We start from the raw sequence: 70748 nt of genomic DNA on the forward strand, positions 1-70748 counted from the left end.
ACTCTCCTTCTGAAGCCCTGGGAACCCGGAGGCAGCGACTGGAGGAGTGACTCTGGGCAGAGGAGCTGGAGGGGGAGCCTCTGCCTCGCATCGCCCTTAGCGTGGGCAATAACTGGGCTCTGACAGCATCTCTGATCACACCTAACCCATGGCTGAGCTGTGCACAAGGCTGGGCCCACACTGTCCTGCCACCCTTGGCATTTGGGGTTGGTTTCTGTTTGTTTCATGCCAACGGGGTGCCTCCATTAAATACAGTTAAGTTCGAGCCAAGGACTTCCCCTGCACAGGTGGGATTTTCTGGCTTCATGCAATGCCATTGCAAAAAGTGCTGCTGTTGTGGATGTAAAATTAATTAATAAATGGCTCCAGTCCGCTCACCATGCCCGGCTGAGGACCAGGAGGGGTGCCGGGATTCTGGGAAGGTGCAGGGCTGTGCTGGGGCTGTGGGTGTATTCCCTGGGTCTGTGGGCAGCAAAGGTGAATTAAGCAAGGGGCCAAGGAGTCGTCTGCTTTGCAAGGAAGCTCTGCTCCCTTTCCCCCAGTCCTGGGCTCGTGCACTGGGAGTCGTGCTCACACATCATAAATTGAATCTGCTGCTGCACTGACAGGCTTCCCTGGGACATGGGCCTATTTATTTTATATGCCGAGAAACATAAATGTTTGTGCTAAGCAGCAGACATGATGGGAGCAGATGCAGGTATTTCACCTTTGAATCCTGGCCCTGCAGCTTGCTAGGAGTTGAGCAGGAGGCTGATGAATTGCAAACATGCTAAGACCCCAACTTGCTGGCAGACCTCTTTCCTGCCTCTCTCAGCTGGTTAGCCGATGAGTTGTTTAAGTGGTCTTTTTATTGTGCTTCCTTTCCAACTGTTCAGATATGCTGGTGGTAGGAGGCTCTGCTGAGCTCTGGGAAGACCTCTCCAGCCAGTCCTTCACATCAGTGGTTTTGGGGCTGGTGGAAAAGGGGCTTGGGGGTCACCCACCTATGGACTGATCCTGCTGGGTCCACGGGTTTTATAATGTGGACCACCTATTGTGATTTGACTTGGGTTTGTTTTTATTAGAGTCATGTGAACACGTTTGTGAGTGTCCTGAACTGCTGCCCACAACCTGAACAACCGTTCTTCCCCCTCTGAAAGTTTTTACTGAGATGCCAAAGCATTTAACCAAAATTGATGTTATTTCCTGGCCTGACATTGCTTCTCCGCTTCTTCTGAGCTCTGTCCAAAAACTGAAAAGCTCCCATGAGAGCATGTTTGCCCAGAGCAGGGAGCTGATGTCTGAGCTCCCGAGATCTCTCCAGCCTGCTTTTGCAGATGCAATGTGTTCGATGTTGGACCTGCTCCCCCGTGGCCCTACCAAGCTCCCCCCAAGCCCACTGCCCCATGGCCACATCCCCCCCAAAGTGGATGAGACGGGTGCTCCCTCTGAACCCAAATCTCTTTGACTTCATGGGAAAGCCACATGGAAAGGCGAGGGCAGCGCCCTCGGCACTCTGCAGGCCTGTTTTTTCCAGGCTGGGGGCACAGGGCTGTCCCCAGGCCCCTGGGTGCTGCCCCCGGGGAGGTGAGCAGAGGTGGAGCTGAGCCCTCCTGGAGGCAGCGGGGCCGGGGCTGCGGTGGCCAGGAGAGGGGGAGCAGCAGGATGGCGAGACACAGGCACCTGGAAGGAATTAACGCTTACCCTCGGCCACGGCTTGTGAGGAGAAAGAACAAAGCAGGCGAGGAAAAAACAGAGCAACAAAATGGTGCTAGTGGGAAAAGGCATTCCTGCTCCCCTGCGAGGGGAAGGAGAGGCTTGCGCTGCACTGCACGGCCCTGGGAGCAAAGCTGCGCCCTGCACGAGGCTCAGCCCTTCCCATGTTTTCTTTCCTATTCACTTCTGCCTCCATTTTTTTTTTCTGCTTTTTGTCTTTCCCTCTTTCCGACTTTATCCCAGCTCTCTTTCCTTCTCCGGTCCCTCTGCATTCTTTCATGCATCCTTCTCCCACTCTCCTCCCTTTTCTCTGTACCACTCCAGTTGGGAAGATAGCATTTATTTCTGTGCCCAGCGACCATTCCCCTTTCTCAGCAGCCTGGAGATTGCACACCCCTGGCTGTCCTCTCTTCGGGATGGAGCCTGAGTGACAATCCTCACCCCCAAATCTTCCCCTGGAATATTTGCAGAGGTGGGATAGGCAGAGTCTGAGCATTGCTGCATTTAGGCAATTTAACACATTCTGCAAATTTTCACTAACGTGAAACGGCCCACTTCTGTAAGGGATACTCTGCATCTGGTCCTCCACTGGGCTGAGAGGTCCTGTCCCCTCTAGGTTTTGCTTCCCAAAGACCTTTGATTAAAATAATTGTTACTATTAGCCTCCTGACTGACTTCTGCTTGCAGCCTACACAGCCTCATCACAGCAATTGTTCCAATAAAAGACAAAAAGTTGCATTTCACCAAGGATTTTTCTTCCTTCATGTCTTCGTGGTGCATTTGGTCCAAGGTGGAGCCATTCGTTACCCCACCAAGGTCTTCACGCTGGGAGCAGGACCGCAGCCAGTCTACTCCATCTGACAGCCCTGAATGTACTCATCAGAGGAATTTGTTCCTAAGCCCAGTGTGTGCAGCATTAATAACATTTGCAACCCTCCTTGCTCTTCAGTTGTGCCAGAGGTTTGGCTGAGTGAAACTCTGGCTCGGTTATTGTGCAGCATTCCTGGAGCAGAGGAGCGGAGCAGAGGTTGTAAAGCAGAGCCCTTGGACCTGGGAGCTGCCGGACACTGCTCGGCAGCAGACAAAGCACACTGCCTTCCGAGGCTCTGGAGATGCTCATCTGCAAAGCACAGCCAGGACAAGCCTCTGGGAAGCTGAGAAAAGTCTAACTTTTCTGTCCTCTTCTCACCACTGGCCAGACTGGCTTGTCTGTTGGTATTTCTGGCCCGGCCATGAGCAGAAGTTACGCGCGCTCTGCAGTGAGCTCCTGTGGCCAGGAGAGCCCTAGCCAGTTTTGTTGGCTTGGGGAACTGGACGAGTTTGGGGACGTACTCAAACATCTGAGTGCTTTACCCAAACCTGAGCTCCTGCAGAGCTAGTGACAGAAAGGACCCACATAACTCGCCCAGTCCCTCTCCCTCCCATTTCCAACTTCCTGAGTTTCTCCCACCACCATCTTCTGTCCCTATAGGGCCTGATGTAATAGGGCAGCAGTAAAAAGTTACTAGGTATAAATGAACTGATGGGGATTAAAGAACCAGCACATGCCTCCTGGAAGGCTTTAAAAGCATCCTGTTTAGAAACAGCTCTGTTTCTGCATCCCACATTCTTTGTAATTTTCTTTCTCCTGTTTTTTCATTCATACGGAGGAGTTGCAGATGGAGCAGGCTCACCAGGTCCCGCTGCATGCGTTCTCCCGGGGCAGGAGGAGCACTGTCCCACACAGGGCCTTCCCCAGGCTTTTCCTTTCCCCAAAGGTCTTCTCAGCTTTGTGAAACTCATCTAGCTGCAGATTCTCATGGCTTTGCCCCAGAGACTCGGAGGTGCTGGTTACAGTGCAGCATGCAGAGGCGGTGTGCGGGCTCCCCAGAGATGTTCACAGCGCCCGTCTGCCGCTCCGTGCAGCCAGGGTGCATTCAAGGACAGGCCAAGCTCATCCATGCAGGGCAAACAGCTCCTGCCCAGGGCTCCAGTGATACCCAGAGGGTCGAGTTCCCTCTGTACCCAGCCTTTCAGGAGGAAAATTCAAATCATCCCCAGTTTGGGACATGGAGAGCTAAACTGTTATGTTTAAGATTTTTGATTGCTTTAAGGAACATTTCTGTTCACCTTCCAGTGGCAGGGTCTGTGGTGTGCTGTTCGTAGCCAGGTGTATATATAGCAGTAGAGCATCCCTGGCAGAGGTGGGAGACCGGTGCTCCCTGCACAGGCAAGGAGTTTATGGGAGGAGGCCAGAGACGGGCACGAGTGGTAGCAGCAGGCAAGACAACGCTTGTGCTAGCCTCCAAGCAGGGGGCTGAGCTTCCAGCAGCCTTGTGAGGCTGGGTTCGGCTGCTTGGCTCATGTGGGATGGTCTGCTTGGTGTGGGGTAGGCATCACTTGGGAGGTGAGGTGCGAGGGGGTGGAACCAGGACATACTGGGGCATTTGGGATCATTTCCAGCCGTCTCATCTGGGCCTCATGGTTCTGCACAGAGCAGTTCCTCGGAGAGCCACACCGCTGCTGGCCTTCGTTAGAGCCATGTGCCAGTGCTGGCCTGTTCGGGAAGGAAATGACCGGAGCTGTGTGTGGCTCATTTAATGTATTCCTGGGGAATTTTGGTCTTGCCCCCCTGCTGTGTCAATGTGTTCAGCCCGATGGATAAATACCACATGTGCTCTGTGGCAAGCTGTGCAGTTAGGGTATTTTTTTTTTAATCCTTGTTTGTCTGTTGGATAGAGGCAAGGGTCCCTGGCATTTCTGGCTTTGGTAGCTGTGGCCAGCAGCCTTGCAGCCTCTCTAAAATGGGTTTCAGTCGGCCCTTGAAAGCACGAAGCTGGTGTAACTTCTGTACATGAGCAGCACACACACAAGGCTGGACGGGGCTTGGCCAGTGCAGATTAATTTGTGGCAGTTGGATGCATGTTCTGGCATTTCTGTGGTATTTAGAAAGTCTTAACGACCACAGAGAGCAGCCTGGCGTGGCTTGCATGGAGCCGTGGAGCCGTGCCCTCTTCCTGGGCCGGGAGCTGCCCTCGGTGGCACTGCTCGCAGCTCGCAGGTGAGGCTCTGGAAGGGCTGCAGAGGAGTCCCACGAGGTCTGCAAGTTCGGAGCCGCTCAGACAGCTCATCTGGACGCGCTGCAAAGATCTTTGGTTTGAGGATTAAGTTGGAAAACTTTGAAAGATCTCTGCTCCCCTGGGATTTTGTGTGCTTCCTGGCTCCGCTTGAACCAGAACCGCAGCGCCAGAACAAAGGGTTTTCTCATCGCACCTTGCTATTTGAGCTGAAAACAAAGCTGCAGTGGGAGAGAGGCTGCTGGATGTGTCCTCCCAAATGAGAGCAAACCAAACATTTTCAGACTGTATCAGCTGAGGTTTGATTGGAGTTGCAGAGCGAGGGCCTGGACCAGATCATGTTTTTTCCCAAGCAGCTCAGAAAAAACAGAAACCTGGTTCATACCCACCTTCAGAAAGTCTTCCAGCTCGGATGAGATCCCTCTAGCTGCCCTTGCGTGCTTCATTTGCATCCTGGGTGGCCTGAAGCTTTTTCCCATGGTCACCAAGAGAAACCAGAAATGGGATGGGCAGAAAACCAGTGGCAGCGGAATATTATTTAGGTATATTGCCGTGCGTTCACACGCCCACTTGCAACTGAGCGCAGCACCCGCCTCTCCCTGGCTGAGCTCAGTGCCATATCTGCACGCTGGCATCTCCCTCCAGTGCCTAATGCATGTGCAGATCCTGCTCTGAAACCAAGTGTGGGAAGGTGGTTTGTTCTCTCCCCTACAACCTGCAGATGATGAGGTGTATGTGCTTCTGCAGCAACAGCAGTGATATGGGAGTGTTGCTATCACCATGAATCCCTCATTTGGAGAAAAATTTGGCTTTCTATTCTAGACATTTAAGTCATTTTGCAGAGCTCTCCACCAGTGGAACCCAGGAGCAATGCCTGTGTCCAGCTGCTTTACGCAAACCTCGCTGAACAAACCCGCTGTCAAAACCTGGTGCCTGCCTGAAACCACGAGCTGTGAGACGGGAATATTCTGTATTAAAGCAGACATTGATCCAATCTGAGGTGTCTCTTCTGCTACAGCTAGTCTCAGTCTTAATTTCTCCCTGTCATGCCTCCTGCATCTGCCTGCGTGCTTCCCTCTGCGTGTGCGTTTTAAGCACCAGCAGAGTTGCCCAGTTGGAGGACCACGAGCATGGGGTTTGCATTGCACTGCAATGCCTTTTGTAGATGAGGTGCCTAAACAAGACATTTTTCTGGGCTTTTAGGATACTGTGCATCTTTTCTCCCTCTTTTCATGCGAGTGTGGGGCTGTGGCTCAGAGGCTGCTCTGGCCGGCGTGAGGGGGCTCAGCCACCACCACTGCTGGGGCAGGGATCAGTGTCCGTGAGGTCGGGGAACCCAAAGCTGCTCGTGCAGAAGGATGGCACCGGGACAGATGGATGAGGCTGTGATGAAACTGGAGGGTGCTGAAGACCGTCTTCTGCCTCACTGATGGTGTTACCTGGGGGCACCTTTAGGCAGAGCCCTGCTCCAGCCAGCACTCCCTCCCAGGACACAAGCTGCTGCAGAAGCAGGATTTGTTCCAGCCATGACACAGCTTTGGTTCCCTGCAGTTTGTGGCTTGCATCAGCCGTAGGCCACCGGTCTCTCAGCTAGCCGTTCCTCTGCTGCCATTTCTCTGCCCACACTTGCTGCTAGCAGAGCAGGACCCTCCCAGCTCTCCGCTCCCCTCGCTTTGCCCAGCCCCGTCAGAGCCTTCACACGAGGCACGGCGTGGATTTTGTAAGGCTCAGCTTGCTCATGGGTACATCCAGGGAGTGCTCCCATCCATCTGCTTAACTCTTTGGGAAAAAAAATAAAGAAGCCAAACAATGACTGAGTACAAAAGCATATGTGAAGAATTGGCAAGGAGCATTCCCTGACTCACAGCATCCATGCTTCTGCATGTCTGCTCTGCGCACAGATCACTGCCTCTCCTTACCCTTGCTTTAATTAGTAAGGGCTGAGCATACTCTGGGAACATGCTGGAAGAGGCGTGATGAACAAAACAGCAGCTCCAGATGAATGAAAGAATCTGAGGAGTTTAAGATGGAAAAAGGGGTTGGTCTGCGCTCTCCGGTCGTGCGTGCGCTATGGCTGGACGATGGCAGCGGGAGGGGGCAGGCAGATTCCCACCCGCTGGTAAATGCACGCGCCGTGGGAAATAATGCCCAGCCGTGGTGCTGTGTAGCTGGGGTCTGCCTGCACGGTGCTGGTGAACACTCCAGCTAGCCAGCATCATGGATTCCGGGAGCAGGCAGAGGCACAGTCAGGCAGAGAACCTGCCCGCACCAATTACCTGTGCGAGGGCACATTCCTGAAAGCGTCATTTCTCCGAGTGGTATTTAGCTCAGGCTCTTCTGATGCTGGATTAGGAGTCTGGAAAGTCTCTCTCCTTGGGCCTTGGCCAAAGCTGTTCTCAAATACCTCCATCGGCACGCTGCTGCTCCATCCTGAAGGAGCTGGAGAGGTGCCCCAGCCCTCCTGCTAGCTTTCCTTTGTGCTCTCATCCAGGTGCCCGTGGCCAGACCACTGCATTCCCTGTGTGGTGCTGGAGACCCACAGCTCTTCTCCTCTGTCCCACCACAAGCCCACAGAGACCATCCGTCTGCTGTTCCTCTAGTCTCAGGTAGGACTTTGCTACACTAGGTTAATTCTCTTCCTTGCAACCTTCCCAAAGAAGTCTTGGACTTTCTCAGCAGTGCTCCAAGCATGCAGCCTAGTGGCCTCGCCGCTGCGTGCCCTGGCGTGCGCCTGGCTGTCACCAGCTCCCAGGTGACAAATGTGGGGGCCGAGCATGCCGGGAAGGGGAAGGCTTCCACGGGCAGCTCAGCTCCCTCCCTGCAGGAGTAAGATGAGGGCAGTGATAACGGCTTTGTTTAAAAGGAAGAAGAGGAAGGAAAATGGAAGTGATGTCTGAAACAACAGGAGTTGCCTCACCCAAGTATCCCAAGGACCTTGGCTGCCAAAACTGCATGGAAATAAACGGCGCAAACAATGCGCGGCCCTATCTGGGGGCTGCAGGAACCTGGCCAGCCTCCTCTTCCCTCGCAGGATCTGATACGGCTGCTCGCTGGCACGGGACGGGCGCTCCGGCCATTGTTCCCGCGCCTGCCGGCCGCGCAGGCACCCACGCCGGTGCACCCGGGCAGCAGAATCACAGGAAATCGGGACGGATCATATCCCACATCTAACTGCATCATGCCTCAGGATGCTATTTTTTCCCCACTGTCATTGTTGGCTCTTTTTGGACACAAGGAGTGGTGCGATGCGCAGACGGTTGGTCTCCCAAAATAATTCCACGTGCAGCCACTGCCGGACTGATTCATGGGCTACCTGCAGCCGTATCCTGCCTCTGCCCTAGGCGGCCTCCTCTGCCCTGCAGCAAGCAGAGCAGGGGAAAAACCCTGCCTTTCCTCCTTGCAAGTGTGCCTGAGCTATTAAGATAAAGCTGCCAGACCCTGCGGGCACTGCCCCCCGCCTCGTGGAGCCATTACCCTGCCCATCTCCCAGCTGACAGCGTGACCCAACAGCTTCCTGTCTTTAAAATATTACCCCTAATTAATTTGTCTGTACCGATGCTCCTGCTAATACTATTATTTGTAATACCTCAGAGCATCCCTGGGGAAGGGCACAAGTCTTAATTAACATCTGTAAAGCTGCCTGAGCATGATGCTGGAAAATGTGAGACAGGGAAGGTTACTGTCATACCAAGATGGTTTTAAGTTCTTTTTTTTTTTTTTTTTTTTCCCTTTTTTTACAGACCCCCTTTTTTCCAGGCAGACACACAGAACTCTATCTACTGCTTCTTTTCCCAACATTACCTGTGTTAGTGAAGAGCCCAGCGCCCCTGATTTCCCCACCAGAGGCACAGCCCGCCTGCCTCGCAGGGATGAGGAGCGCTCACCAGTTTCCTCAGCACCTGCCTGCACAGGTTTCACCCCTGTCTGCCTGCACACACACATGTGCACACCCACTTACTGGATATACGAGCATTTTCCCGCAACAGTTTGCAGTCCCCAGTGATTTGCAGAACTTCACAAAGTGCCCTCCGCCTTCCCTGTAAAGAAGTTTAAACTTGCTTTTGCGCAGGGTGTGCGCAGACAGTTGCAGTGGAAGCACTCATCTTGTGCCCACGTCAGTAGCAGCTCAGGAGCTCTTGCTGCTGTCCACCTGCTAACTGAGAAATGGGGCACAAATCAAATATAAATCCCCCCATTTCCAGGCACCAGCGATGCTGGTCGGTGGCTGCTGCCCTCATGCAGCACCAGGCGGGGCCGGAGCGGTGCCGCAGGAGCAGCTGGCGAGCCCTGCAGCAGGCTGAGGCCCCCGGTGCTGCTGCTGTCGAGTCTCCTCAGCCAAATCTCCAACGTCTTGGCTGAGCTGAGCTCCGAAGCCAGCCAGATTTCTGATGCTTAGCAAAAATATTCATTAACGACTTAATCTGCACACACACAGGGGAAGCTTTTAGTGTATTTGTTCTAGGTCTGTGAAACAGTGATCTGGCCACTGCTTAAAACTCTGCCTTGATCTGTGATCTCAGAGATGAAGAATTCAGCAAAGCGCCGTTGGGGGAGATGGTCCAAAGTATCCCCTGTGCTCACACCACAGCACAGCCGCCGACACGCACCGCCCGGCCAAAAGAGCACATGTTGCAAACGCGCCTTGTGTCACACAGCTCACGGCAGGCGCTCTCCTGAAAGCTGCTGCACAATCTCAATCCAGGCAGCGCAGTTCGGTGATGGTGGGAGGCAGGTGGCAGGTCCTGCCTGCCTGCTGTGAGCCCCCCAGCTCACCGGGGGGTGCCGAACCGGCAGGATCTGAGCCCCAAGGTGTCCCTCGGAAGGGGAGCGCAGCATGCCGGAGCTGCGAGCCAAGGCGGGCAGCCTGGCCATGGGACCAGATGTGTTTCCTGAGGGCTTGTCCGCCAGCTCCATGTGATTTGGGTCACAAGCTCCATGTCATTATCAAAAGCTCCCTCGCCAGGGTCCCATACTGAGCTTCAAACCATAAAACTGGGATAGACCCAGACAGATCTGTGATGGTCCTTCTGAACACAAGGCCAAGGGGAAAGGTGGCTTCCCAGATCAAAACCGAGGTGACGGGATAAACTCCCTCTTGTCCTGGGCTCCTGGAGCCAGCAAGCTCCCCAGGGGCTGCCCTGCTTTGCTCAGCATGCTGAAGCACTGGGGCAAACACAGGGCTGGAGTGCTGCAGAGGGGCATCCCCGAGCTGGCTGAGCCCACACGTGGATGTCTGTGCTGGAAAACCCGGGAACTGGCTGTAACATTTTGTAGGCGGCAGGTAGCGCGGGGCTTTCCCCAAACGCCCCCCCTTAGCTCTTCCTCTGATGGCTTTGGGTACGATGGGCTCTGGGGTTAGCAGCTCTTGCAAATGCCACCTCTGCGGAGAGTCCTGCAGCAGGGAAGGAGCTGGCGGGGGGGGGGGGATGAGTCTCGGTTGTGCTCGTGGCTCGCACAGGGAAGGAGAGTGGGATGGGAGCGTGGGGAGGCAGGGAAGGCTTGGGGGAGGCGCTGGTGGGCACGGAGTGGTGCGAGGGCTGGCTGCAGAGGTGTGATCTTGCACCGCAGCCAGCAGGAGACACCGAGCACGTGGAACTGGCCCAGCTGTCCTCCGCAGCCCCATCCCTCGTCCTCCGCAGCACCATCGCTCGTCCTCCGCAGCCCCGCCACAGCCACCGATGGGCGTTTCTGGCTGACGTGAGCCTGTGCTGGCACTCAGGCTCTGGGAACTGGTCCAAATGGGCTGCGTTCCTCAGTGGGAAAATACTCCAGAGCCGCTGGACTTTCTGGGTGACCTCCCACCTCTGAGCCTTGTGTAAAGGGGGACATGTGTCTATGCCATCTCTGCTGGCCAGAGGCCCAAGGTGAGGAATGTGCCAGCCTTTGCCTTTCTCATCTTCTCCACGCCAGGTCACGCTGCTTCGCGAGAGGCTGCAGTCCCCATGCCAACATCCGTCTCACACGGCTGGGGGTGCCCAGGCAGCTCCTCAGCCACTGCCACCACAGGCAGGCACCGCGAGGCTGGGAGCAGCCAGCTCTGGTCCCCAGCACTGCCCAGCCTTGCAGGTGCTTTGGGGACAGGCAAGAGGTCAGGGACATCCCTCTGTTTCCTTGGGGGACGCTGGGGGAGCAGAGATGCTCCCACAGGACAGAGCAGTCCCCATGGACCGAAACAAGGCAGTGACAAATGACATGTGCTGGTTGCCTCCCCGCTCCCCCCGCAGGCTCTGTTATGTCTGAGCTAACCTGTTACAGCTGATAACAGCCACAGCCACTGCTGCTGCTGCTTTCACAAGAAGTCATGGGATGCCAGATTATTTCCATGCACAACAGGAGCCCTGAGGCTGCGTCTGCACAAGCTTCTTCCCAAACATCTCCCAGGGTCCTGCACACCCAGGGTCTGGGGGCTGCCCCAAACACCAACAGCTGGCTGAGGCTGCACAGTGAGAGCTGGGCGACAGACGGACAGACACACAGCTCCTACAGGAGTTTCTAAGCAAACGGGGGACTCAATGCATGCATCCTTTTGGAAGCTAAGTTCCTAAATCCCACGGGAGCATCCAAACCTGTCCGGGGAAGGTCAGAGCGTGTCCCAGCTGAAAACCCCCGTGCTGTGCCCGTATCCCAGGCAGGAGGTGCTCTGGCAGCACAGCGCAGGGCGCGGAGCGAGCAGTTGGCAGGAGCACAGCTGCGGCTTGGTGTGTGTTTCTGGGGAGATTTTTATGGAGGGAAGGCTGATGAGTAATAAACAAGGTGCTGCCTGATCCTTGTTCAGAGGGAAGAGGGGAGGGAGTGAGGGGCTGAGGGAAAGAGAGAGGAAGAAGAGAAGGAGAAAGAAATGACCTTGGTGAGCTTTGCTGGCTGCTCTCCAGGTTGCAGGCTGATGCCAGAAAAATCTCCAAGTCCCTTTTGGCTGGAAGTCCGCTCCCCGTGTTAGGTGAATCACACACACATTTCTGGAACATTACATGTTCACAGTTGCAAAGCTCACAGTAATTAGAAAAACTACAAGACCAAGGCAGGGGAAAAAAAAAAAATGAGTCACACATGGAAGCGGTGTTATTGTGCTGCAGGAGGAGCAGCTTTGCACATTTCCAAACGTACGCATGCCCCAGCTGCCCCGGCTGCCAGGAGGCTCCACCACTGTCCCCTGTCCTGCCCGGCATCACAGGGTGAGCGGGGCCCTGGAAGAGGCCAGGACACACCGGGACGTGTCTGCACAGGGAAGCTGAACCGTGCTTAGGTGGGGTGTGAGATTCATGGGGAACGGCTCCGGACCACGAATCGCTGCTGCGCGGTTAACTCTCCGTGGGATGTTCTCACACGCAGCGGGCATGCTGCCCACGGTGAGCATCACCCACTCCCACCCACAAATTTCGCCGTTTCAAAATAAGCTGTTCTTATTCCAGAGAGAGAGCTGTCCTGGCAGCAGCTTATCACAAAGCGTTATTTCAGCACGGGATCCTGCACCGGCAGGTCCTCAGCTGCCGCCACCAGGCGATGTGTGGTCGGGAGCCTTCTCCCACCCTCCTGCACACGCCAGCAGCTAATGGCAACCTCTTCCCACTCCCTTCAGCTCCGCTTCGAGATGATGCTCGTTTCCGAGGAGGAGAAAGAGCCCCACACCAACCGCCTATGTTCAGGGCAGTTTCATAAATCATGCAGACAGTCTTGTTTCAAACGAACTGATAGATGGAGCTTTCATCCCTTTCTTTGCATGACCCTTCTGCTGCTATTCATTAACAGCACAAAGGGTGCTTTAACCTGGGAGCAACGGGCTCTCGTCTGTTTAGTTAACTCTCTTCCTGAGTCCTCCCATTTGGCACAGGCAGAACCACGCAGGAGCTGCTCTCAGGGCTGGCTCCTGAGCACCCAGCAGGACACATGGGCGTGCTGCACCGTGTCGCACTGGGTCGCTCTGTGCCGCGCCACATCGCATCACGTTGTACCGCATCGCATCATGACGTGGCGCCTTCGGGTGAGAGCAGGGCACGGTGTCACCACCTGTGAGCAGCGTGAGCTCATGCCAGAGAGGGACAGAGCTCTGTGTTTAATGGCAGCAGGGACTGCCAGCAGCCAGCGGACACTCCATTCAGAGAAGGCCAAAGCGTGGATTACGCACCAGACGCCGGAGCGATGCTCTGGACAAACCTCACCGAACACAAAATCTTCCTGCAATACTCCAAGACAGATTGCTAAATATCTCTGCCAAGAAATCAAACATTCCTGCTAGAGTCAGGGCTTTCACAGAAGCCCCCTCCGGGACATCAAGTGAGGCTAAGACAACAGTCCAGAGCTTTGCTAGCAAATCATGAGTCCCAAGTGTCTCTCCAGCTGGCAGGACCATCATTGACCTGAATGGCCTTGTCCTCCCTGAAGCAGCTCTGTCAATTTGGCCACAATCCACTTAATAATGTAGCTAGAGTATAAAGATGTATCCAGGCCCAACCACAAAACAGCTGGAGACTGTAGGGTTGACTTAATCCTGGTAGAATAAAACAGGGAAACTAGTGGGAGTCAGCTAGGATGCTGCTGGCTGGGTTTTGAGCAGTGCAGAGTAATAAAAGGGATCAAATGTGTTAGGCACAAGCTGTCTGGAGCCACAGTTGTTGTTGTTGTTTTAACTAATTGAATTTTAGTGCTGGTGAAAGGTACCAGATTGACAGCTCTGGGGAATGGTGTCTGCTGCTCAGACCAGGTACAGCACAGGCGGTGAATCCCCTCCTAATCCCCAGCCTCATCCAGACATCGTGCTTTCCTCTCACGGGGAGAAAGGCGCTTGGCCCTTGACACATCCAGCTCTGCAGCTGGGATCTGAGCTGAGAGCTCTGTGCCTGTCCCTGTGAGCCTGCCTGACGCCGTGGAGATGCTCTAAGGGGACAACTGCTGTGTGTCCGGGGGGAAGGGATCAGCGGTGGTCACAGGGACCGTGCTCATGGCTGGGAGGGCTGGGCAGCTGCAGGGGCTGCCTCAGGGCCGAGCAGCGTGGAGGGGAGTTGCTGCTTGGGGTGAGAAATACGCTTTGGCCGGCTCCCAGGAAAGCCTTTGGAGAGGAGAGCAACCAGGGCTGCGACTGCGCGGGACGGCTGGGGCTGGGGGTGATGGGTGCGGGCAGGAGCACAGGGGAACGGAGCAGCATCCCCAGGAGGGGCAGCTGCGGTGTGCAAGCCTCTGCCACAAGTGCTGGAGTGGGTCTGGGCCTGGGGAGTGCACCGTGGGATGGGGCAGCAGCACCCGGACAGCCCCCCCGCTTCGGTGAGCACGCTCGGGGCAGCTGCTTCCCAGGGGAAGGCCGTTCACAGGGGCACCTTGTCAGCCCCGCTCTATAAATAGCTGGGAAAAGGCCGGCAGGAAGCAGCAGATTTTCGGAAGGGCGAAGGGAAGGGCTGGGCGTCAGCCGTGCCAGGTCTCGGTCAGGCCGTGAGGGGCCGGGCGAGGCAGGGCTGTGCTCCTGCTCGGCACTTCGCTCCCTTTGAGCTCCTCTCGCCCTGCCCCTCCCCACCTGGCACGCTTCACGGGCAGCAGGGGCAGCTCTGCCCTGGTTTTCATGGGAGTGCCGCACTGCTTGCGCAGGTCGAGGCTTTGGAAGTTGCTTGGCAGATGTTGGGAGGGATAAAAGCACGCAGGTCTGCTCATTTCCAGGCAGGCTGAGAATGGGGACATCCAGGTGCAGAATGTGGGGGGATTGTGCCAGTGATACAGGGCACAGAAAATAAAGTCTTCACCGTGCAGGTCCCCTTGTGGCTGGCTTGACCTCTTAGGTGAATTCATCCCTATTTATTGGACTGAATGGAGGCTGCTTTGCTTTGCTGAGTCAGTTCCTATATTTTGACACACATCTTGCAGGCATCTACTGGGGCCTGACTTTGGTGTGAGACTTGCAGGATATCAGATATCAGCTGCATGGGAGCAGTGGCCCTGCTAATAACACCGTGCCCCATCCCTGCCCATCCCAGGACAAGGGAAACAAAACCAAGGAGAGATTTTAAAAAGACAATGCTTTTCCCTGTCTTGCCTTAGATTGCCTCGGGTGCTGCCCGCACCAGGCGTGCACGCACAGAGCAGGGGAAAGTCACCACCAGCTCTTTGAGAGCAGCCGCGTCGGGGACAAGTACCCAGCTCCCATGTACATTTTTTGTAATAAAAAGATAAATGCAGCCTTTCATATCTGAGTTCTTCCTTTGGGAGGGATGTCTGGGCTGGAGGACATGGGGATCTGCTGTCTTTCAATGTCACTTCGGTAATCAAAGTCCTGCAGACGAAGCTCTCGCCTCAGATGCTGAGGGCTCCGGCTGGTGACAACGCTCAGTATCATCGCTCCACTTGTGGCCAGCCGGTTCTGCTAATTACTGAGCCACTGTTCTCGGCAAACCGTGCATGCGTCAGAAGCCCGGCATCAAGGGGAGCCAGCGTGAGTCAGACTTGAAAGCCTTGAAAAACACCGTGTGGCTCGGGCTGGCTCCAGCCACGGCAGTCCCTGTGTGCTTCCGAAGCGGAGCAAATCTGTCCTGTGCCCTCCTGCCGGCCCCGTCTGTTGCACGTTGGGGCACAAGGTCCTGCCTGGTCCCAAACTGATGCTGCAGCCCAGTTGGTGATGCTACCCCTGCCCGTCTCGTGGGTCTGGGTGTGCCACTTGGGTACTTCTCAATGCCCTGCGAACTCCTCTGCCTGTACCCATGCCGGCAGAGGTGGAGAGCAGAGCTGCTGGTGCAGGATCAGGCCCCTGCCTCTACCTGCTCCGCCGTTCCCACCTCTGCTTTGCAGAGGGGCAGCAGGACATGGAGAGATGCAAAACACAGCACGACCCCTCCCCAGGGGGAAGGGAAGGGCTGAGGCAGTCCCTCTCCCCCACCCTAACCCAGCACCTTCAGCCGGGTCCTGAAAAGGGTGCCTGCAGCCCGGGGACCCCTCCTGGGCTGTCCCCAGGGCGGCAGCAGGAGCGGTGACAGCGCTCTGCCGGCACCGGGCACTGCCGCTGCTCAGAGCCCAGGCGTAATTGAAATGCAGACAGCACGGGCGCCACGACAAAGCGGGTGGCGAGAGCGTCCCTGTAAACTGGCCTTGCATGCCACCTACGGTTCCTTCGTGGAGGTGATGCGCGCTCTTTGTTTGACGGAGGAGCGGTTTATTTGCAGTCAGGCTGAGGCATCGGTGGCAGACAGTGATTCCCCAGTGGTTCTCTCTTTATCTGGAGTAAAACTCCAATATAAAACCCATAATAGGTAGCGCTGGCGCCTGGCCACAGCTCAGCTGTGCTGGAGAGCAGCACGTTCTGCCACCCTCATGGTGGCATGGAGCTGATGCTCATCTGGCAGAAAGCTGCTGTAAATAAGTAATGTTTAAGAAATGAGCCACATGCTATTAAGATGCACCGTGGGAAGCGAGAGGGGTATTGTATCGCAGCACAGGCTGAGGAGACTGTGCGTAACGGGTGGAGAACCCCTGCTCTGAACGCTGGCATCGTGTGGGCTGCTGCAGGTGGGGCACCTGAATTCAGAGACGCCCAGAGCCAGGAGGCAGCCGGCCCCGGGGGGGTGTCCCCACCCACACCCATCAGCAGCTTCTCGGGGCCCCCAGCCCCTCCTGAAGAGCACCTTCTCTGCCCCGGCACTGAGATGTCTCTCCTCCTCCTCCCGGAGCTCCCAGAGATGAGCCTGAGCCTCAGATCCCAATGCTCAAATCTCAGCCTTAAATTTCAAACAGCCTCGTGTTTTCGGTGTCCAGATTTGAGTTGGTGGTTCTCCTTGAGAGGAAGAGAAGCAGCACCTGGAAGTTTAAATCCAGGCCCCTGCTGCCCTCCTGTTGAGTCGGTGAGACCTGCCTGCTGCGTGGTGCCCTGAGGAACAGGGAGCTCGGCACGGGTCCTGCTGCGTCCCCCTGCTGGGGCTGTTAGCGGATGCCCTGCAGAACAGCGGTGAGATCCTGCTCTGGGCAATATGGAGCCGATGGAGCTGAGCTGATGGAGCTGAGCCCCGGTCACACCCAGGGGAGCCAGCTGGGTTCATCTGATGGTGGCTCACCTGTGATGCTCTGTGCTAAGACGCAGTGACTTGGAAATGTGGATCATGGAGCCTGGGCTTCATCAAGCAGACTGTTTCTGCCTCATTGCATTTAAAGCTGACGGCAACCCGATGTCAGAGGGGGAGCAGTGCTGGTCCCCAGCTGGGGCTGGTGCAGCCTGATATGAGTGCTGGGCCACCTGAGGAGTTCTTCCCATAAGTGTGCTTCCAAGCAGCCTCCCTTTCCTGGGGACAGGGCACAGGATGGACGCTGCGGGAGGCACCGTGGTTGATGTTTATCAGAACCCCATCGCGACGTACCCAGAGACGCTGCTGAAGAGCAGCCAACCCAGCAGTGACCACAGCCACCAGCCCCCTCCAAAAGGCTGATCTGGCAGGAGGGGCTGAGCAGGGGCAGGGGCTGGCCCCGTCACCGCAGGCAGAACCGCACCACGCCACGGCCCGGGGTGACACCCTTGCGGTGCCCCGGCTCCTGCCTCTCTAATCCGAATGTCAGGTTGCCTTGGAGACAGTGGGACACGATCCGTCCCCGTGGCTCTGATGGCTCGGAGACGCAAGCTCTTGCCTCCCAGGGTGTTATTCCTGGCACAACGGTACCATGCGCTGCCCTGTCGCTGCCGCGCTGCGTGCCGCTCACCCCTGGGTGGGCGCTCACCAGGGTGTGGGCACCCTGCTCTGTGCCATCTCCCAGCAAGGGGCACAATCCTGCTTCTCTGGGCACGTGTGGGTGAATTCACCTGCCCCAGGAGGTGGATACCCTCTGTGTCCGGCTGCCTGCAGGCGAGCAAGGGTCCCAAGGGTCCCTGGGCAGGGGGGGGCGGTCACAGGGCGCAGCTGGCCATGGGGAGTGCCACCGCCTGCCGCCGAGCCCCCGGAGCCTGCGCTGTCCTGCGCTGGAGATCTAAGCTCAAACAATAAGGGTAATGGACAGGAAATTAGAGATAAGTAGGTGGTTTGACAGGATTAGGGATAAGCAAAAGAAACATAATTATGTGATAGCCGCTATCGGACAAGGGCTCCTACGAAAGGGAATGTAAATGACCTAAAAAAAGCACTACACCAGATCAAACAGCCACACTTTGCAGATAACAGCCCAAAAACACGGGGTATAAATATTTATCACAAATGAATTCACCAAACACTCCCTGCTCACAATCACATTAACAATAGATGGGACTGGGGATAATAAAGGCTTTCCACAATCCTTTTTTTTTTTTTTTTCCACGGAGCTTTCCTGCCCGTACAGCTGTGCGGGTGGATGGGAGACAGGGTGCCCATCAGTGCATGCTGGGCACATGTGTGTCCAGGAAAGGAGCTGAAGGGGGGACGACAGGATCCTCGGCCCCTCGAGGTCGTTGCCAATGCCCATGACCACTCTGCTGCCACTCCCAGGGCTCGGAGCAGGGCAGGGAGAAGGAGCAGGGCAGGGAGAAGGAGCCACCAGCCCCCAGGGAGCTGCCCCCAGCAGCCGCCCTGCTCTTCCTGGCGAGTTATTTCGGTTGTTGTTATTTATTTGACAAGAAGCAACACAAAGCCTCCATAACCTGGGCTTGCAAATTACCGAAGCCCAGGAAATGAAAACTCCACGGCAGCATTAATTGGAGGGCTTTTTAATTAAAATCAGCTTGTTTCCCGATCAAAGATTAAAGGAAGGAAGAAAGCTGAAAAAGAAATAATAAAAAACCAATTCCCTCTCTGCCCCTCTCTGGCATTCATGAGGTGTGGGCTGAGCACCCTGCGTCATCCCCACTGCTTTGCTCCGATACCTTTGGATTCGTTTCCCCCACAAACGTCTTTTTTGTCTCCTCTTTCCACCTGACTTCATCCTCGGCTGCTTTCCCCCTGTCTGTCTGCTCACCAGGCCCTGCCTGTGCAGCCCCCCTGGCACCGACCTCGGCATCGCTGGGGCACCGTGGGGCCGGGCAGGGGGTGCTCGGAGAGGGCAGCAGTGCTGCTCCCAGACCCGTCCCTGTCCCTTTGTGCGCTCCTGCTGCAGCCCGGCACAGTGAGCAGAAGGTCCCTTGCCCAGGGAAGTCATTCTCGCCTGGACTTCTTGATGAGAGAGTTAAATTCTGGTGGGGAAGCTGGTGTTGCCAAGATTTAGCTGCTGTGACTAAACGGCATTCAATGAGGCTAAACAAAGTGTAGAGCTAATGAAGCTGTGGATTTGTTGCTTCTGAAAGACTGATGTCCCCTAGGCTGCCGAGGAAGAAAAATCAGGCCCCCAAATCAGAGGGAAATAAGGAAATTCTTTAATGAAAATTCATTGGACAAATAGCAGCTGTATTTTAAGTCAAAAATTGTGCTTAAATGTCCATCTCTTATTTTAATGAAGGTCTTAGTGAGCACAAAAAGCTAGGAACAGGAAACATCCATCAGGAAAGAGGGGGAAGTGATAGTAAGGGAGATAGATGGAGATTTGAAGTTTCGAAAACAGTCAAGGGGAGGTAAAGGCATGGAGGAGAACCCGGCAGCTGGCTGGGCTGGGTGCAGAGGAGCAGATAAGGCCGGCAGCAGCCTCTGAGGATGCCGCATGCCCCGTAACACACGTCTGGGAGGGTTTGGAGCTGGGACCAGGGATCGCGGTCCTCGGCCGGCGCTGCCTTGTCTGCCCGCAGAGAGAGCAAAAGGGGCAACCAGGCCTCGGCAGCAGAGGGGAAAAAATGATAAGGAATTTAATAGAGGAGGAATTAGTGTCAGTCAGCACAGCTTTATGGAAATAGATCTTGCCAAACAAACCTGATTTTGCTCTGTAATGAGATTGGGCTTGCTGTGGCAGAGGCAGCGGGGCGGCTGCAGCGCAGGGGCTCCCGGCTGGTCCTGCCCAGCCCAGCGGGGCAGCACACACCCCAAGGTGGAGAACGGCAGCTCCAGGGGGCTCACGGGGTCAGGAGGGGGGCCCCAAGGAGGCTGAGGCTCCAGGGATGCGGGGGGTGACAGGGACACGGCCACTGGGGTGTGGTGGCTGTGTGAGCCCCATCCTGCCCACCGCCTCCAGCTCTGCTGCTGGCACGTTGAAAAACCACTGAAAAATGGAAAGCATCCAGAAAAGAGCCACAGAAATGGCTGACAAAAATGCCTTTGTTGTGCAAGTACACATTAGTGCATAAGCGTGGGTTTAGGGAGAGTGGAGAGGATACTAACAGTCTTTTTTTTTCAGAGAAGGAAGGTGTAAGGGAAGTGCTGAGCAGAGGCTGAATCTGGACAAGGTCACACCGAGAATAACTGAGAAGGACGTTCCCTTCCGGACGGGGAAGGTGGCCCACTCGCCATCCCTTGGGGTTTCCTTCTCAGCTCCACGTGTCTTTGCAGCGGAGATGATTTCCCCAGTCACTGCCCAGCTGCACAGAGCAAAGGGGAGAGGCTTGAAGGCAGGGGCAGGGGCAGGAACATCCCCGGCATCATGGGACAGGGAGGTGGTGGTATCCTCCAGCCAGGCTGTCCTAAGGCCTCTACGTCTCTCAGACCTAAAAATTAAAGACGTGTGGGGTCCAGTGAATACTGAATCCCAGGGGTTTCATCAAGCAATCCCATCAAGCAGCCCAGATCTTTCCCCTGGAGGACACTGGACGTGGCCCTAGGTCTCCACGAGGACCCCGGACCCGCCGCCCACCCCAGGCCTGGCCATCCTGGCCCCTCAGCCTGCTGCTGCCGTCCCGGTGTTACGAGCGCGGGGAGGAGGGGAGCAGGGCTTTCTTATTAACTTCTGGGAACTGGAGCTCTTCTCCACGTCAAGGATATTATTTATGTGCATGAGACGCAGGCTGATTATGAGAAACATATTGATTGAGGTTTCGCAGCTACTGAACACAGTAGATATGTATCAGTTACACCACAGCCCAAACCTGTATCAATGTGTTTCTAATAATCAGCTGGCATCTCATTAACATAAATAACTGTCTTCTCCCATTTGGGAGAGTGGCTCCGTGGCTTGCTAACTGCGCATTACCCAAATGCCAATTGCTTATTAGAACAATCTTTCCGCAGGTCTAACTCCCAGGGAATGGCGGTGTAATAAGACATCACTTGTTACATAGTTGTTAGACCTTGGTAAATATGTTTCTAATCAGCAATTAGTACTTAATTAACGTGCTGAAAATATCATTTTCAATCTAAATGAAGCTTTTACGGGAAATCTGGAGAGAGAGGTGGGAAGATGCGAGCGAGTGAAGCTTGGGCGATGAGCTGCGATCAAAAGGACAGGTTTGAAAGGAGTCCTCGCCCTGTGCGCAGAGCGAATTGTCAATCTCGTGTCAATGCAGCTCTGGGGAAGTGGTGCTGGCTGGGAATCACTCACAGCAGTGGCAGGGTGAGGCTGGGTGCACAGCCCGGTGCTGCAGGGCTGGGGCAGGCGGCTGGGCTCAGCCTGGGTGGTGCCTCCCGGGGCCACCCCATCCTGCCCGCGCCCCTGGGTGCTCCGCTGGGCCCCGAGGTGCAACTGGGTGTCAGCCACACGAGCTTGGGGCGGTGGATTCAGAAGCTCCTCCAATGCTCCATGTTAAAATAGAACTCTGATCTGTTTCCATTTTCCTCCAAAGGAAGTTTTTGCACCCTGCCTCCATCCCTGCCTTCCCTCCATCAACATGCTCTTTTCAGGCTTCACTCCCCATTTTCCTTGCTGCAGTAAATCCTCCTTTGCTCTCCCTTCCCTCTTTCCCTAATGACAGACGTGGCCAAAACGGGCTGGGACGAGGATGGGGGCTGTGTGCCACTGAGCGGGGTGGGGTTGGGTACCTGTGGTGGGGGGACAGGGACAGAGCTGCTGTCCCCACGGTGCTACGGTGCTGTGCTGCACAGGACCGCCGTGGCCCAGGCCGTGGTGCCCGCAGGCTCTCAGAGCATCGCTGGCACGCACGCAGGTGTAGGGATTCAGGGCTTTAATCTCCAGCGCAGTATGTTTGTCCTTTCATTTCTCAAGTGGTTCAGAGGGAATCCGGGCTCAGCGGCAGGATCGTTAATGCACAGCAAACAATGGGCTCTTTAGGTCTTTTCCAGCTAATCACCATTGATCCGGGCTGACCTTTCTGTCCCTCCCCTAATCCCCAAATCTGGATTCTGCTTTGCATTAAGCCACCTCAAAGGAAAGGTATCAGAGGACATAAACCCTCGCTGCTGCAAGAGCAGGGCTGCTGGTCGCGCCGTGCAGCATGGCACGGGCTTACCCATCACACACCCTCTTCCCAAAAAGCCCCCCTCACCCCCCTGCTTTGGGGCAAATAGGGATCCTCCTGCCCTTGCACTGAGCTGCTCAACCAGACAGGAGCCCGGCTCAATGGGGGGAAGGATGGGGAGCTGTAGGATGCCCGTGCCAATTGGCAGCAGATGGGCCCCAGGTTTGTGTGGGTGCAGAAGCCGAGATGGGGCTGGCAGCAATGTTGGTGCCCCACATCTGGTGGGACGAGCTGGGCTCTGCTCAGCCTCCAGACCCCTTCCTAAATCCCCCGGCAGGAGCCATGCCCCCACCTCCTGGGGTGTCTGCCCAGGCAAGGATGCGCCAAGCCCCCGGTGCTGGTGCTGCCGGTCCCCCCTCCCTGCAGAGGCGGCAGGTAAAGCTGGAGGAGCTTCTGGGTCAGAGTGTGGTAGACTCAGCCTGACAGCTTTTTCTTCCCCAAACCCAGATTTGCTAAAAAATACAGCTGTGATGTGAAATAAAGCCATTTGTGAGTGTGAGTTAAATTCCAGTAGTTCTGACCCTGTTGGAAGTGACAGAAACGTTCAAATAACCAAAATGTTTTGAAATGCAATACTGCAAGGTTGTTTTTGTTTGTTTTTTTTTGGTTGTTTCCCTATGGTAAATCACTGGTTTTATTTCAAATAAATGGCCCCGATTTTAAAGAGGAAAAATAGTAAGGTAATCTGAGCAGTAAGCAAAATCTGATGTCATGTACAAACACGACAGAGGGGTGTATGTGTGCCTGTGTGTGTGTGGGTGGAGGTTTCATTTTCCTGGGATAAATATGTGCAAGAAATGCAGAGGTCAGCTGCCTGGGCCTGGGCTGGCCACACCTGGGACCTGCCCAGGAGCACGGCCCCGGGGAGGGGATGCCTTTGTCTAGAGATGCAAAGTACGGCAGCAACCTGGGCAGGACTTATTCTCGTTAAGGTCCCAGAGATGCTCAGGGCAGGCTGTGCTCCTCGCCACCCAGGCATCATGCAGTCCTTGTCAGTACCATGCAGAGCCAGTACAAGCTGGGCTGCTCCTCCTGCCTGCCCAGTTTATAACACAGGCTTGGAGCACCTCCATCCATCCATCCATCCATCCATCCACCCATCCACCCACCCTTCCACCCACCCACCCATCCATCCATCCATCCATCCATCCATCCATCCATCCATCCATCCATTCTTCCCTCCCTCCCTCTGCCACACCTCCTCTGCAAAGCTTCAGTGCCCACCTGGAGGTACAACCCAGTGTTTCCAATGTAGACCTGATGAGGAGGTGACATAATGTTCTTAATTAATTGACCTAATTAAATTCCCAGCTGGTGGGAAGCTGGATTTCACAGCAGCTGGACTATCTGCAAGGGAGGCAATAAAAGCTTCAGTAGCCATGAGGGCTATAAAGGGAGCAGCACAGAGTTTGGGCAGTCAAGCAGTGCATGGGGATGTGCTGGCACCAGGGGAATGGAGATGGCTTTGGCTGTGGTCCCCCTGGTCTGGGTGCAGGGTGCCTCCTGCCATTGCCATCCTCCCCACTGCCACCTCCCCAGGGGGTTTTGTTCCCGTGGCTGGGCACAAGGTGACAGCAGTCATCACCCGAAGTGACGCCAGCCTTTACTGTGACAGCTTTGGCTCCTGCTCGCCCAGGCTGGCACGGGGTCCGTGCTGGGTGGCTCTGTGCAGGCACCCATCTGCCCCTCACCTCTGCCCAGCACCCGCCTGTTCCGCCCCGCGCCAGCACCCACAGCCCATATGCAGGGCCCTGGCTGAGGAGAAGGCTTTTTTGGGTTGTACGCACATATTTTTTTTATTGCTTTTTCTTTTCCAACATGCTCCCCACATGGTTTTCCCCCTTTTCCAGCCCTGAAATGGTGACGGCAATCTGTTTCCCTGCTGCTGCGCAGCCCTTGTCAGTGGGTGATGCTGAAATGAGTGAGTGGTGCTGCGGGATGTGCCAGCGCGCGGCTGGCTGCGGCTGCCTTCCCGAGCGGGGGACAGCTGCTCCCTCCCACAATGGCTTTTCTTTCTCTCTTTTAAAGCCGGTCCTTGACGGACTCATCCCTCGTTTTTGCTGCTTCCCAAGCACTCCTGGAAGGCAGGAGTGCTCGGCTTGGGTGCTGCTTTGGGATCGGGAGTGCAGCTGACCCACGTGTGCGTGCGGCACCCAAAGCTTGCCCGGTGCAGCCCTGCTGGCTCCAGTTACGATGGTCTTCCCCGAGCCATGCCCGTGCTAAAGCCTGCTCTCTGCTTTTCTCAGCCCCAGCTGGGTTTCTTGAAGCCCACCCAGGTGGGGAGATCGCGGGGGGACGCAGGCTGGGCAGCGGGGCCGTGCTGCGGGATGGGGGCTGAGGTTTCCTGCTGTCGGGGTTGTGGGCACAACCACCCACGGCCTGCCATGCCACAGTGCCAGCTGCGCCCCTTAAGGTAGAATAAATAGCATAAGAATAAGAAATTTAATAAAATAAGTCAAATGGCTCCTTTCAAGCCAAAGCGCAGTGGGTGTGACCTAGCCATTGACATACAATCCATGATAAATAAACAGCAATTACTCAAACATCATAAAAACAGACTGTAAAAGCTATATAAAACTCTGGAGAAGTAGCTATAAAGCTGTGTGTGAAGGAGAGATGAGCGTGGATGTCCTGGGAACCACGGCCATGACCACACGAGCCAGGATCTGGGGTGGGAAAGCAGCCGCTGTGTCTGATGGCAGATGAATTGGGCTGTCCCGTGTCCTCCTGGGCACTGGTACCACTGGAAGCACAGGAGCAACAAACCAGCCACTGGCAGGTCTCTAGAGGGAGGTCCAAACCCTGGGAAGATGGGTGTCCACCTCTAGTACCACCACCAGTGCTCCCCACCCGTGTCTCAGCATCCTGAGCCTCCTCCTTCCCCGTGACAAACCTCTGTGCCACTCATGAGGCCCTCTTTTTGTAGTTGTACAGCTGAGGTTTACGTTAGAAGTAAATAAATAAATAGGCAGACATGGTCAAGTCAGGAGGGACAGTCTGCTGTGCATCAGTCTGGAGCTTTCTGCCAGCAGAATTAACTGGAGTGGGATTTTATCGGACTTTAATAACTGGCAAGAGCTGCCTGGAGTGTCCTCTGAGAAAGGCTTTTGTGACACCAGCTGGAGAATAAAAATCAGAGGTAGAGGTGTCCTCCCCTTTACAAACCTGTCCTCGTGGGCCTTGATCCCGTCCCCTTCAGTGGGAAGGCAGACACCTCCCCTGCCCCACTGCCCTCCCATCCCCATCCCCATCCCTACTGGGGCTCCAGCCACGTGTGCTCAGTGCTGGTCAGCAGCCACCAAACTGGGCTGTCCTGAGCTCTCCCCTGGTCTGACAAAGCTGTCGGTGATTCCGATGCCAGGGTTTCTCTGCTTTTTTCCTTTTTCTGGTGATCCACTCTGCTGTAGGAAACTTGGTGTGACCGGAGGTGTGGGACGGATGCTGAGCTCCCACGCCATGGTTTAATCTGCTCCCAGCGTGCTGACGGCGCTGCCCCAGGGACAGCAGCGGGGCAGCAGCAAGGCTGTGACACCAGGTCCTCGCTGAACACCCGCTGATAATGCGGGAAGCACAGGCACAGCGTGGCTCAGGCCATCCCTCCACCCAACGCCGTGCCCCCTCCGGCAGCAGCCAGCAACATTTCCAACATCAGAAACTGGGTGTTTCTCCCAGGTGCAGCCTTCCAGCTCCTGGCAGCCACCGCATCCAGAGGTTTTGTCTGGACTGTAGTTTGTGAGCCCTTCACACACCTCTGTCCCTCTGCTGTGGCCGCCCCGGCAGTGGCTTTGTCCCCGCAGCATCCCGTGGCAATGTGCCCCGCCGCACAGCTGGGCTCCGTGCGATAGGAGGCTTCCTTGGATTAGTTTAAAATCTGCTGCTGGGTAACTTTATTGGATGTCCTGGGGGCTTTGTGTCCTGAGAAAAATGTGAATAATCTTTTCTTGTTCGCCTCATCTCAATTGTCCATGATTTTATTGAACTCTGGCATATTTCCTCCTCTCTTTCCTCTGCCGGCATGTTGTTCCTCCTGGAATAAGCCGCTCTGTTCTCCCGGTCATTCTTCTCCCCTTTCATTACTTCCAGCATTTTTACAAGCCTTCTTCTCAAATCCCTGGCACTTGAGAGTCTTCCACCCCCTCACCTGGGCTCCTGCTGTCCCCTCGTGCCTGGGGCTGGACTTCCCCTCTAATTCTCGTCCAAAGCCAGAGGCCGCCCACTTTCCCGTCGGGGACCTTGCTGCCTTCCTCTGTTTCCTGCTGGTTCCAGTCTGGAAGTTCCCCTACTGATACCGGTAAATTGTTTTGTACTCTACAGGTGACAGAAAGTCTGTGAGACGAGGAAACTGTAGAAGAAAAAATGGTTATACAATTTTTTCCAGTGTCAGTGATAGTAAATGTGACGGGAACAAACTGCTCTCACAGCACAGGGCCGGGCACACACCCTGCCTGAGGGTGTCTGTCTGTCCCTCTGGGACGCCGTGCCGTGGTGTGACAGCCGACAGCCTGGGGACATCCTGGGGACAGATCTCTGCGTGATGCATCACCCAGGACAGTGACACAAGTGGCCAGTTCAGCACCCATCCCCAGGGCCCCATCTGGTTTCCCTTTGGTGTGGGTGTTTGTAGGGTCTGGTACCCAGGGATGAACCTCGCCGAGCCAAGAGCAGGGAAGCAGCAATGATTACACGGGGCCAGCAAAGAGCAGAATGCCAGCACCACTCTGCACCCCAGGAAAAGGGGAATGGGGACAAAAAGAGAGGAGCAGAAAAAAGGAGAAAACCAGAATTTATTGCACCATCCCATGGCCTGACTGTAAGCGCTCGCATGGGCAGCCCCAGAACTGAGCCTCCTAGGCTCCAAAAGCCAAAAACAAAGGGTGGGAGGAAGAGGAACTTGTGTCTCGATAAACACGAGGTTGAAAAGGTGAGAGGTCGAGGGATTTGGGCTCCAAGAACTTTCTCAAACCATAAATTTTCAACAGCAGCACTGAAGCCAGGAAACCTGAACCAGCCTTCGGAGATATATTATCCCAGGAGCAGACAGGGTCAGTTCTCAGCCTCCTCCCCGATTCCCACCTTGCCATCGTTGCAGCCAGTCTGCATCCGCATGGGCTTAGGCGTGTGCCCATGCCAGGGGGCTTGGGGTGTGCCTCGGCTGAGCCACCCAGCATCAGGGGCAGAGGGATGCCCTTCTAAAAGTCCAGGATGGCCTCTGCCTCCTGGAGCCATTTGAAGTGGGACGTGCTGTCAGTGGTGAGGTGAGGAGGCGGCCCTGCAGCAGCAGCAGAGCTGCTGGAGCACGGCAATAGCAAGGTGATGGCTGTCCCCAGCTCTGTGTCCTCCCCGCTGCGGCCAGACACAGCCCTTCCGCAAATCCTTGCTGGGCTCGCTGTAAGGGGGCAGGCAGCGAGCTCCATCCCCACGTGCTGCAGCAAACTATTGAACCAGTTACCAGGAACAACTCGCACCAGCACAGCTGTGGGACCGTCCGCTCCCTCCGGCTGGGGCATGCTCCCCAAGCCAGGCATGTGGATATGGGCTGGGCTGGGAAAATCTCCGTTTGGCTCCTTAATTGCACTGTGCGCTAAGCCTCTCCTGGCTGCTTTGCTCAGACGGGGCTGGCGCTGTGCCCCAGGACCTCTCTGCGGCCGGGTGCTGCCGGCTCCTCCAGCCGGCTGTGCAGGAGGGGCTGGGGCTGCAGGGAGTGGTGTGAGAGCGCCGGCAGCGGGGGTGCTCATGGCCAGGAGCAGCACTTTGGGGAGCAGAGGTCTCCTTTCCCCCCGGGAGCTCGGGCTCCTGGAGGGGAGTGCTGTCCAGCAGCGATGGACCTGGGAACTGGCAGCATTGGGTTTGTCACCAGTTTTCTGTCTCTCTCGGTGACCTGGGAGGGAAACTGGGTCATCCATCAGCTGCCTTCACCAGAGATCCTGAACAGTGCTGTGCAGCTCAGCCCCATGCTATTTGCAGCCCAATGCTGTTTGCGTTGGTTAAACACTGAGCAGAGCAGGGTGAAAACCCCACAGCAAAAATCCCCCTTGTGTTTCCTGCAGTTTCTTTCCCCGTGCCTTGTGTCCTTTTTGCATTTGCTTTCTGTGGCTCCCAGACAGCACGCTCTGGCAGGAACGCGTACGGAAACAGCTCATTTAAAATGTAATCTGGCCCAAGAACTAGTTATTGAAATTATTTGATGAATAATTTAGGATAACAATTAAAGTCAAGAAAACCATAAATAGCTCATGAGCAATTCATGAACCGGAAGAGAGGCTAAAGTTTGTCTGATAAGCGATTTGCCACCCATTAGTCACCCGGCCCTGCGCTGGGTGAGCCGGGAGGAGGCAGGGCTGCGGCGGCACTCGCACGGCTCTCCGCGCCCCTTGGTGCGGGGCTGTCCTGATCAGAGGACCTGGAGGGGCAGGAGCAGAGGGCTGGCAATGCAGAGGACCTCCACAAAGAGGGAGAGCTGCCGAGCTCACTGGGAAATGCAGCTTTGGCTGCCCTGAAGCTATCTGCGGGCTTGCTAAATACAGCTTCAGTCTGGCGGAGTGGCTGCAGGGGCACCTTGGTGGCACGGCTCGCAGTAAAAGCACCCAGCCCCACACTGAAGGATCCTTTTTGAGTCCTTCCATCAAAGTACATGGCCAGGCTCAGTTCCCCAGAGCTGTGTCCAGGAGGCAGCACTGCTGCTGTGGCGTGTGGCTGTGTTTGCTCCCTATAGGGAGCCCCGAGCAGGGCGCAGCGCTCCAGCAGGGTGGCTTTGGGGCAGCCCTGCTGCAAAGGGCCACCAGCTCTGTCCCCAGCGGTGGTGTTCAGCCCCACGCCATCCTCTGTGCTGCCTGCAAGCCCTCCAGCAGGGCGCTCCCAGCCTCGCCTGCTCTGCCACTGTCCCCCCTGGGTGCCCGGACAGCAAACGCAGCAACAACAATAACAAAATTAGTTTTTTTCTGAGCTGAAATGAACTGTTTCCTGGCTGCTGAAATGACCCATTCTCCCTCTTCCTCCCCCCAAAAAATCCATGTTCTTTTCAGATCAAACAAAATGCTTTGCTCAAAATGAAACAAAATGTTTCAATTCCCATTTGGGTCATTTTTAGCAAGAGAAACATAGGATGAGTGAGCTAGCGATGTGATTGAAAGGCCTGATGTTCACACACTGTGCTTTTTCCAGGGAGTTTGAGACTCCATTCCTGTTGATTCTCCCCTTCCTGGGCATCCCAGCACCAGGAGGTGCAGGCAGGGGTGAGGTTGGCCCCAGCCCACCCCATGAAAACCTCCCATTGAAGCAGCAAAGCAAAAGTCTTCCCATCAAAATTCCCACCTAGAGCAGCATTTTAGCTTCTGCTAGTGGGAATGGGATGGGAGGTGCTGGAGGACATTCTCTGGGATTCCTACTTTTCCCCAGGCTGCTCACAAGCGCCTGGCAGATCCCGCCTGGTGCACAGAGGAGCATTTCCCCGGGTGGGTTTTGGGGTGTGGATCAGAGGGGAGCACGCAGGGGTGAGGTTAGGGGGATGTCTGTGTCGGGATGCTCGTGCCACCCGCGGGCAGAAGGCTCCCGGCCAGCACAGGCTGGGACGAGGCCCCCAGAGCCATGGCTCAGCCACGGCAGGTCTGCTGCAGGACGCCTCCCTCGGGGGAGTGCTGCTCTTAAACCCCCAATAAGCAGAATATGTCTCCAAGCTAAAGACCGGGGCCTGCACCAACAAATCTCTGCCAGATGTCTTCGTCCCAATTAAGGCGGAAGAAGAGGGAGAGAAAAGGCAATTAATTAGCTGGGAACGGAGGAGGTGCAGCAGTGAGGGAGCGTTACCTCATCCTCGGGTGCGGGGGCTCCAGCCCCCTCCTCCCCCCTTAGCTCTGCCTGTCCCCAGGGCCCCGCGCCCCCCGTCCCACGGACGGGACCTGTCACAGCAGATGGAGGCAGAGCCCCCGTGCCTCAGTTTCCCCAGCTGTAAACTGCAGGCGATAACAGACCGACACTTGGATGACGCAGTCAGCAGAGTTAACATTTGGCAGAGAGCACGCTGCCTGAAAGAGAAATGCTTTCTGGGAATAAGCTGATAGCTGACGTTTTAGCAGAAACTTTTCAGAGCTATTAGGAGCGGAAACAGAAGATGCCTTTTCAGCTTTCTGGACTTTCCCTGCTAGTGCTATGTCCCACGTCCCTTCCACAGTGAAGAACAGAAACCTTTGAGGAGCATTTTATTCTATGGGCTTTTTTTTTTTTTTTTTGTCCTGATGTGGGACTTGAAAACAAAACAAAACACAACAATGTGAAATGTCAGAATTTCCCAGAGGGGAGGAACTCTGCTTCTGGACCAGCTTCCCTCGCGGTGCTCAGACAGCGGCTGAGAGCTTTACATGCAGCAGCGGTGCTGAGCCCAGGGAAGAGGTAGATGGCCACCTTGGCACTTCCCCTGGAAGAGGACAGAGCGTTTTCCTCGGGTCATTTCCCGGCTCTCAGCACTGCGTATTGCACTGCTGAGAAATTTTAGAATTCAGAAGGCGACAGCCAAGAGCAACAGCCCCGAGCTCTGCCGTTTGCACAGGCGTTTCCCTCCAGCACGCCAACAGGCAGCACCCAGGCTGTGGCACTGCAAGGGGAAGGAGATGGGGCTGGGGAGGCTGGGGGGCAGCTCTGCTCCTCCATCACCCCCAGCCCCTCCTGGCCTGGCGGGGCTGCGGGGGCATCGCCCAGCCCGGGCCCAGCCACCTGCTCTGAGACAGGCACGGGGGGGGCAGCCGGCAGCCGGCACATGCACAGGCATTTCCAGGGTGAGGGTTTATGCAGATTTATGTTAAAATATTCCTGCGTCTTCACTCCACATTTATTTTTATTGATTTGCAAATGCAAACCTTTGTTCTGTGTGCAGTCCGTACGCCTGACAGTTTGTCAGTAACTTCAGAGTGAACATTTTAATATCTTTTCTCTTTTCCCCCACTCCCCACCCTTCCCCCAGGCAGCTCAAACTGGCACTGGAGGAAATGAGACAGTCCCCAACCTGTCCCCTGCATCCCTGTCCCCTGCATCCTGACCGTCGTCTCCTGAGGGACGCTGCGCTGCCTCCTGTTTTAAAGTTCTTCCCGGGGTGATGGGTTGGTTCCAGCAGGAGGCCGAGGGCAGAAGGAAAGGGGAGAGTGTAAAATTTTGACCCCCCCTTTTCCTTGCTGTCTCCCTGATGTCAGCTCAGCCAGCTTTCCGCCTGTCACTTTAAATGGATGTATTTAAAGCAAATGCAGAAATTGCTATTCAGAGCAAGGCTTGTAATAACGACGACGTCTCCGTTTCCAATATATATTTATATGTACTTTGGGTTTTGTCTGGGGGGGATGTGGGGAAAATCACAAGAAATGCCAAGCGTCGATGTGCGGGGTAGGAAACAGCTCGGTGACGTGGTGACATTTACCTGGAGGAACCTGTGGCAGCATGTCTGCTCGGGGCAGCACGGCGGGGGGGGAAGCCCAAAGAGGAGAAACAGTTGTTTAGAAGCTTCCTGGCATGGAGGTGCTCCTGTCACCTGCAAACCTTGTCCTATCCTTTACATCTGGGGCTGAAGGACCCAGCCGGGACCCAGGGATGCTGGTTCACACCAGGAGCAGCCCACGCTGCGGTGCCTCCAGCCTGGCACGGGGCTGGCCCCCAGCAGCACCACGCTGCAGGACCGTGCCTGCCAGGCACCGACCGTGCCCACGCCACCTCCCCTGCCCCGTCCCAGCCGCAGCAGGCTCCGCTCTGCTGGAGCTGGGCTTTGTTTAATCGTTCTGCTTGCCATGGCTCCCCCAGCCATCAAAGCTCCTCGGCCAGCCGGCAGCCTGGATGCATCCACTTAATGGAGTGCTGCGAGACACATCCTTGCTTTGTTACTTCATTATTTACAGGACGAGGCTTCGCGCCGGGGCTGGCTGCCCGCATCCCTCGGTGTAGGCGGAGCGGCTGCAGGGCGGGCAGCCCCACGGACACTGGCACCGTGACCCCCAGAGCCGCGTTACACAGCCATTAGCCATTACTGTGTTTAGAAACTTGAAACAAAAGGCTTTACATCCTGAATGAGGAATTTTCACTTTTTTTTTTTTCTTTTTTTTTTTTTTCTGCCTGATTGCTCCATTTCTCTCCAAAGTTGGGCCGCTGCAGTGGTGGGAGCCAGCTGCCTCTGGCACCAACCACACAAATGCTTTGGGGCAGAGGGAGAAAAGAAATGTCTGCCAAGGATCAGACACAGAGGAGCCGGGCAGGAGGGTGGTTCAGAGCTCTGTGTGGCCCCTTGAAGATGAAGGGATTTTCTGAACCTCTCCGGGTGCTCACAGGGGGTGCAGGGCTCAGCACACAGTTGGGGAGCTGTGGTTTTCTGGTTGGCATTTCTTCGTGTGCATCAGGCCTTAGCAGCCCATGCACAGCTGGGAGCAGGCACACCCCTTCTCCTCCTCAGATGCCTGCTTTTGGGGGTTTCCTGGATGTAAGATGCCCATCAGCAAAATCACCATGTCCGGCCTCAAAGCAGGGAGCACAGGTGGGTGCTGGTGCCCAAAGGGAAGCACGGAGCAGCACTGCAGGAGCAGCATCATAGGAGCAGCACTGGCAGAGCTGCCTCAATTCTCGCTTGCTCTCCAGGACTTTGAAACAAACCAATGCACAACCCTGGCCTACCAACCCCAGAGGAGCCACACGGGGCATGGAGGGCTGGGAGCTTCTCCCCCAGAACCCCAAATCCGACCGTCACCTTCAGCTGGTCCCTGGGGCTGAACTACCTTTCCAGCTCTCCTGGTGGAGACGTGATACTTCGGAGAGCCCAGACAAGTGGGGCTGTGGGACCAGCCTGCAGGAGGTCACCGAGACAACCAGTGTAACCAGATATTCTGAAGAACTGGATCATTTTATGACCATTAATAACATTTGCAGCTACTGAGTGTTATCCGGCTTGCAGGGATGGCCAGACCTGCTGCTGCAGGGCTGAGGCTGGCCAGAGTGGCCGTGGCGGAACATTTTGCTCCCCCCCATTGCAGCAAACGGTTTTTGGCTGGGTACAGCCTGGCTGGCCTCTCACAAGCAGGAGGTGCTGGGTACAGCCTGGCTGGCCTCTCAGAGGCAGGAGGTGCTGGAGGCAGGACACACACTGCATGAACCAAAGGATCTGGCCAGAAAAAGGGGCTTACGCGGAGGAGCAGCCTCTGGTTGTGCTCCTGGCACACCAAAGAGCGGGGCGTGTAGCAGAGTCTTCCAGTCAAATTCACTTTGCTGCTAGCGGAGTTAAAGATATGCTTCCTCTGCTTGTTCTGTCAAACCCTCCTGTCTGCCCGTGTATATATCTATCTATCTATATACATACACGCCGTTCATCACACCAGAATCCAAGTGACCTGGAGTAGCACAGTACAAACACTGTAGATCCTATATAAACAGAGGTTATATATATTTTCCTCATTTATTCCTCTCCAGCAGAAAAGTGGCCTCTTTCACGAGGAAAAATAAACGAACACAATGGCAATCCCAAGTTCAGCAAGTGTTTCCTAGCAGATTTTAACCATGTTAAGTTAGGTGGTTGTAAACAGACTGACAGCGTGCCTCCCAACCTTTGAAATTCCTTACAGTCAGTTTCCTGTCTCAAATTCACACCATAGCATTTCCACCAGGGCCTTAAATTAATGCCCGGCTGGGGTGCATAATTACCAGCTCCCTAATGGGCCAAAACATCCTGAAGGTCTGAAGTTTCCTTTTTGATTTGTGGCTCTGGGTTGGAGTTGTAATTACCAAATTGATTTTAAACGCAGGCTTCGCTGACAGACTATTGGCAAACTGCATCTCGGAGTCTTCAGCCATTCATAAAAAAAGAGGAAGCCCTTGATGGATATACCTTGATCTGCAGCTGCTGTTTATTTAATACAATTTATGGGCAACGGTATTAGGTTTTATCAGGGAGCTGCAGCTCTGGAAGCACTGCTTTGGCAGGAGCGGTTGAGCTGAAGAGTTGGGCCATGGCTGTGAGCTGCTGGAATCCCTCTTCCACAGGACATCCTCTTGGCTCTGTCTTGCACCCCTCTCTTCTCCTTTCCTCGGCCCTTCTCTCTGAACAGGAGCAGTTCAGGGCAGCGTTGGTCTCCTTCTCCCAGCCCTGTGCCTCCCGCCAGTGCCTGCGATCCGTTTCTCCCCGAATTTTCAGTACCCAGCACAACGGGGCCCTGGCCTCCTAAGGAGGTTTCGTGGGGTGATCTCAGTATGCTGAGGGTTTGCTGCTGTAGTGCCCCTCTTCTGTGTGCCACAGGAAAGATGAGAAGCCTATTTAACACCACTGTTCAAGGAAATGATATTTTCTGGGATCGGGACACCTTCTTACAGTGGCTCATCTTTTATGTCAGAGACTCTCATTTTGGCTACCTATTTGCAGAAGGCTGACAGAGTTTATCTTGCCTTCAGCCAGCTCTGGAAGCTGCTGATTAAAGCAGAGAATACAGAGGGCCTCAGAACTGAAGGTGCAGCGATCGGCTGCTCCCTTCCCTCTCTGGAGATGGCAGGAGGGGTCGCCCTGCTGGCATCCCGCCGGCCTGAGGCACCGGGCATTGCTCGGGGTGCCTCAGGGGTCAGGGTGCAGCTGGGCAGGGATGGGGTGCCCTGAGAGCTGCGGGGCCCTGCTGGGTCAGGGCAATGGGTCAGGGGGAGCAGAGGTGGCAGCAAGATGGGTGCCTTGGTGGCAGGAAGAGATGGCACAGGCAGGGATGGCACCCACATCCCCCTGAGAACTGCAAAGTGTGGGTTTTGTTCTGGTCCTTTCCTGCCCTGGGGCATCCCGGCTGGTGTCCCAGGAGGGCCAGGTGCCATCAGGGTCCCTCTGGAGGAGCACCCAAGGGGCACCCACCCTGCAGCCACATGTCTGGGGCAGCAGCAGGAGCTGTGTGTCTGTGCTGCGCCTTTACGCAGCCCCAGGGGCTGAGGGGCAGACGAGCGGGTGTCTCTGGGGTCAGGGCAGCCTGGAGAAAGGTGTGGGAGAGACCAGCTGATAGGGGAGCAAATAGTTTGGCTGCCTCCGTGGAAAAGTACCTGGTCTGTTTTGTTTCCTAGATTAGTGATGAAGGATAAGGATTTAGGAGAAAGGGGGGCAGAGCTGTGGTTAATCCACTGATTAACCTGAGGAGAGATAGGCAGAGGCTAAATCAAAGCAGAAGGGCAAAAGAGAGAAGTCAGCATCACCTACCCCAGCCACAGCAGAGCACGGGGATGGCCCAGCTCAAGCAGAGACTGCTGCCCTTGGGGAACAGGGGGGCAGGACTGGGAACACCACAAAGAGCCAGGGGACTCTCAGGAGAGAGCAGGGACATGGAGGGAGCAGAGCATGTTTTCCTGGAGAGGTCAAGCTGCCCCTTTGCCTGCTGCTCTCGGTGCGCCCGGGGCTGGGAACCCACAGGGACATCCCCAGGGAGTGACAGGAGCCGGGGAAGGGGGCTGGGGCTGGGGCTGTGTGCTGGGCGGTCACGGCCAACGGCTTCTGCTCTCACACCTGGGTGCTGTGATGCTTACCAGCTAATGAAGAAGCGGGGGATTAGGTAAGGAATTAGCCCCGTGACAGCCGTGGGCAGGATGCCCTGTTCCGGAGCTGCCTTGCTGGGGCTGCTGAACCTGTGCGTGGAGCTGCAGGGCTGCGAGGCAAGGACATGTGTGGGACCCATCCCCTAGGAGCAGGGGTGGGGCGAGTCCTGTGCTCTGCAAGCACATCTGATTCGGGAAGTATTTGGAACCAGATCTGAACTGTGGGGATTGGGCCCGATCTCGGCATGGAGGGATGGGAGGCTGGGGAGATAAGGGCATATCCAGTTTCGTGGGATCTGGCACGGCTCAGGCTGCTTAAAGCCACAGAGTGTGATCTGGGTTCAGCACTGCCGTAAGCAAAGCTCTCCCCTTCCTTTTAGAGCTCAGGCCTGGCAGCCCCGCAAGCGTTGCGGGGAGCAGCCCCACGCCGCGGCCCGGCGGCAGAGCAGGTCCCCTGCTGAGGTGGCTTTTTGCATGCCGTGGGTATGAGAGCATGGGGCAGGGCTGAGCAGCAGGGCAGATTCGGGGTGCCCTGCTGATGCTCAGGAGCAACCCCGGCTGCCACAGCACAACTTCAGCTTGGTGGCTGAGTGTGCTGGGTGCCTCCTGGCAGAACCCACCTGCTCCGCGGCTGTGTGGCTCTGCTGGCATCCTCAGAGTGTATGGGGGATGGCACTGCCCTGGTGTTCCACCCAACCTGAGCTCAGACACTGAGGCCTGTGCCATTAAATACGTGTCTGGACAGAGAAAAACGAACATGCAAAGAAACCTGCCCTAAATCATCTCATCCTTTCCGTGGATAAAGCTCTTCTCCCCCTATTGTGCTGCCACATGTAATTGCTATCACATTGCTGTCCAGTATGCGGGAATGTGTGCGAGATGTGTGCCCGTGTGCTGGAGGCACCGCTGTGCAGCACGGCCAGGGCTGCGTGGTGCTGGACCTGGGGGTGTGCACAGGATCGGTGCGCTGTGCCGGCGTGTGCCTCCGTGCGCCGTGTGTGTGCCATGGTGTGCAGCCCGTGTGCACACACACATGGTTCTGCTTTGCTTACTATCATTACAACGTATTTACCACTGTGCATTTCACGAATACACTATTTATACTCCAGTAGAGTGTGTCATGCTTTGCATTAGTCCAGCCAAATTACAACTTCAAAGTTCTCAAATTCGGAGGGGGCTCCCCGTCTCTCCCTGGTGGAGGAGCGGCCACAGGTCTGAAAGGTTTCTTATTTATTTTTTTCAGCATGAAGCTGAGGAACCGCTTTCCATCTGGAACCATGTGGAATTTCTGCATTTGAGATATTTAACCTGACTTTAATTTGAGTCGAAACGTCTGATATTTCTGATAGTAATACCATGCCGGGGGGGGACCGGCAGCGCTCCCCCTTCGCCCCGCAGAGGCACTCCAGCCGGTCCCTGTTAAGCGATTCCTGGCATGCGAGCGCGCGGCAGACAGGGATGGAGAGCCTAATCAGATCTGGGGAGCCGCCGGAGCGGTGGCAGCAGAAGTGGTGTCCAGGAGAAACCCAATCTTACCCACCCGCTTTCCTCCCGGCCCCCAGCCCTTGCAGGGCCGCTCGTGCCTTGTCCCTGGGCACCGGCAGGGTGCGGGGGGACCCGCTCTGGCAGACGCTGACAAAGTCCTACAAACCTCTTTATTCCCCCACTATTATTTTTTTTTTAAATGCCATTAAAGTGCCTCCCCAATACATTATTTACTTCAGGAGAAAATGAGGCATTTGCCATTTGTATCTCATTGCATTCATTAAAAGGTGTCTGCACTTATGCTGGGGGACCCAGAGCGGGGCTGCCCCACGGCTCTTCCCAGGAGGGTGTTCTGCAAGCAAACCACAGGGCAGGGAGGAGAAAGAGCATGTGTGAGCCATCCAGCTCCCGTTTGGAAACACCAGCAGTAAGGGGCAGCCACGTGGAGGAGCAGCCCTGCGGTGACAAAGTGCTGGGCACCGCCACGGGCAGCGTGAGGGCTCTGCTCCCTCGGCAGCAGTGTGGATCTGGGCTTTGGCCTCGCAAGGGTTAAACAACAGTAGTCGGGCAAATAATTACAAAATCTAAATTTAAAGTTCTCCTGCACTCTGGCCCCTTCTTTAAACTCCAATAAGGTCTTTTAAGAAAATGTTACTTAAAGGACTATTGTGTTGTGGCAAATCAGATTTCCTGGCTCTGGTGCAGGCTTTGCAGCCAACCCCACAACCCCAGCGCAGATCCTGAGATAAGGGCTGACCCCTGCCGCGCTGCCCTGGCCCTGCAGCGGGCGTGAGCATCGCAGGTACGGAGGAAATCCCCCTCCTTCCACCCCAAACCCGCCGGGATGGACAGGGGGCTTCGGCCATCCCGGAGCACAGGATCTGGATGGAGAGGGGCCAGAGCCCAGCTACCAAATGCAGGGACACTGGATGGGGACACAGGAGGACGTGGGACAGAGATGTGGACCACAGCCGGGATGGGGCTCCAGCAGCAGGGAAGAGCCTCCCGCCTGCAAAACAAGAGTTTGTGGAGCTGCTTCCTGGCTCAGGCATTAAAAACTAGCTGGGTTGTTATGATCTGTATTAGATTTAAGCTGTGCAATAAACATTTCAGTTTATTGATGCCAGACTGCAGCCAATTACAGCTGAAGTCACCAATGGATCAGTGCGTGATGAGAGACCAAATGGCTTGGAGAGGGGGACCGGGGGCAGTGGGGATCTGGTCCCAGTGAGCAGTGCTGTCCCAGCTCCGGGTCATCAAACCCAGAAAATGAACCAGGTGCTGTCACTTTGGTCCCATCACACGCTGCAAATCCACCCGTCTGTTGTGCTGAGTGTGTCTGCTCCAGCAGGGCTGCGATGGAAGAGGAGATCCCCAGGATCCTCCTCCTTCCACCCCAAACCCGCCGGGATGGGCAGGGAGCCTCGGCCGCTCCGGAGCACAGGATCTGGATGGAGAAGGGCCAGAGCCCAGCTGCCAAACTGGGGGATACTGCATGGGGACACAGGAGGGCACAGGATGGTGCCCGCCCAAAATCCAGGGCGTTCAGTGCTCAGATATGCTGCCATTGAAAATAAATAAATAAATAAAAATAAAAAATAAAAATAAAATAAAACCAACAATTCCTGTCTCTCTTGAAAAGAACGACTTGATAGAAGTTGAGACACCGTGTTGCTGGAGGCAGGTTGAAGCCTCCCTCCCCATGTGATGTCCTGGAGGGACAGCTCAGAAGCCACAAGTCTGGGGTAAAGCAGGGAAGCAGCACCACAGATGAAAATTCAACATCCCCATAAAAGTTTGAAGTGGACTATGGGCTGTGCAGCAGCCTGTGGTATGCACAAACCCAGAGGATGTGGTCCATGGGGCAAGCTCCTTTTTGGCTGACAAGCGTGCTGGGCTTGCTGAGGCCCAGGAGAGTTTTCCCTGCTCCCTGTCCTGATGCGCTCTACCTCGGATGCCCAGGCATCTGCTGGCCCTGGCAAGACTTAGGCTGGAATAGGAAGCTAGTGTCAAAGCCAGAAAGATAAAAAAAAAAAAAAAAAAAAAAAAGTGCATTTCCAGGGCCCCTGCCATGGGAGGATTAGTGTAAAACCCACGGATTTCTCAATATTTTCCTGACCCAAAGTGCTGAGTTTGTTTTGCCATGATTTATGGGATCCTGTTACTCGCTCTTTGTGAGTAGCGAGACAGTCACTGGGGATTTATTAAAACTTTCACAAGTCCCAAAACTCTGTCAAATTTTTGCATGAGTAATAACTCGCCTGAAGATTTGGAGGAGAAGGCAACTTGCTTGCTCCTTGCTGGTTACGGCGCCAGCGGGCGCGCTGCTGGCACCCGGCGCAGGAGGGCACATGCCCGGCCACCCACCCCTGCACGAAGCTGAGGACAACACTTCAGATCTTCATCCCAGCTACTCAGTGTGGGACCAAGGGGGCTGCTACCAGAAAATCAAGTCTGGTAGTAAACGCCTCCCTGCTCCCGATGGGCGCTGTGCTCATCGCTACCAACATTCATCATCAGTGGTCACCCAGCCCAGCCCGGCCCCAGAGCTGACCCAAGGCTTGTTTTCTTCCACCTAAAGCTCCAAATAAGCACGAAACAGACCTGCATTGAAATAACGTCAAGAAACAATCCAAACCATGAGGGGAAGGAAATTCCCTTTTTTTTTTTTTTTATTTTTTCTAGTTCAGATGGAGCTTTTTTAGGTCTGAGTCCTGGCAAACAAACAGCTGAAATCAGGTCCCGATTAGGTTCTCTTGGCCTCTGAGAGCAATGAGAAATGACCTAGCTGATTTCAGTCCTTTCCCTGATCCCCTCATTGAAAGGTCTTGCAATCTCGAGGTCTGGGGGTGAGATGTTACGTGCTGAATTTCTCTTTTCTGCTGCCATGTGGCAACGATGAGCCTGAGCAACTCCCGGCTTCCCTTCCAAAATGCAGCCACTGCCCGGGGCTGGGATTCCCTGCCCCACACCAGCCTGGATCAGTGGGGCCGGGGCTGAGCCGGGCCAGTCTGAGCCTCAGAGATCTCCGAGGATGCTCCAGGAGCTGCAGTGGCTGGCTGGTGGCTGGGTTATTGGTTTTGAAGAGACCATGATGGGTTTTGTTTCTCCGGGAAATAGGCACTGAGCATTGTCCTTGCTGCATCTTACCTGGGGTGAGAACAGCATCCCCCAGACAAGCCCCTGTCCTTCACTCCCTGGCTGCCTAACACTGCTTTTAAATATCAGCCGCAGAAGTGTCTGACTTCTCCTGGTGGCTCACTCAACCTCCATCGGAAGGAATTTGAACGGTGCCTGAGCACGGAGGACGCGAGGGCTTTGCGCATCGCACCGGTGCGTGAGCGCTGCTTGCAGGGCCGAGCAGGCTGCCCACAGCCGACAGCCCCATCCACAAACTGTGCCAGGAAATTCTGTAAGCATATCACAGATTCCTATTGGCAAAACAGGCCAAAGAGAGGCTACAAAATAAATAATCGCTCTCATCCGAACTGCAGCAGAAGAGGCAATAAAATGAAATGAAAGCACTGAGCAAAGCTGTTGTGTCTAACAGGAATCCTGACCCCTGATCTCAGCTCCCCTCTTTTATGTTTTTCTGACTTCAGCACTATTGTGGGCAGATGCCTTTGAATATGATTTATTTGTTTGTCTTGGCATCCAAACAAGGAGCCCTGGGACCAGAAAAGACTATCGAGAGCCCACTTCCGAGTTCTCCTTCCCTTTCAGCCCGTGCACAGACCCTGCCCTGTGTGCCGTTGCAGAGGCTTTGTTACGCGAGTCAGCAGGGGGAGAGAAGCATGCAACAGTTGATCGTCTTAAAACAATACACTTCGCTGGCCCGGGGCCCGAAGGGTTGGACTCTATTACTCCAACTGTCAGGGAAATGGGGCCGGATTCAGGAGAGGAAAGTGCCTCTGTCCAAGCCCATCAGTAAATGCATCGCAACAAGGGCGGCGAGGGGCAGCTTTCAAAGGCCTCCCTGCAGACCCAGCGCCACTCTGCCCATGCGTGCAGGGCAAGTCCCCTCCTCCCCGGGGAGCCGGGCTGAAACCAAACCTCACCACCAGCGAGCGGGGCGAGGGCTGCGGCAGGGTTTGGCCCGGCGATGCTATCACGAATGACTCCAAGAGCTTTTTGGTGCGGTTCCAAAAGTCTTTGTGTTTCCCAGCTTTCTGCTGTTGGATTGCAAAGGATGATTTAAAGCCAGAGCCGACTATCTACCAGAATGAAACAGTTTCACAAATTGTAAGGCCAAAGGGACCATTAGATTATGCAGTCCAACCTTCTGTACAAGACGGGCCAGCTCTACTCTGTCTCATTAGTGCCTTAATGCTTGCTGTTGCCGCAACCGCTGCCTTCTGCTGAGAGCTCCATTTGCTCTCCAGCCCCTTCCCAGACACCGCAGCCCTCGCTGTCAGCTGTGCCCAGGCCTGGGGAGGAATAAAGTCACCTCAGGCAAAATGAAGCTTCCACCTCGAAGGCTTTTCAGAGCTTGTGTGCTTTGCTGTGGGTCTTTCTTCCTCCCAGTATGTTTCTCTTGCTGGTCGCAGGGTCCGGAGGTGATAACAAGAGTGGAGATCGGCTCAGTGGAAGTCATCCCTCAGGGACACGTGGGCTCCGTGAGCTGAATGCAGGCAGGAGGTTTCTGTTACTTAACCCCTGATTGCAAGGAAAACTCGGAAGCTTTCAGGAACCCTGGTGTTGTGGTTGCAATGCAGTGAGACAGTGCATTGAAACTCCCTTGGATCTTAACAATTTTGATTTGTCCTTGAGAAGGAGAGGGTCGGGCAGGGCTGAAGCTCATCCTTGGTCTGCATAACAGCTGGACAAGCTCACAGAGGCCATTCCCACTCGGAGAGCGTGGGTCCTTGTGGGTCCGAAGTCCAGAGGGGACAGCGCAGTGTCCTGGTGTGGCTGCAGCCTTGCAGAGACAGCTCTGAGCACAGCACTGAGGTCACCAAACCTTCCCCTGGCTTCTGGGTTATGGGGAACAAATTTGTGAAGGCCCACAGAGGATCTTCCCCAGTGAAAACTGGTTTGCCTGCCCCGAAATCCTGGCCACAAGCTGCAATGGGCACACACAGCAGCATCCAGGTCTCTGCCTGGCTCTCTGCTCCTGGCCTGCAAACTGTGCCCAGCACATGGCAGCCTGAAGTGCAAACCTCACAGCCACCAGCTGATGCTTTCTGGAAGCTGTGTCACGTAGCTGGGAAATGTATATTTATTTCTCTTCCTCCCTCCATAGTGTCCCCTCTCAGCCAAGGAACGTGACGCTGAATTTTCTGCCTAGAATATACTGCTCTGTTTGAACAGGTTTTTCTATTCCCCGATCACTCACCATCTCCGCTGCACAAGATTTATTGACTTTTATTTATTTATTTTGACTTAGTCATTTTTCATTTGGGACAGAGCAATGTGCCGAGTGAAGACGGCCTGGGAAGCCCTCTGCGTGAGTCACGGCCCTAAGCCTTTGAGCCGCCTTGTTTCCTTTGGTTTAATCTCCTGACTGCAGTAAACACATCGGACAAAGCTCCTCTTGTTCGGGGACGGCCGGGGCTGGTGCTCCATGGGGTCAGATAATGGGGTCCAGCCGTGGGTGGGAAGGAGAGCAGAGCATTTCTGCACCGGCAGCTCAGGCTCCTCTCCCACCTCCTCCAGGAGTCTCCATGCATGGTGACCCAGAGCTCCCGCTCCCTTCGTGGCTCTCCTGGCACTGTGGGGCACGTTGGCCCACGTGAGGCATGGGACGTCAGGAAATCACACCCACACGTCGTGTACCCGGGCACTCACTCACAGCCCTTGTGGGAAACATGAGCACTGGCTCCTTGAGCTGCAGTAGCTCTCCCAGCCTTTTCCTCCAGCTCTTAGTCATGCATTTCCTTTCACGCTTGAGTGCCGCCAGCAGAGACTGCTGCTGAAAAGGGCTGGTGAGCAGCTCCTGAGGAGGCTGCGGGGCTCGCAGGAGCCAGGAGACTTCCCTGGCCTCTCCATCGGGTGGGGGGGGGGGGGCGGGGGGGCGGCGGCGGGGCTGGGGCCGACCCCGTTGCTCCCGAACACTGCCTGCGCACGGCTGCCACGCACGGCTGCTGCTGCTCCCACAGCATTTGCCAGCCCCTCGCAGAAGCCTCCAGCCCGCTCTCTCCCTCTCCCTCCTGCCGGAGCAGCTGTCGGTGGGGCTCTTCCAAAATGGTCGGCTGCTGGCAAGGAGCTCGCGCCGGAGGAGCCCGCATCCAGATGTGCGCAGCTGTGCGCACGCTGCCGCCGCGCCGGCTGCAGCCACGGCCCCGCCGCGTGCCAGGCTGCCTGGCGAGGGGACGGGGAGCACGGCTGCCAGGAGACGTGTCACCTCGCCGCACGTGGCGGGGCCGTGGGGACAGCAGCTACTGTGCGCGTCCCCCTGGGTTTCGCCCTGCCTGGTGCTGACTAAGGCCAGCCAGTGGGACTTCCAGTATTTCCTTTGGCAGAGGATCCTCCAGCCTAATTATCTCGCTCTTACGTCACTGTTGTTTGTCTAAGCTAAGGTTTCCCTGACTCGTTCTCACCCTAATGCTTCTGGTTTTGCCCTGGGTCTTTGTGTGCGACTGCTCTCCCTCCGTCAGGCACCTGTGGGTACCGGCTGCCCTCCTCTTGCCTCCCCTTCTCTGCGTTCACAAGTCCCAGGGGTTTATTGCACTCATCAGCTCAGTGACCCTGCAGGAATTATGCTGGAATACATGTTTCAAGGCTAACGCTCTGAGTTAGCATTCCCATTAATTCCAACATAAAATGAGATTTAGCTGGGAAGCAGCACACTTGCTTTGCCTGGGACCAGGAGCATCACCACGAGGTGCCTGCTGCTGACAGCTCTTCCCAAAGAGCCGTTCAGGTGCTTTCAAAGAGCATCTCCAAGGGCTGGACTCTGCAAGACGGTGCGTCGTGTGGATGCACTTGGTTGTCTCAGCAAATGCAGCACAAACCCTTCCAGACGTCTGCTATCTCTGCGACATCTTCCACAGGAGAATTCCAGAGCATGGGGGAAGCAGCCTGTGCAGCGCAGGGCACAGCTCCACTCCAGAAAGAGAAAGGCAGTGACTTTTTTCTCTCCCAGCACCAAAGTGCTCCCTGCCAGCAGGCCACCTTTAGGCAAGCACCGAGGACATGGCTCCTGTCTTCTGCTGAAAATTGGCCAGATGAGAGCAAAGCCAGGGGAGCTCTGCCTGGCGAGGACAAATCCGGGAGCAGCTCCTGGGCTCCAACCCGTGCTCGGGGTGCGGTGGGGGCACGGGTGACCACGGGAAGTCCCAGCCGCTTCCTGTGGCTTCTCCTCGGCCACAGCTTTGATCTATTTTTAACGGGAAGTGCTGAAAAGCTGGGAATTGCGTTGCTGGCAAGGCGATGGGCGGCCAAAAGCAATGGGGCTCAGCTGGGTCAGCTCCTCTGGCCACTGGAGCCAGCGACTGGTGGGGATGGGACCCCCGTCACCTCCTGCACCCCTCCTGTGGGAGGGGGCCAGCTAGGGAAGGGGGAGAGGCAGCTAATTCCTCTACCTTGGCCAGCCAGAGCCCATGGCTCCACTCTTTTTTTATTTTTTATTTTTTTAATCACATTAGGGAAGGATGCGTTTGTTTTTTCATCTCCGGTTGTTGTGTCCCTTGGGGCCCCCTTGCTGCAGCTCCTTTGTTTGTGAGCAGAAAATCCTTCCCCAACCCAAGCCTGGCTGAGAAATCCTCAAACAGGCTGTAAATCTCCAAGGCTGGCCGATTGACACACACCTGCTGGCTGCTGCTGTGCAGCTGGGGCGAGGGGGAAACATTTTTTTTTCTTTTTAATAAAAGTAGCATGATTCACATTCAGATTTTCAAAAGAAATTGCCTTACTACAAACCAGGAGGCAGCGGCAACCATCAGCAATGGCTTTCCCACCTCTTCAAAGCCCAGCAGCCTGGGCTGTGTCCCATTTACCCTATGGACAGACACAAAAAACTGGACTAAATAGTAGGGGATTTGGGGTGAGGGCCCTCATGGGAAGTGGGGCTATGGACCAGGAGGGTGTTCCGTGTGGTGGGTCCCCGCCCTGGGACATGAGCGGGAGGAAGCCCATGGTGGTGATGCTTCCCACATTGGCGGTGGGCTGGTAAATAAATGGGGCTGGTGGAAGCTAAGGGGACCACAGCAAAGGAAAATAAACTTCCCAGCAGTGGGATGTCTGTGGGAGAGGACTTTGGGGTGGTTTTTTTGGTTGAGCGGTTGTTTGTGACCACCCTAAACAAAAAGGAATATTGTGTTTGTTTGTTTGTTTGTTTGTTTTAAATTGTGTGGGGATAAAACCCTAATACAGCAATAGAAATAGGTTTCAAACAAAAGATTTTTATTTAATTGGCATCTTTCTGCCACAGGAAAGGCAAAGAAATCTGTGCCGAATTGCAGACCCTAATAAAAGCCTCATTTTTGGGAGTGATTCATTAACTTTACTAGGAGCGCGTTTAAAAAATAATTTAAGAAAGAAAAGAAAAAAGGGCCAAGATTTCCTGTGCCTGCCTGTAATATTAAACCTGCTTAAGCTACAAGGAGACGCCTGTGGATGTAATTGCACGTTTCCAAAAGCCTGCGTCCGCACAGCCGGCTCCAAATGGCCTCTGAAGCTCCAGCGGTTTCCCCAGCTGCAGAAGGGGCAGGAAAGGGGGGAAAAAAATCTGATGGGCAGGCATTTCTGTCCCTTTTTATTTTCCCAGCGTGTGCAAGAGGCAGAGTCATTCCCTCACCCACCTCTCTCTTTCCTGGATCCAGATTAAAACGAGCAAATGGCCACACGCCCGTCTGGTCAGTGGTCCCAGCACAAAGCTGCTTACTCAAGCTGAAGTCGCTCTCCCTCCAGTGCTGCCACCCGGGGCTTCTGTGGCTCAGGGTTTCGCTAGACATCCCCAGCAAATATTAACGAGCGCAGAACAATTAGGCAGCCTCTGATGTGATGTCTTGGAGCACATGGACGGGCAGCTCCCAGCCCAGCCCTTCCCTTCCCGATGCCGTGGGCTCGCTGCCGGCTCTGGCACGCTGATCCCGTTTCAATGGAGGAGGAATTTTTTTAACAAAGCATGCCTTTTTTTTTTTTTTTTTGGAAAATGCTGATGCATGGAAATCAAAACCTTTTGTGGAAACGTAGTGTTTTCAATGAAAATTTAGTTAGTGAGGATTTCCTCGAATCCAGGGTGGAATTTCTCATCAAAACGAGCGAGAACAACTCCAAAGCCCTCTCTGACCCATTCTCAGCCTCTCCAACTGGTGCTGTCACAGCGGCCCCCAATTCGTCCTGGCATAGAGGGACAGGGATGAGCCCTGGCTGTGCAAGAGGCAGGGAGCCAGGCTTGTGCTCACCAGCCTTGAGGGTGGGGGCTGCAGGGCTGAGGGTGAGGTGGGGCCGGGGGTGACGGGCCAAATCAGTCTGTGCCTGCACTGCCTGGCTTCTGCTTGAATGAACAATTGAACTCGGCTGAGTCACCGAAGGGGAAAAAAGCCACTGACACCCTGTAGTTAGCAATGAGGAAGCTAAATATAGCCCTTACTATAGGTACTGGTGTAAAGAGAGCACGCAGCGAGCAGGCACGATGCTCTGTCACTTCATTCATGTGATTACACCCAAAAGATTACAGGCACACTATCCATCTCGGTTTGATCCCTCTTGCCAGGCTGCCCTGCAGGCTGTGCACCATCCCCTACCGTGCAGGCTCCTCTCCTTGGGGTCTGCTGCCCACACAGACCCTGCTCCCATATTGCCCCCCCGGTGGTCCCTCAACCCCCGGGCTGCTGCTTCGGCACTGCCCATCTCCCCATGTGCTCACCTGCTCCATCCCTTCCCCCAGGCCGTGCTGCCCGTGGGGGGCAAATCCACGGGGAGGGAGGCCGAGGACCCTTGGCTCAGCCGTAAGCTGTGGTTTTTCAGAGGCACATCAAATCAGCCGAATTTGGGGCAGGTTTTCGCAGAAAGAGCAAAAGGCAGATCTCTGCAAGGAAGGCTGCTTCTTGGAAACTGCTGAGCATCTGTTCCACGTCATGGGAGAGCAAGAACTTCTCGAGAAGATAAAATAAATATAATTGGAAATTGAGTTGTTTTCTTTTTTTAATAGCAATACATGGTGTTTTTCCGTACCCTTGTTCTCAGAAATGGCTGTGCCATGTGGACTGGATTGTTTCCTCAGCTTCTGCCTGAGGCAGATACCAAACATGGGAAATTTCAGCCCAATTGATTCAAGTCTGGCAAAGCTCTGCTCGAGTGACTGCAGAGCCTCCTGATGGGAAGTGTCAGGCAAACTTAATCATAAGCGGTGGTACCACAGAAAAGATTGTGCTCTAAACCCTGGAAAGTTGGCACAGCAGCACAGCATGCTCACTCTCTCTTTCACGTTTCGATGCTGTAGAATTTGTGTTTCTTTTTTTCATTGCATTGTTCCACTCCTCCTTTTAATTATTTTTTTTTTCTTGTTGGGTTTCTGGCTCTTGCAGCCGCTTGGCTGGAGCGAGGAATGCCAAGGTTTAGATGACAGATCGCCTTGTAGCATCTGCTGGGAACTGATAAGACAGAAGTCTGATAAAGCTTGATGTGCTGCTCCTGCCGGACAGTGGAGGGATGCCTTTGCCGGTGGCGGGGACCCTTCCCACCCATGGAACCCAGGGGCTGTCGCATCCGAGGGACCGAGGCTGGGCTCCAGCCAAGCGCCCCAAATTGGAAAATCAGGCCCAGGGCTTGGGAGCCTTGGGCAGCCCCTGCCTCTGAGTGTGGTGTTTTCTTTCCAGGCTGTTGACTATTTCACAAGGTTAAACACATATGTAAAAGCAAACCACAAACCCAACTAGTCATTCTGCCTTGAATAAGTATCTGCAGTTTTTTGGAAGAGATAACAATGCTGTCTTTGTTTCCTCCTCGCTTCCCTCCCTCCCCACCTCGCTTTTTTTCGTTCCCTCTCTCCAATCACGTAAACCATGATAGTAACAGCATTTCATTCCACAAATACTCAGGGAAATGGGGCTGAGCACATGGGTAGGGTGACAGGAAGCAAAAGCCCCCCTTGAACCAAGTCCTGTGCTGAGCATGAGGTGCCACCCACCCCGAAGCGTGGCGCATGGGGACGGACACGGCCAGGGCTGAGCAGCAGGTTTGGAGCACGCAGCAACAAACATAGAGCTGGAAGCCCCGATGCATACAGGTCTTCCCAAAGAGCTGTTGCTCCCAAGGCCTGCAGCACAGCATGGCATTCCTCCGTGGGGCCGCCTGTATAGCCGTGGAGTCTGGACTTGGGGTGCAGGATGGCTCAGTCCCGCAGAGCTGCAGCTGCCTCGTTCCCTGCAGGCAGGGCTGCAGAGGGGAGATGGACAACCCCTGTGCTCGGACAGAGCAGCGGCCGTGGTGGTGCTCGCTGGCTTTCATCTGAAATTAAATCAATCAGTTCCTGAAAGCAGCACCAATATTTCAATATGTCGCACTGAAAGCAATTTATGAAACACATCGTGCCCCTTCCTTCGGAGGTCAGCCTTAATCATCGGCCGGTCACTTCCAGCGTGTTGCAGTGAGCTCAGCCCTGCAGCCTCCGGTTTGCTGAACGCGCGCTGGCCTTGCCAGTAAATTCTCGTGGCCCCCCCCTGCCTGGCTGCCCCGGCCTCCCCTCTTATCTGCGGCCTGGATTCCTCCAATATCAGGCCTCGGGCTGAAGGAAGAACGCTCTGGCCAAAGGCCTGGGAGACAAAGTGTTGACAGGGGAACATAAGGAGGGGCGTGGGGGACCTCAACACCCTCTGGCAGAGTGTGAACAAAATCGGGCCAGGGATTTCCAAACAAGCCGTCCGTCAGGCGAGCCATGGCCCCGCGTCCCACTGCGGCTGGGGCTGGGGGAGCAGGCACAGCCCTCTGTGAGTCGGGGAGGTGACACTGAGGACATGAGCTGGGACACCAGAGCCCAAGGGTCGGCAGCAGCCGAGCTTGCACGTGTCCTCCCTGGCCTCCCCCTCATCCAGAGGGGCCACAGCCTCCCCTCAAGGAATATCTGCATGTGCCCTGCTGTGCCGCCTTGGGAAGGAGCTTTGTGCCGGGGCTGGAGCCTCCCGATGGGTCGGTCTGCATCCGCTTCGCTCTGCCACGAGTTCTGCTAAACCATTGCGCAAGAGCGCGTTGGACGCACGGGGATTTTGGGAGGAAAAAGTCAGAATGAGTCACATTGGAGCTGTTCTCTCCATTCACACTCTCAACTTTACATGACAGAAAAAGTGTTTTTTCTGTACATTTCATGTACTTGTTTAATTGGGGCTCATTGACATGCTCTGATATCACTGGAATCAGGTTTTTGTCTGTAGTTAGACCAAATATTTTTTCTCACTAAAACAAAGTTTCGGTTCACATTGAAAGAATTTTATTGGAATTTTTATTTTGTATAAAATTTTAGCTTTGTATGGAAATCCAGAGTAAATATTGGTATTGCCTGTAGACTGAAAAAACTAATTTGTGGCCAGATCCAGCATATCTGTTCCCGTATAGAATAATATTCCCATGGCATTGACCAGCAGCGTTGCGGTCAGATCTGATGCATGGATACATTAAAATAGCTACAGTATGAACCAAAATGACCCAGGTTTAATGTGGCAAACGCACAGTACAAAAGTAAATAGATCTGCCACATAGTTTAGATGCAGTAAAACAATTTGAGTGGGATCATATTGGTTTAATTTCTCTCAGACATTTAAAACACATCCAGCTTCAGAGGGGCCCTTTGGTGCGACACGAATCAGGCTGGGGCGCGCACACAGCGCAGGGAAGGTTTGGCACGGCTGTGGTGCTGCTGTCACACGTTTGTCCCCACGTGTGTCCCCTGTCCATGACAGGGATGGTCACGGACAGACTGGGGACAAGAGGACTCGGTCGGGGCTGGCCACAAGTGCAAGGGCTGCGCTGGCTGCCAAGAGCGAGCAGTGCTACACAGGGGCAGGGTGCTAATCCCGCAGCCGGAGATGTGTCTGATGCTTTGTTTATTACAAATGACCCGTTCTCTGGTCCCTGCTTCCCTGAAAAAAAAAAAAAAAGGCAAGAGAAAAAAGCCTCTTAGCCTCATTAAAGGCAAATGTTCCCACTTAGGGAAAACTGAGGTTTTTTCACCCACTACTTATAAGAAACAGCAGACAGCCACACTCCCTGCGTCCCCGTCTCCTCTCCCACCCCAGCACCCCCCGGCGTGCCGCCACCCCCCCGGCTGCCAGACACGTCCTGCTCAGTGGCAAGAGGATGTGTATGGTTTTGGCTGAGTTTTGGCATGCTGCAGGCTGTAGAACCTGTGGAGGCACTACCTCAGCATCCTCCTTGTCACGAAATGCTCCCATTTCTACCATTTAGTATCACTGAGGAGCACGCTGCGTGGGAAGGAGAGGTTACCCTGAGGCTCCATCGACACAAGCAGGGCGTGCTGGAAGCGGCTGTTTTGCAAATGGCCACATCCCAGGGATGGCTGGGGTGAGGCAAGGCTCTGAGGACTTGGCTGGCTGTCCTCACATTTCCAAACCCTGACCCCTGCAGAAATCTTGGCCCTCCTGGGGGCTGAGCTGATCTGAAGCATCTCAAGCTGAAAAAATGTCTGTGCTCTCTTTGGGGCACTGGAGGAAATTGGAAGGAAATAACAATTTAGGAGGTGGTGGGACTGGGCCAGCCAGAGCTGGAGGTGAGCCCCAGCCGCAGGGCTTGGCGGGGCAGCAGCACCCGCTGGGCACCCTCCCACCAGCCCCCCGATGTCTCCAAGAACCAGAGCTGTGGCAGAAAGGGGAGCTCATGGGGAACAACGTTCTGGGAGGGAGGAACTACGAGGTCCCAGCAGGCAAAGGACAGAGATGAGAGAGGGGCTGGGAAGGGACAGGGGGCAGAGCAGCTGCTCCGAGGGGCTTGAAGCACTTGGGCAGAGGGCACCTGGCCTGGGGCAGCGAGTGGTGGAGGAAAGGGATGGAAAAGCAAGGCACGGCTCTGGGAGCGTTTGAAAGAAACCTACCTCCATGGAGCACAAAAATAAGCTTTGTTTTAAAAAGCAAACAAGCAAACACATGTTCAGCCCTGCTAAATACAAACTCCCAAAGTTATTATTTATTATTTCTACTGAGGCAACTTTCAGGGACGTCTTTAAGATTGAAAGGGTTCCCTGTGTTCAGCTTTGTAGCAGTACAGAACAAGAGACAGGCCTTTAGCTGGAGATCAGACACAGCAAATAAGAGTAACAAGAAAGAATGAAGGGTGGGAAGACAAAGGAAGCAGCAATAAGGCTGCGTGTTTGCTTATGCCAGCTATGTACACATCAAGAGGGGTTTGAATGCTCAATGGTTTAGCAGCTTTGAAACTTTTCTGTAAATCCAGCTTTGAGCAGGAATAAAATGGAAATAAATAAAAGCATTACAATTAATACAACTTTAACATTCCCCTCCTTAATGTTTCTATCCAAGTGCTCTCTGCAAGCAGGAATATTTCTGCTGCGTGCCTCGTACTTGCATACTAATGCAGCGATGCTGTGAAATCAAGAGCTCACACCACCTCCGACTTAACATTAAAGTGTGATTATGGTCAGAAGTGATTCTGCAAGAGCAAAAAAATAAATAAAATACTATCATCTCTGTAACAGCTCCTGGTTGCACACTGCTTCCTCCTCAGGGGAAGAAGTATTTCCTCCCCAGGTCAGGTAAGTGTCCAGCCCTGCCGAAGGCAAGGTGGAGTTTAATGGAGGCTCAGAGGAGCCGGATTTAGGCTCGGTGTGTTCCCAGCCTGCTTCACACCCAGGCAGGAGATTTCAGGCACTTTGAAGGGGCCAGGCTGCTTCTGGGATGGGCATTTGTCTCTGCAACTCGAGCTGCTGTTTTTGCCCAGGGTGTTGTTTCCAGAAAAGAAGGGGGGGGGGAGAGGGACGCGGGGGGGGGAGGGAGGGGGGGGGGCTTGCATGCACAGTGAGCGGCACAAGAAAAAGTTTCAGGGGAGAGGAGAGTGGTAACAAGAGAGGAGCACAGGGCACAGCGGGACACAGGTGAAGGCATGTTGGAGCAGCACAGGCTGCATGAACCAGGCTGGAGAGCTGGACACGATGGGGAAAGCCAGAGTCATCAGGCGTTCAGCATTTGGCCTGTGGAGACCAGCCCATGTGCCCAGGAGACTGCAATTTCTCCCATGATACTGGGTTTTCCTTCTTATCAGTGACCCAGCAGCCCCTAATTGCCCTCTTTGCCTCTCCTTGCACAGAAGCAGAGATATGCACTACGTCAGCCTTTTTTCCAGCCTCATTCCTCGGGCAGTGTTCCTGGCCCAGACCCCGCTCGGGGCAGCGCACCCAGCGTGCCTCCGCGGCTCACGCCATAACTCCCAGGTACGACCCTGCCTGTCCGTTCACGGCTGAGGCTTCCAGGCTGTTATTTTTCATGACTTGTTTCTCGACACATCCTTTTCTCAAGCCTTAACAAACGTGAGGGCCGCCCGCTAATATCCATCCAGAAGGCTGTTACCAAGATAATTTTTCTGGCCCCTCACTGGGACTGCAGCCAGCCATAGCTTTCCTCTTCCTCACTAGATCCACCTTTTCACTCCCATCCAAAAAGGTGTTTGTCTTCATCCATCAGCCCCTCTTAGAGCCAGCTCCCCCATCACTCTCTCAGTCAGAAGTGCAGGGTCAGCTCTGCCTCTCCCAACCCACGATAACCAGCTTTTATCACGCACTGCCTACGGTTTCAAGCAGATCTGTGTTTCTTCATCTTCCCTCAGGTGGAGAATGCTTCTGGAGATATCTGGTGGTGCTCCTCCAGGTGTATCATTAGCAGGCTGCTGTGCCAGGCCTGGTACAAGCGGTGGATGCGGGGCTGTGTGAGTGCCGCCCTCTGGGTGCTGCGTGACAGTGACTGCCCCATGTCAGAGCTGCCTGCCCCTGCAGAGGCCAGCCTCACACGTGAGAACGATGGCTTTTGAAGCAGGAGGCAGAGCCTTTCCCCCGAGGTCAGCGGTGGGAGCTGAGCCTGCAAGATCCCTTCAGGGCTGATCGGACAGCTTGCTGAAAATGCAGCTTTGAGCCTTTCCCCATGCCTTTACTCAGGGAGTATCCCAAAAGCAGGGTGCAGATATCCCCTAGATGGTAACCTGCTGCTCTCTAGTTCCTGAAGTCTTCTTGCATTAAAATATTTCTGTTATCAAATTATTTGACTCCGAGTTGTTTGGCAGGACCTGTTCCTCCCCGCTGTGACCAGTGTTCCCACGTGCTCCCAGAAGGACCGGCTGCCCTCTGGCTCTGCCAACACCCCACGCTCGTCCTCGTTAGCCGAGGGAAGCCTCGCTTAAACAGGATTAGTGACAGCACTGAAAAACTGAGAACAGGGAGCCTGATGTGAAAACAGAGTCATTAAAACTCAGCACACACAAATGCGCACGCAGAGCAGCCTCACCCTGTGATCCTCAGGCTGGAGAAGTGCTCATGTAAATCGATGGGAAAGCTGTGGGAATTTGCACAATAAACCCCAGGGCAGAGCCTGCTGCTCCCGGAGCTCGCGTGCAACCTTGTTTCTTGAGCCACTCCATTGATTTCACCGGGACTCTCCATGGAGTAAGTCATCGCTAAGTATGAATAATTGGTCTGGCACACAGCTTTCGGGGCATGGGTGATGGATGAACTTTAACTTTCGTAAGTAAGATGAGACCCAGACCTGCTGAAATGAGAAAGGTGCTGACTTTCCTCCCTCACCTGGAAATGAAATGGAAATGAAACTGTTTTCAAGATAATGTAGCCAACTTCATTCTCATTTCTGCTACACATTTTGTGTCTGTACAGTGCATGCACTCTGCACACATTTCAGGCATCTGTCTCATAGGAAACATTCCCAATTATCTGCTCTCTCTGCCTGCCCCATTCCTCGCAATATGACTCATTCAGATGGTTGCAAAAGCTGTTCCTAGAGGGAGTCGGAACATTTTTGAAGGGATGCTTTTCTCCCCCAAATGTTGTAGGGCTGGGATGAGCTCCTGGGTCCTTAGACCTACCACCTTGCCAGCATGCGTTCCTGTAGCGTGCACTGAATTAGGTCCACAGAGCACCTACTTCCCCCACTGCCACCAGCCAAAGGTGCTTTTCCATCTCCCTGGAGGAAACAAAATCCCCGTATAAAGGATCAAAAGCAAGAGATCCAAAACCCTGGGAGAGGTTGGGCAGCACTTAGAGTATCAGCAGCATTCACTGTCTCTGTGACACCCATGGGAGCACACCAGGACCCTCAGCCTCAGCATTGTGGCTCTGTGATTTGCAATGAAACCATTTAATGTCTTACAATATGCTGGGGGGGTTTCAATGATAAAGCTGAGTGAAACGCTTTAGCCTCATTGAAGCAAAATATTTAGAGAAGACTTTTCAGTGTTTATACTAGGCGTTTGGAATTTTTATTTCATTGGAAATTTGGAGCTGCTAACATTGTTGTTCAAATATGGGATGAAAGAAAACTCTGAAACTGTGATATTTTTGGCTGAATGGGAATTTTGTGTTGCAGCCAGCTCTAATAGTCTTGTCTTATTTTCCTCCAAACAGAAGATAGATGAGAAATCTTTTAACTTTCTCAAAGAAAGCTAGAACAAATCTGCTAGCCTAAGTTTTCACAGTGCAATTTGTGGAAAGAGAAGACTATTCAGGTGAATTCCAAAAATGTGCAGTGACTGAAGTGTGTGAAGCGGTGCTGCAGGTGACCTGCAGCATGCTCCATGGGACGCCCAGATCCAAGGCCACTGCTGGACTCCCTGGGAATGTCAGCGTTTTCCATTAGCTGCTGCCTCTGGAGACGTGATACCTCGGGTGCTGTTTTAGAAGCATTACAAGGTACACCTGATCAAGGATAAATTTGCTTATTGGAATATCCCCCTTGGATTCAGCCCTTGCAAGTGCTTGCAAAAACATTTCCCTTCCCTCAGCTGCGATGCTGCCATAGTGCTGCTGGATGCTGGAAATTTGTGGGAATGCAGGTGGAAGGAGGGAGGTGAAGCCGTGCGCTGCAGCTAAGGGATCTGTCACATTCCAGGTGTGGCAGGAGGATGGAATAGTTTCCCTTCTCCATCCAAGGAAATAACGATCCCAGTGAGCTCATGTGTGTCCTCATTTTTGAAGGGTCCTGCAGCAATGCACGTCTCCATAAATAGCAAAGGCCTGAGCTCAGCTCCTTCATCTCAGTGCCTGCCGAATCAATACCCGAGTCCCTGGTTAATGCAGCCAGGAGCTCAATTAAAGGAAAACCCCACAGGAACAGGAATGAGTGGGGGTTTTGGTGGAACTAGCTTTGTCCCTCCAGGTCCCTCCAGGTTCCTGCTGGATGGGCTGGCAGAATAAACATGATATAATCAAAGGAAGGAGGAATATTCCTGTATCTAGAGCAAGGCTGTAAAAGGGGTGGGAGAAGGCCAGAAAGAGGTGATGGGCACTAGACAGAACCCCCTTCCTTTCTCTAATGAGCTTTCACAATTGACTTGAGGTGATTTTGTAAAATTCGTGTTGACTGTGCACGTCTCAGCTCCTTCACCCTTCTGGAAAGTCATGAGACAACAGCAGCATCAGGCAGATTTGTACCTGATGCCGTAACCTGGAGCCAAACGGGTGGCCTGGATTCGGCAGTGATTTATCTGAGACATACTTACTGCAAGCAGAAGTAAATAAAGCATGCAAGAGAAACAAACGCTTCATGACGTGGAAAGACAGGAATGTGAAAAGTTACTCTGTTCTTTGATAATGGCTAGACTAAGCTGGCAGTTAGAATCAAGAACATCATTTCTGTAATCCAGATGGCTAATAAATGTGGATAGCTTTCCTAAAACCTTGACAAAGTACAATTACTGCTGGTAGCAGAGCTTCCTATAAGAGAAACCAGTTTGGGTGCAGATTCCGATCTTGCTGAAAAAGCCCCGGGGCTGAGTGGATGCTGTGATGAGAACTGTAGGAGGTTGTCTCCTCCTCCTACATCCTCTCCTCTTGCTGGGATTTTTATCCCGGTGGTCCTTGGGCAGCAGCCGGGTGCCTCGGGTGCGAGGCTCAGCCCCACGGTGCCCTGGCCGCTGGGCTGCACAGGATGAGCAGCAGGATGAGAGCCCACTCCAGGCTTTCATTCCAGGCTGACAGAGGAAACAAGCAGTTTTGAGGTTAAAAACATACTTTTGCTTACTTCTCCATTTTGGCTTGTTTCCACACCTCAGGCTCCAAGCACTCTAAGCATACTGCCCTGGAAAGTTCACTCCTGATGCAGTTTCAGCCTGGGTTAAAGGCACAACATAGGTGGTGACCCTCACCTTTCAAACTGATTCACCATTTCTGAAAATTTGCTTTTCATGTCCTGTTTAAGGCATGGTAGAGAAGGCTGAAAAATGGGGACTCAGAACTCAGCCATGCCTTGAAAATCAAGGAGCACACATCAGGCCAGTAAGTATCACTCTTTCCCTTTGCCAAATGTGTCTCACAGGGCAGGGGCCATTGTGCAAAAAGCCAGGTTACTGGGGAGTGCTCCAAACCATGCCTCAGGAGCCCTGGGGCATTTCTGAGAGCTTGTTCTGCCTTGGATGGGAAGGATTTGGAAAAATAGCAGGTAGCCTAGTCCTTTGCCCAGCCTCTGAAATGAACAAAAACTGAGCCCATTTTATGCATAAAGCTGTGTGGTTCAGGAATTTCATTTTAAATATCCCCTGCCCTCATTGGTGTGAACTGATACCAGACTGCCCCCATGATGCTATATTTGACGCAATGGGGCACAATGGCTCTGCTCTGCTGGAGCTGTGTGCCTCCAGAGCATGCTGCCGCAGGAAGCTCAGGCATGCAGCTTTCCAGGTACTGAGCCAAACTGCTCCAAATTCATCCCACTCCTCTTCTCCCACGGACCTGTTTCTCAGAATCCTTGCTTCTCTATTCAGATCTGAATACAAGCATCTTCCAGTGCCCAGCAGCTGTGATTTGGATCCACCTCTATAAGGCAATAAATACATCCTGCACCAGGGCAGGTCCCTGTGGAGGAGGCAAAGATGCCCCCAGAAGTACAGAGAAGCTGGAGGAGGACCAGGAGATCAGGGCAGGTGGTTAGCTGTCATCTTCTCATACCAAGGGATAGTCACACATCTGCTATTCCCTACTGCTTATTTTTTTTTTTTTTTTCCCTTGGCTTTCAGGCTGGTAGTTTTGGAGATATGTAAAGCGGTCAGCAACGTTTTTTTTCCCCCCAGATAAATAAATAAAAGGCTGAGAGAAGTGACAGGGTGTGGGGACACCTCTTCCATCTCCAGGTAAGAACGTGTCCAGGTGCACGATGGATGAGCACTCACAAATGAGGCTCTCCCCTACTCTCCCCTGTTCATCCTGTCCTTACACCAGCCCTAGGAGATTTACTGGGGAACTTACACTAGCTGAATTTTCCTTCATTTAATTGGGTGGAAAGTACAACAGAGCTGAGTCCGTAACAAGGAGACTTTCCAATTTTTGCTCAAAGTATAGATAAAGTTCTTGTATTTTCACACTTAAAGCATGGTCTCGTCTCCAGCCTTAGCTCACCAAGCCTTAGTGAGCCAAAGGAATGCTCTCTGGTAGCTTTCTAGGCCAAACAGTTATTTTGTTAGAGGAAACACTTAAAACTAAAACTTTGCAGAATTTCCCCTGAGGTTATGGTGTTTGTTTAGGCTTCTTCAACCAAGGAATCTCAATCACTAGGAACTGCAAACCTCCCACACACATTCATGCCTCTCACATCCCAGGCACAGGCCGGTTTAGGAGTTTGTACAGCAAACAACAGCAGAAGAAGAGCTGCTCCCTCCATATATCACCAGCGCGGAGGCAGAGCTGGGGAAGCCCGCGCCGGCCGGCCTGGGAGGCAGAGCGGAGGCGAGGAAGAGGAGCAGGCTCCGAGCTGCCCAAGGCAGCAGCAGGGGGGAGAGGCGGGGTGGGACGGGGTTACCCGCGGGTGAGGGGACTGGGGGGGCAGGGGCTGGGGGAGAGTGCAGGAGGGCAGGGGGGGGCACGTCTTCCACTGACAAATGCAAAACATTAACTCTGACCTCGTACTTCTTCCATCTAAAAATAACACATTATCAGGGCAACGGCGGCTGCAGGGGACCACGATTTATCACACCAGAGGCAGGGCTGAGGATGTGTATCTGAGGGTGGCAGAGGTCAAGTTGGGATCGCCTGTAAGCTGTGAGGGAGATTTTGGAGACAGAGAGACACGAGGATGATATTTGGAGATTGGAGATTGATCTCCAGATATTTGGATATCTGGAGAGTGGCCTGGAGAAGGCGGCCGTGATTTTAAATAGAGCAATGGTTGTGCCAGTGCAATTTGAACTTGTACATTTTTAATGATGATCAAATGTTGTGTGAGGTTCTCAGCCAGCGTACGCTGGAGGTGCTCCTTCAGGCTCCGGGGAGGGACAGCAGTTTGCACTGGCTGCTGCTCATCGTGCTCACCCTGCTGCCATGCAGTGAGCACCCGCAGAGCCCTGCCCGCACGGCTGGGGGCTGGAAGCAGGTCGGAGCTTGGAAAGCAATCAATTGCCAGTTAATGGAGTTACGGTAAAGATGTTATCCAAAACCACCGTGTCTGCCTAATTATTCATAACATCCCTCTGGAGATCCTCCTGTTGGCAAACTGGGGATCTGCCGCTTTATTCTCATAATAAAAGAAGTTGCAGGGCTTTAAATGAGAGGGCACAAATTACCATGCAGCCGCTGACAATATGGCAGCTACCGAGCATTGGATTACATGGCAATTTCCATGCAATATCCAGGTTATTACATAGTAAGTGCCATGTCATTACTGGCTAAATGAATGATTATCACCCCTGCTTGACAGATTCACCTGACAAATTCCGCCTCCTTTTCGGTCTATGGGATATCTGCAGGGAGAATGGTGTTTCCAGGAAAGCAGCGTGCAAGCATATTTGGGGTGGGCTTTTCTGACTCCAGATTTACCATGGTCCTACCTAGGCTGTGTGGAGATACAGTACCAGGGCAGGGAAGCAGGCTCTGTGTCTGTGTGTGCTTCAGGCACGAATCGGTGGTGGGAGACCAAAGAACTCTTTCCAAACACCCATGCCAGTGAAAGCAGCTTGAATGTTCCCAAAAAGGGAGCTCGAAAGCTTGAGTGCAGCTGGAGGAACCATTTAAAACTTTGGAGCTACTCCTGAAAAAAAATTATTTGCAGTCTTCTCTCAGCTTTATCGTTTCTGTCTTGAATATTACAAGGCGAGTACACCCAGCTCTTCTGCATATGCCCTGTCAAATAGCTCGTGTTGATGACTGGCAGTTGCTTACTTTATGTAATCTAAGGCCACTTAAAACTGCCACAGATCTGATCCACAGTTTTTTGACATCTTTAAATGAGCGTTAGGCTTGATCAGATCTCATGGGTTTAGGGAGCAGATACACGTTTGTGCAGGACATGAATTCAGCTGCTCATGTAACTCAGGTCTTGGGAATGCCCTGGATTTTTCTGTAGGTAGGTCTGTAGAAATCTCTCTCTAATTTATGCATCTTTCTACAGAAAGATCAAGACCAGGCTTATGTTGTGTGAGATACCTGCAGCATGAATATCGCAGGAAGGGATGCTCAGCCGCAGCAGCCAGCACAGCTTCCCAAGCGCAGAGTTCTGCACAGGAGAATAAAGAGCAAAACAACAAACACACAGATTCAGGGGAAGGCAGGAGAACAATGAAAAAAGTTTTTTATCCTTCCTCCAACAAAATAATTGAAATGGTCTTAGGAGCAGCCCAAAGCCCAGCAGCCTCCACCCAGAAGAGCGCTGCTGCAGAGCACCGTGAGCAGGAGGGAAGGTGTGAGGCAGGAGGCTATGCCGGGCAGCAGGAGGCCCAGGAGCCCTGTTTCTGTCTTTCCTGGGACTCCGCACTGCTCAGACAACTCCATTTAAGCAAAGCCCATTCTGAAAAGCTGATTCCTTTTTCACAGCACTGTATTCTCATGGGGACTCAAACACTGACTGGGGCTGAAGCTCCAGATCTCCCCCATGCCCTGCTGACACGCTTCCTTCCCCTGACCTCCTCGTGCTGAGAACTGACCATCCACGTTAAATCGTGCAAATATTTCTCTAATATCTCTTCCCCAGGCAGAGTTCAGAGATGAAAAGAGTTCTCTCTTTGATATTTCAATATCCCATGTGCACACAGTGCTGCTTTTCACACATGGATCACAGGCCTAAGAGGTTTCTTAGCAGGACGCCTGGACCTCCACCATTTTGTCCACTGTTCAGCCACTTACATGCAAACCTGGTCCTGCAAAACAAAGCTGCAGAGGCTCCAGGAAGGTTCCTGCACAACCAGAGGTACCAGCTTCAGCACTAGAGTCATTCCTGGGCAATTAGCTTTGTGGTTTTCCTCTCCACCACCAGTAGCATGCAATCATCGCCAGCCTCTTGACATGCAGACAATTATCCTTTAGTGACTTTAAGGATAATCATAGTCCACGGGGACAAGTAGTGTCCTGGGCTGCATGGAGGGCCCAGCACAGCTCGTTGCTGGTGGGGGGCACATGGGTGGCACCACACACCCAGGGGACCGGGGATGCTCCGCAGGGAGCTGCTGCTGCTCCGAGGAGCGCTCAGCCTGGGACGCCTTCTATAATCCCCATAAATGCAACTGCTCCTAATTTCAGGGCGGTGGATGGTCCATTTTGGAAGCAGCCCAGGGCAGGGGCTGACGCCATCAGCTCCCCCCGGTCACCAGAAGCCACATGCTCTTTGTAATTTAGAGCCCTGTTTGGGAAGATGTTGCTGCAGCTGCTTGAAGGAGAATTAGGCTTCCTCAGGCAGCGCTGACATTTAACATCAAATTCCCCCTCCCGTTCCTCTGTGTGAATTTCCTTGATCGCCTTTCAAAGCGAGAAATAAATGGTGCATTAGAGAGAAGGAGAGAGAGAGATGAGCTTTATTGGCTGTTTATGGAAGAAATTAAAATTGTTCATTAGTAACCACAGCACCAACAGTGGCCATCTCCTGCCACCCTCCTGGGGCCAGGCAGACCCCGATGTGCCCCCAGGGGATGTTCCCCTCCTATTTGTTTGGGCTGGCACCCGTTGGTCCCTCCCTGCCCTTCTGCAGGCGGGCACCTGGGGGACAGCAGGGAAATGTCGCCGCTCCAGCACCACCGGGAAGCCTCGCTCTCCTTCCCAAATCCTGAGTCCCCGGCGTGCCGGGGGTGGTTTCAGTGCTGAGCCCTGCACAGAGCCATCCTGCCTGGCTGGGACATGACCCTGTGTCCCTGTGTCCCCATGTCCTCGTGTCCCTAGGCTGGGGAAGGGCAGCCCTGCTGCTGGCAGGTGGGGCCGGCGGGAGGAAGGGGGCCGGGAGGACTTCAAAGGCTCTGTATCTCTTCACGCAGCTGCCATAAAAAACAATCCAGGTTTCCGCTCTGGAGTCCCAAGTTGCCCTCACAAGGGACATCTCTCAGGGCAAACGGATAAATCTTTCATCTCCTCGGTCTGGGTTTTATTAAATGCCTCGCACGTATATGTAAAATGCAGAATGCTGATAAATACCGGCGAGTCACAGGGAGAGGCGGATAGAGATTAACTCACTGTATTAACCAAAAGTCTATTCTTTCGATTAAGATGGAGAGAGCCGAGATGTGCAGATACCAAGAGGCTCTTCCAGACGGCACAGCAGGGCTGTGCTCAAGGTGGCCTTGGGGGCAGCACCCGCCTCCTCCCCACACCCCGGTGGCCTCCAGGATTGGTGCCGCAGGAGCTCTGCAAAGCTCAGGGTCCCGGGAAGACCCCTGCCTTGCTGCTGGGTGGGAGTCCTGCCCAAGGTGGGTGCCTCTGGGCAGCCCCCACGATCCAGGAGGATGGGGCTGAGGGGTGCACAGCATCCATGTAGGTGGGGCTTCAGCAAGAGCCCTGCTTCCCATTGCTCCCAGGAAACCTGTAGGGATATCACTGGGAATAGAAGAGGGATTTGGGTGAAAATCATGTCTCCACACACAAAAACCAGGCACACTTACCTAGGCTGCCCTGTGAGGGAGGACCCAGGCACTCCAGACACTGGTGGGCAGCAGGACAGTGGGTGGTGGCTGACGTGGCCCTGTCGGGGGGGTCCCCAGCACTGCTCCCCTGGGGGCACCACCAGCCCTGGGTCCCCAGGGTGCTGTGCACACCCTCGGGACCCTGCTGCCGACACCCCTCGGGGCCAGCTGCTCACGGTCATCACAAGAATACAAAGCAGTCACCCCGAGATATGAGATGAAGTGAAAATAGGAGCAAGAAGGCTAAGAATGAACTTAAAATGCCCTTTGGGGTAACCAAGCACTCGGGGCTTTCCTAATCAGTAACCTATCTGTTCCCTTAACCTCTGCAGTTGCAACAAACACTTCTAAACAGACAGATTTTCCATTAAGCCAGGGAGAAATGGCAAGCTGCCTTAATGAATGTCAAAGTTAATACCACGTTTGTTATAGACTGAGACTGCAATGTGATGGTTTTATAAACCCATTCCTTCATTACCGTTATCAATATTATTCTTTGGTGATTCCCGTCTGCGAGCCAGATTCATATCCAGGCAGATAGCCTTTGTCTGTGGCTACCTTACATGGGAGCTGGCTGCTGGAGGATCTGTAAGCCATCCTGTACCAGTGCATTTTGAAAACAGTAAAAAGGGGAATAAAATAAAATAAATAAGGCAGGTTGAGCGCATAAAGCGTATGTCTGAGTGAGTGCTTAGTGCGAAGCATCAATGAAACGGCTGGGACTCTGATTGAAACCAGACTCAGGAAAGAAGGGCTGTAAACGTTTTTTCACTGCCTGTCCTAAGAAATTTATGTCTCACCCACTCCATCATATCCTTCAGGGCTGCCTTTTTCGCAGCTGTCTTCAGAGACCGTCCGCTGAGCCCCCTTATGAAGTCCACCCCATGATGTCACCCGGAACAATAACTCACTCACCTCCAGTATTGTGCTCTGCAGAGAGGTACCCTATAAATAATAGGCCAAGGCCAGGGGTGCCTGTGAGGAGACCTTCGCAAGGAAAATCCTTCTGACATCGGAAGGGAAGGGAGAGAAAGCATGTGTGTGTGGTGGTGGCGGCGGGGAACCGGAGCGGGTTTTCTTAGTAAATGAACGCAAAACCACAGCAGCCCAAAATAAATGGGGCAGAAAAATCACTGACATTATTTCTAGCAGAACCTGCTCAGGAGAGCCGGAGCTAAGCCCCAGCTGCCTGGATATCCATTATACCCACCAGGCCTCGCCATGTCCCCCGAAGAAATCAGAACCGTCTGCGGGAGCGCGCGCGGGCTCTGCGCTCCCCCGGCCCGGAGGGTCATTAGCTGCGTGTGATTAAAATGACTCAGCAACTGGGATGAGTTCTTCCTTCAGTAGCACCCAATTGGTCATGACTAAAATTTGCTCTGACTTACGGGGTTTGCTTGGGGCCCACATCCTGGTCAAGTTGCTGCTCACCCATCAAATTTCTAGAGAGCAGGTGTCCACATCAGAGAGCGCAAGGCCCCATGGAAGGCACATATCCCGTAGTTGTGAAGTCGAGCATAATTGTTTCATTCTGTCTGATAACATGTGGTTTTGTGATATTTATAATACAGCGCTATTAAAAGGGGAAAAAAGAGATCAACTCAAAATCCCTCCACCGCAGTTGGCTCTAATTGTCCCTGTCCCACCACTTCCCCCTTTCCCAGTCCTGCTTGTGGGCTGTTTTGGCAACGCAGCACAAGCCTGAATGAGCTGTTGAGGTGAAGTTTATCCTTCAGTAAGATGGCCTCTCCTGGGGAGGACGCGGCACTCTCAGGGAAGCTCTGGCTGCTGTTACCCAGGGCTGTGTCTGTTTAGGAGCGGAGACGGAGGAGCCACGTCCCTGGCACGCCGCCCTGCTGGTGGCCGAGCCCTGCCAGAGGTAAGCACAGACCCTTCGCTTGCGTCCCACAGGGACCTCATCACTATTGCCACCAGTAGATTGAAGTCAGCAGGGCTCCTTCTGGCGTCTGGAACATGCACAAGCTAAGAAAGGCCTGCTCTCAGATCCCTCGCCCCTGGCATTCCTTCCCTTCCACTCGCGGGGTGCGGGGGCTGGATCTGCGCTCCCAGGACACTTGCTGAACCACAGAGGTCCCCTCCCCACGATGGCTGTTGCCAGGAAAACAAACAAACAGAGGGAAACCAACAGCATCTGCGGGACAGCCACTACCCCGAGCCGCACGTGGTCGGAATGAAAATGGCGTTGTAGGGTGGGAGCAGATATTGTGCGCTCCACAGGCTGGGCCACTGGTCCCCATGCCTGGAGCAGTGCCACACACAGAGTCTGTCACACTGAGGTGTCCCCGGGGACTAGAAATGATGGCCAGACAGTCCCACAAATCAGGGCATCTGGCGGAGCATGGGATTTGGTGGTGCAAGTCTGGGGAGTTGGAACTGAGCTAAAATTTACTGCCCTCCTCTCCTCTCCTCTCCTCTCCTCTCCTCTCCTCTCCTCTCCTCTCCTCTCCTCTCCTCTCCTCTCCTCTCCTCTCCTCTCCTCTCCTCTCCTCTCCTCTCCTCTCCTCTCCTCTCCTCTCCTCTCCTCTCCTCTCCTCTCCTCTCCTTTCCTCTCCCCTCCTCAGCAGATACACAAGTGGGGGAAGGCAATGGTGTCTTTTTATCCTTTCTTTCCTTCCAGACTGAAATTAAAAAACAACAAAAAAGGCCCACAATTACAAGAATATCTGAAAGCTGAAATGAGCTCAGCAAGGGCAAGCTGGTCTGTTCAAGGCAGCTGATGGATGGACCGTTCCTCCAAACCAAAGAATAATATTTGTGGAAAGGGCTTTCCTCCGTGTCCCCCAGCCTCCACACCCCTCTCAGGCAGCTAACTCTCTGCCTTTTTTTTTTTTTTTTTTTTAATTCCAGCTTGCATTCAAAGCCCTTAAAACCACTCCAGCACGCGGCTCGGCACAAAGGCTGAGGGCTGATGGAGATGGAGCTGCGTTGCCATGGCACCGCGGCAGCCCCGCTCCATCCCAGCGCCAGCGCCGTCACCCCTCGGTCCCAGCTCCGGGTGGGCAGGGGAAGGGCCAGGTGACCCCTCGCCGGGCACAGCCCCCAGGGGTGCCAGCACCCTGCTGGGTGCCCCCCAGTCCTCGCCAGCCCCCCCGGGGCTGCACTTGGGACTAGCAAGGAAGCAGCAGCGGGGCTTTCTCCTTCCCCATGGAGTGCGAGGTGTCCAGAACATGGAGCGAGGGAGCTGAGCCCGTTGGACGCTGTCTCCCTGCGTTTACATCCTCCCTGTTGTTCCCCCTTGCTTGCCACATCCCTCCCATGTGTCCCAGTTTGTCCTGTGGTGGCCGTGCCCTGTGCTGGGACAATTGCTTAAACTTTGCCCTGGCACTTCATGTTCCCATCTGCAGCACTTCTGGACTGTCTTGGTCCCGTTCGCAGCGGGCTGCTCAGCATTACTACCCCCTCTCTGACACAATGGAGACTATTATCAAAAAAAGAACAACAATAAAAGGAAGGGATGTGGCTGTGTTTAACCTTTTGTGGGCAGCTGGGTGAGGGCAGGCTCACCGCTGCCACGGAGAGGCGCAGGGCTGCCTGCCTGCGGGGCTGCTGGCACAGTCCTGTACAGGGCAGCTCCGTTTCCTTGGATGGGAATCAGAAGTGTGAGAACGAGGCACTGAGTGCGCTCAAATTGCCCATCTGAGAGGCTTCTGGGGATAACTTTGCAAAAGGGGGTAGGGAGCAGCCCCAGCTCTGGGAAATGCTCTTCATCCAGTCCGGGGCATTTTGGGGGGCAGCACGGACAGAGGCTTTGTCACCTGGGCACTGCTGTGGCCTGGCTCACCAAGGCACAAAGGAATTCAGCTTCCATCCAGCCTTCCCTGGGTCCGGGTGTGGGTGATGGCCCCGGCCCCTTGGCTGTCCCCTCTGGGTAGCAGGAGGCGATACCTGCCGAGCTGTGTTAGGGGGGCTGCAGAGCGCTCCGTGTGCTTTTGGCATGTCTGCGAGCGTGTCATTTTATAGGGCCTGCGGTATCGGCTGTCGAGGAGTTCGTGACGAACATCAGGAAAACGCTTCCTGGCAGCTGCGCCGCAGTTTGGGGGCTGCAACCTGAACGGGGGACCCATGGTGGGCCCCCAGGCTGTCCCTGTGTCCCGGGGGATGGAGGCGAGCTGCCTGTGGGGGTACCTACGGGAGCAGGCAGCACGGGGGGAGCAAGGGGGGCTGCAAAGCCCTGCACGTACCAGAACATAATCAGATCAAATGCTATCAGCTGATCAAGGCTGATCAAGAAGAGATGGAAAACTGTTCCCAAATTATTTCTTAATTTTTTTGGGGGGGACAATTTTGGAAATATCCGTGCCTGACTCTCACATTGCACTTATTTTGGTGCCACATGTGATTTCCATTCCACAGGAGTAATTGTGGTTCCTTTCCCGTCATCCCAGAATATATTGTGTACCTATGTCATTACCTTCCCAGTGGCTCACCCTTTATTTCTTTCTGAACTCCTGGATAAATACCATCCAGTTGCGGTGATTTACTACACTTTCTCCAGTTGCTCCCTGATTTCCTCCTCAGAGACTTCCCTCACCATTAAGGTCACATTCTGATTTCCTATACGCAATGCCTTTGAAATGGAAATGCTTCCCCTCATTGTCTTCTGCAGCAAACATTGAGACAAAAAATGCACTTCTCCTGGCTTTTCCACCCTCCATAATTGTCTCGTTCTCCCCAGTGGCCAAACACACTCTACAGTCACACGAGCATCATCTTGCATTTGAAGTCCTGAAACACGTTTCCAGGCCTTGTGGCATCTCTAGGACTCTTCTGTTATCCCATTGATGCCCCGGTTGCTTTCCGATCCATTAAGAAATGTCCTATCTTCTTGTAAAGGGGGATTGTGTGGTAGTTAGCACAAAGTATTCCCTTGTCCAGAAAGGATTCCTCTCCTTACCTACATGCAAAGGCAGGTGGATCCCATCCCTTTTTGCTGTCTGACACACTCAGATCAGGAGAGAAGATGCCCTTGTTCAGCCCAGCAGGCCAGAATCGTCCCCAAGAGGTGGCCCCATCTCTCTGTTGATCACAGGGGACACGTCAGGAGAGGCAGCCCTTGTCCAAGGTGCCCGGGCTGTGGGGACCAGGGCCTCAACCTCGCAGCCTTCATCCAGCACTCGGTTCCTCTCGTGCCAGGTCCCCCCCAGCAGAGCACCACTGGGTGCAGCTTCCCCATGTTCTGCCTGTTAACGGCTGCCCACAAAGATTTAAAAGCCTCAGATGTGTGTCCAATCTGTTGGTTTTGGTAGGGTGATCAGAAGGCACCAGAAAGACTTGTGATTGTCTTGAAATGCTTGGAGAAGTTTCCCCAAGTCGCTGATATTTCGGAACAATACCCTTCTCTAAGACTTCGAGCCATTTCTCCACAAACAGGATTTTTTTACAAAACCATGTGATGGATAGCATTTGCTGTATGCTGGGGGGGATAGGATTTCTGCTGGAGCTTAGCTAGCAGAGGGTGTGGTATAACATGTACCGCATTATTTTAGCTGTAGCGTGTTTTTCTCTGTGCCCTTTTTCACAGTCTCTCCTGGAACAAGAACTCTGCAACATTTGATCTTTTCGCCAAACTTTCAAACCCATAGTGTTCAAGTGGGTTCAAAATGAGGCATAAAAAGTTTGTTCATCCCAAGATGAACAAAGGTTAATAAGAGCTGCTTGTGTTATATGGGAATCCCAAGAAAAAAACAAGAAACAACTGTATCCCAAAGTAAGCGAGACTTACTGGATCAGTAATGCACTTTGCTGTACTTCAGATTTGCATCTCATCACAGGGCAGGGTCTGTCAAAAGGCAGTCTCCAGTCGTCATTACATTTGTCACTGACATTGCCCATCACTGTGACCATCCGCCTCCCACCGGGGAAACCTCTGGAGTCCACTGGGAGATGGAGGAGCCCCCCTCGTCCTGCTGGGGCTGAGCTGAGGGAGCAATCCTGGTCCCTGGCTGGCGGTGTCAGGGCACAGCAGTGGTGTGCATGGGGTGAGCAAGGTGCAGGCACGGCCACGCAGTGGCAGCGCCAGCATGCGGCCGGCCTCCTCCCACCTCCCACCCTGCAGCAGGACTCCTGCTAACGCGCGCTTTCTGCAAGTTTTCCACATCGACTTTCTGCATTTATGTGCCAGCCAGCGTGAGAGAAGGATGCTTGGCAGCTCTTCGCAGTTTGGGAGTTTTTTCTATGAAACGTGGAGGAACGAGCAGCAGCACTAAGGACGTATATATCATTTGGTAGGACACTGGAGCCGGAACGCAGCTTGCAAGCCGTGAGCTCAGTCAGCAGGAGCCAAGCAAATACCTCTACGGCAAGGTTCTGGGGTAGAGCTTGCCAAAATAACATCACTTTATGGACCTCAGAGGTGACTTGAGCACTTCTGCCACGTAATGGTACGGAAATGCTCTGCAGCCTGAGCAGCACGCGGGGTTAAGAGGTGGCGAGTCCCAATACCACAGCTGGTGGCTGCAGGCAGCGCGCTGGAGCCCTACAGCTTTGGGGTTTCACGCAAGGGGAAAGACTCTCAAGCATTTCCTCAAAATTAAAATAATTTTATATCAAGAAGTCTGTCTTTCACTTGGAGCAAATATTGAAATGAAATGCCTTAGCTTGGTACAATGGTTTTCCTCTAGGAGCGAGTGAGTTCAAAATAAAGATTTTCATGAATAATCTGAACACGCCATTTTTTTAAAAAAATCTGGATTTTACACCTCTTGTAAGTTGCTGATGGGCACACTTTGGCCACCTCTAATCACTACAGTATATGTCAATAAGCTGTAGTCCATGCCTCTAAAACAGTATTTACCTGGTGCATGCAATTCACACCAGGAAAGCAGCAACCATGGTGTTTCTGGCCATGGGGCATTGGGGAAAACAAGCAAAACGTATGGAAATCCAGTGCTTGTAACCTGCCTGACCTCCCCATCAGTTGCCCTTTCAGCATCCAGCATGCCTTTTGTGTTCCCACTGTTTTCTCTGTTTAAATACATTCCGCACTCCCTGCTCTGGTCTGCTGATGTACTTTGTCTGGTTGATATTTCTCTAGGGTTGCTTTTTCCATTGTTATTTATTCAGGGCCAAGAGGCAGAATGCATTAAAGCCACCAGGGTGCCAGTGATATTTTAGTCTCTCGCAGTAATTCTTCTCCAAATTGTTACACGCTCCCTCCCTCTCCCTTCGTTTCGGCCACTGCTGGGGGTGGGGGTGCAGGGGGCTGCCCTGGCTCTGCGGCTGGCGGCGCGGCGCACGGCGAGCTTTGCCTCTGCAGGGCCGATGGCACGGGCACCACAGCGCAGGGTGGCACAGGGCAGTGGCACCGCCAGCTCTGCACTTGATGCATGGGGGTGGCCATGCACACCATCAGCCACAAAGCTAGCCCCCCAACTTGGTGCCCCCTCCCCTCGCCAGCGCTGGGGGCTTGGTGCTGGCACGCCTGCCCAAGCGCCACGGAGCTAAAATAAGCATCGCCGAGACAGCCCCTGCCCTTGTGGTGGGGGAGGTTTTCGTTCCCGTTCGTGTTGCTTTCAGTGCACTCCGCAGATGCTCAGCTCTAATGAGGGAGAGTGGGTTTTTTCCCTTTCTCCCCCCTAGTAAAGCTAAATTTAGATGCCTGGCATTTTCCGCTCAGCCCAGGCTGGGGCCTCGCAGTGCCGCGGCCCCGCAGGCTGACTGGGGACGGCAGCGCAGGGCAGGGAGCCATTGGCAGAGGTATTCGGCTCTTTGCCGTGGTGCCACCCGGGTGAGAAGCTGGTGAAGCTTCCAAAAATATGGAAGTGGGAAGGGAAAGGAGAGCAGCAGTGCTTTGGCACCACGGCTGTGACAGCTTGGGAGGGGAAGTGCGATGAGTGGGAGCTGTTAGGGGGCACGGATCCAGGTCTGGATGGAAACCTTTTGGGGCCAGCAGCATTCAGGTTCCATATCCCCCTTTTCTCAAACCAGATCCTCAGATTTAAATCCCACAGATCAGGAGAAAAGTCCTGGTTGTGACTGTGCTCAGTCCCAGCAAAGGGCTGAGACCCCAAATCTCACTTAAACCTAAATATTTGCCAGGGATTGACAGCCCCAGATCTGTCCCCAGAGCCTGCACTCCTCCTGGCCTTGAGGTGAGGCCATAACCCTTCATGGGAGCTGGTCTAATGAGCACGTATCAGGATCTGCTCTGGTTTTCTGGCAGGGCAGAAAAGCTCAGGTAATCCTTCTACATGTCTGACGGGGCCACTCTGCCATCGTACCCTGTCATTTGGACAGCAGAAACCTCAGACACCACCACGAATCTCTTGCAGGTCTCAGCGCCAGCCCCTCATCTCACAGCACTTAGTGCCAGCCTTCTGTGAGGTGGGCAAGATGCTTTCTGGCTGGCAAAGGAGGAAAAAATATGCTGATAAGAACCACGAGGCAGAGAGATGCCCGAGCTGAGGCAGTGGGAAATGCCAGGCCCATACGCAGGGATGCTCGCACCAGCCCAGGGCACACCCAGCTGCCCAGGAACAGGAAGATTTAAGAAATACATTTTCGACCAGAAGCAACATCCCCAGAGCTCACACAACACAGCATGTTCCTGTTAGGAGCCGTGCAGAACCAAAGAGGGGTCCTGGACCACTGTGGTCTGGACCAGCAACGGCTGGGTCTGCGTGCTGGTGGCAGCACAGCCTGCGGGTGACCCCTTGGTGCTGCTGCAGCCGTGCCTGGAGGCTGCAGGATGGGGCAGGGGCTGCCTTGTGCCCCTCATGTAACGAGACATGCCCTGCTTGGGCTTCTCCGGGGCAGGAGAGGGGCTGCTCACGGCTGGGCTGGGCTCACCTCCTCCTCCC

The sequence above is a fragment of the Cygnus atratus genome, chromosome 13 (genome assembly GCF_013377495.2).
Source record: "Cygnus atratus isolate AKBS03 ecotype Queensland, Australia chromosome 13, CAtr_DNAZoo_HiC_assembly, whole genome shotgun sequence".
Classification (NCBI taxonomy): domain Eukaryota; kingdom Metazoa; phylum Chordata; class Aves; order Anseriformes; family Anatidae; genus Cygnus; species Cygnus atratus.